Source organism: Lutjanus erythropterus, unplaced genomic scaffold (genome assembly GCF_056507025.1).
Source record: "Lutjanus erythropterus isolate fLutEry1 unplaced genomic scaffold, fLutEry1.hap2 Scaffold_156, whole genome shotgun sequence".
NCBI classification, from domain to species: domain Eukaryota; kingdom Metazoa; phylum Chordata; class Actinopteri; order Lutjaniformes; family Lutjanidae; genus Lutjanus; species Lutjanus erythropterus.
This window is the reverse complement of record NW_028146633.1, coordinates 143,098-215,186: the sequence shown is the minus strand read 5'-3', so window position 1 is coordinate 215,186 and position 72,089 is coordinate 143,098. Positions and strand designations below refer to the sequence as shown.

Sequence of the window (72,089 nt, the reverse complement as noted above, 5' to 3'; positions counted from 1 at the left end):
TAAAAGAGCCGTTAACACAGATTTGACATCATTATTAAAGAAATTGTCTGAAGTATGATGCAGCAAGGAGAACAAAGAAGTCAATAAGAACTGTCTGCCAGTAACCTCCTGAATTACAGAGTGAAGCTCTTTCCAAAATATGTGCATACACTGGCATGACCGGGACACATGAAGCAAATGTACCTTTGTGTGTTTTACATTTAAAACAGAGGTTTGAGCTGTTGGGGAACATTTTCTGGAGGCAGACAGGTGTACAATAAATCCTGTGTGGAAAAAAAATGTAAAAATTTTGCTGACGTGTAGGAATTGAGGTGCATTTCGGAAAGATCCCCTTGCATCCTTGGGAGACCTGGCTGAGATCAATATATCTCTTAACTGACAGTTTCAAGCAAATTCCATTCTTCCTTAAAAGAGATTCTGTAAAATCACAATTTTGGAGATACTTAAAAGAATCTCTGTGAGGGATATTAAAATCTGTTCTAATTTGCTCAAACTTCAAAGCCAAAGATCATCAGGCCTGCAAAATTAAATAGGCCACTCCCTCAGACCAAAACTCCTGATCTGTACAGGAAGATCAGGGTTAAACGTTAGGGGAGATCCAACATAAACGACAGACAGGCTATTTAGGTGTTTTCTCACATCCACATCAACAGTGTGTTGTAAATGATTGTGTTATGATCAAGGGAAGTTATTTGTGTCTAAATTTTTGATAAAAGGGCGGGGATAACTTGCTAGAGACTGGAGACCAATCCATAAAAGTTTTTTGCGTATTTGTAAACCAATCTGACATAATTTTGAACAGAGCTGACTAGGGCTGTGCGATTGCCTCTAAATTTCAAATTGTAGATTGTCATTGCTCTAGATTGCCAATACACAATTAAGTTGGCAAGGGGGCAGGGGCGGCACGTGTCCTTGGCACGTGTCTTATGTTGATCGCTACCAGTCAGCAACAGTGCCAAGACTGACCCTTTGGCCACTTTGGTGGCAAAGAAAAACACCACATCTCCAATTTGGGAGTATTTTGGGTTTATGCCAGAGGTGAGCCAACGGACACAACAAAGCCTATCTGCAAAATATGCAACAAATGTGTGTCCGTGAAAAATGTTCAGACAACCAATTTATTTGTGCACCTTCGTCTTCATCAGCTGCTGAAGCCACAAAACTCCCGATCCCCCAAGCTAGCACTTCAAGCACTGCAGGTTTATTCTTTTTGTTATAATGACGTTATTTTTAATGTTTTGCATCACATGCAAAAGTGAGCGACACCGCTGCGCTGAGCAGGAGACGTGTTGCTCCTCCTCACTTCAAGTCGCTGTCATTAACTTTTAACCTGCAAAGGCAGCAGTGCCGCAACACTGTAGGAATTTATGAAAGCCCTTGTGTGAACATTTCAGTAGTTACACATTAAAACAATATTTATTTGCACTTAGCCTACTCTGTTGAACGACCCTGAAGCATGAGCAAATGGGCTGTGTCAGTTCGAATCAAAGAGATGCGAGGAGAGGAGAGGAGAGGAGAGGAGAGGAGAGGAGAGGAGAGGAGAGGAGAGGAGAGGAGAGGAGAGGAGAGGAGAGGAGAGAGAATGTGGATTGTAGGTCTGTTTGTAAACGGGGCTTCTCTAACAGTCATGTATTTCCTCCAGAAACATCTCTCAATACACAGTAGAGCGCCATTTTTTTTTTTCAAAATCGCCTTGATAAACAGCAAATCGCCTGGCAACCTTCCAATCGCCAATATATGATTTAATCGGTGATCGTCCCAGCCCTAGAGCTGACCAATAGTCGACAGCACAGGTTTTGTTTGTTTTTTGGTTTGTTGTTTTAACAACTGCCAATTAGAACACGTGTTGTTTTTTTAACAACTGCCAATCGTAGCACAGGGATTTTACAAGATCAGAGGGGTATACTACGAAGCAAGCTCAACACAGCCAGGCTTTCTTTGCATGATCTGGATCGACAAAGCCTATGACGTCAATCAGAGATAACGGGTATCATGATGGTGGTTATCAACTTGCTTTGTTAATCCAGGCTCTCATTTTAAGGCTTTGTGCGCGCTCACATAAAAGTGGCAATTGTTGCATCATATGACTCTTCTTCCACATTAAATGAAGCGATCGCAAGCCACTTAAGTCAAAATGATCAAGTTGTTATAATTATGAGCTGTGGAAAATATACAAAATACATTACGGCAAAAAGCAACATTATTGCTGCAAATAAAGCAGGAAAAGAGGAATGCTGTCAGAAAATTACTGATCGACTAAATGCGGTCTTAATGCTGCTGTTTATTCTAACATGAAAACTGCACATTAAACAATAAAACTCCATACAGCAGATTTAAACATGATGAAGTCTGTCTGACACTGTCCTTTGATGGCAGAGACGTGGAGATCACTGTTTTTGACCAACCCAACGTAAAATGAGTGTAACTGATTTAAGATAAATGATGATGAATTTTCTAATCAGTGATCTGAGCTGCAATATCACTGAGACAAAACAGATAACAGTAAAAAGTATTCAAAGTGTCTGTAGTTGCTTCATCATTATTTTATTGTGTGGACTGTATACGATGTCAATTTAAAGTGTTAATATGATCTGGAGCAAATGGGAAAAATGACTCTGCATCACCCAACGGAGGTTACCATGACAGCACGATGTATACAGTTTGTGCCGCTGTTACATTTTTACATTATATGGATTCGTTCGGTGATATTACGAACATACAGCTCAGCAACTTTTCATTTTTAACGTCTTTCCTCAGTTTAAAAGCTATATTGCTCATAAACAACCTTGTTAGGACAATAATTAGTTAAAGAACAGCGCGTTTTACAGACGATTTAATCTGAAACTCTGAACATAAGCTGCTCCCGACCAGGTTATGAGTTTAGCATAAGTTACCATGGTTATCTAGCCAGGTTAAAAGAGAGCCACCTTCGTGACACTGAAAATCCTGGCTTTAGACTCAACATAGCTCGTTAACCCATTAATCTCGCTTCGTAGTACACCCCTCAGATAAAAGAAGAGGGGGATTTTACAACAGCATAGCAAAACACAGGGAATTTTCTATGAGCACAAGGGTTGTTTTTGTTTTTTTGTTAACCCTTTTGCTAACCCTAACCCTTGTTACAACAGTCAGACCCTTTACAGCTGCCAACCACGAGACAGGTGGGTTTTACATCAGCCAATGATGATAGCCAATCACAGCACAAGAACAAATAAAAGAACATTTTTTTCTTTTTTTTTTTTTTTTTACAACAGCCAATCACATCATAAGTGATTTTTAACAGTCAATCCGAACACTGGATTTTCTTTACATGAGTAAATAAGAGAACAGACAGATTTTACAGGCAGGGCTGTCACGGTAACTGCAAAAATGAATTACCGCGATACTAAGAAGCAGAGTTGGTGAAAAAAATTGATTATTAATTAATCGCAATTATGTTATTAATTTTCAAAAATCTATTATTTTTTGCATTGTTTTATTTTGAAAAAATGTTATCCCGCGGTCAACAGAAGTTGAACGTCATGCGAGCGCGCCCACTTCCAATTGGCAAGTGCGTGCAGCGGCCAGAGCGAGTGAGCCATACAAGCAGGTGTGTAAAATGGACGAGAAACAACCAGCAACGAGCAACCAACTAGGGGTGCAACGGATCGCCATCTACGGTTCGGCACGCATGTAATCCGCAGACCACATCTGAGCATCATAGTTTTACTGTCACTGTTACTTTTGTATAAGATATAATACCCGAAATCTCAATGCAGAGCTGCAGTGAAAAGACAGGACAGATGCTGCTGTGTGCAGCGCATCTCTGTGAAGAGCGACTGATTTAAATGCCGTCACATCGCCTTGAGTAAAATCCAGACCGTAACTTTTTTTCACTGATGTAACTATGCTATCACCAAAGAAACGGATCATAAAACTGTGATGTTCATTGAAACTTTGGTAATATCAGCTGTCTTAACTTCAACACAGCTCCTCTCTACTCACTGGTGATGAGTGATTGATCATGACTTCTAACCAATCAGATGTGCTGTGCTGTAGGCGGGACACTGAACCAGACTATAGAGCGTAGTTGTGTATTATACTGTACAGTGTATAATGATCTAATATATGTATAGTATATACATAGTACAGCACTGTATAAGTTTGAAGTTTTTAACATAATTTCCATTATCATTACTATTATCATTATTATTACATTACACAACTATGGTGATAATTACAGACAGACAAAGATCAAAGACAAGTGCATTTTTAAAATAATTTAACCCTAATCCCACCACATTTTTCTTTTTTGCTGATCTGAACAATTATAAGCCTTCCTTTAGTACAACTTGATCACAACACAATGTGCTGTGTTCATTTCTGTGTTCTACAGTATATAAGCTAGTAAAGCTACAATATGTTTTGCCAAGTTAAAACAAATAATTCTGAAGTTACACCTACACTACACAGGAAGTGCTTTGAGTTGTTACTCAATAAAAGAATTAGGTAATTCAGCAACTGACTGTTTTTTTAAATTGTGCAATAACTTTGTAGTGTATTTTTGGGTTACTGTTGTCAAATGGAAAATCAATAATCGCTAATCGAGAATCGTTAATAATCGAAAATCGGTGGGTAATCAAATCGGGACCCACCGCACTGCATGGTGAGCCACCGTCACCACCGCACATGAGCTGACCTCACCACACCTTACGTTGAACAGGAGACAATGGCAGTTGCGCTTGTACCGAAACCAAATGTTACTTCACCCCTTTGGGAGCATTTCAGCTTTCAGCCAAATGAAAAGGGGGAACCAGCTAATTTAGATGAGGCCGTTTCTAAAATCTGTGGCAAAAAGATCCAAGTAAAACGAGGAAACACTTTATTTTAAGGTCTCACCTAGCAAGTTACCATCCAACTATGGAGGCGAGGCTGCCTCCTCCCACACCAAGTCGCATAGCAGCTCATGTCAGTGCCAGCCAACAGCTTGGAGTCTCCTTGAGTTGCCAAGTACAGCATTGAAAGTGACAGGCATAAACGCCTAAGAGATGCTGTTACACGGTACCTGGTCGAGGAGATGGTGCCGTTTACTATGGTGGAGAAACCGGCATTCAAGCCACTGCTTCAAAAATTTGACAAGTGGACTATTTCACTGCCACCACTGACATGTGGTCAAGCATATATATGACTCCTTACATGAGTTTAACTGTACATTACCTGACCACAGACTGGACTCTAAAATCATGCTACCTCAAAACAATGTTTATGCCCCAGAATCACACATCCGACAACATCGCAGAGGCTCGCCGCAGGGCATTTGATGAGTGGCCCCTGGATGAGAAGCAGCTGGCGTGCATCACGCAGGGCTCCAGACTGCGACTAAATGGTCGCATTTTGCAACTAAAATTTGCGACAGTGCGAGTAAATTTTTCATCTACTCGTGCATGACAAACTTCTGCTCCACACTTCAGCCCAGTAGTTGACAGTGATGCACAAATGAGCTAGTTTGCATTGCTATCGTTTCATTACATTCATTACCATGCATCTCTCCTCTCCTCCATGACGGGCGGGTCTCCCCCCTCGCTCCTCTCTCACACACCCATACACCGGTCTGAAGTTTATATTTATTTCAAATGGCACAGGATATCTCCTTATCTATGTTTTCACTATAGATCAAGTAGATCAGTATATCAGTTCAATAAGAACTGTCATTTTATTCCTTTTAATGCATTTTCATTTGATCTGGCTGGATTACTCTTTCAATTCATTGTAAGGAGAGAGAGAAAGAAAGCGATCAGAATGATGGGTGAGTTACAATGACTTTTAACAGGAGAGAGAACGCGCTGCAATGCACTGTTCATTCATAAACTTATCTGTGCTGTGAAGGTAATCTGAAGACATCAAGTCAGGCAGCAATATTCAGCTCTACCTCCTGTATTATCTACATTTTATAGACATTCTAGTTTTGATGAAAAAGGCATTTGCATGTATAAAATAAGACAATGATAAGCTTTCCTCAGTACACCGGTCATCATTTCTGCCGAACAACCGCCATAGTGTGATGTGCATGTGCAAGGGTAACATATCTGGTGTGACGAATTATGGCCCACTGTGATTGGTCCAGACCTCACATGTGATACTAGCTGAATAAATGTTGTCTTTTTGTCAGATGGAAACTTTTTTGTCTTAAGGGTGTATTAAAATCCTGATTTTAATAATTAAAAATAAAAGTTAAGAAAATATCTCCCAGTCATTTAAGGTGGGCCATTGTATAAGTGGGTGGGCCCAGGCCTGTTAGGCCCACCCATAAAGCCGTGCCTGATGGCAGGATGGATAGATGCATAAATAAATAAATGAATACAAACAGTGTTCCGTTGCTAAAATAAAAAAATGTGAACACAAATCAGTGTTAACTGTTTATTCAGGTCCAAGTGCTCTGTAATCATGGTAATGGGGTCCTTTGGCGAGAGGGTTCTGCAAGGACCCCAGTGACGGACCACGCTCATTCCAGCCCAGTCTTGCTGGGATTATTTATATGTAGGCCTATTTTAAATCATTACATAGGCCCAATAGGTTTACTAAAAATCTGAATACTGTGAATATGAATAATCTTTTAAAATGTTGCCCACAATTCATTCATTCAATGAAACATCGATGCAGCCTAAAACTGCCCATACAACCAGTTGCTGGCTTTCTGAGATGGTTAAAAAAATATTTTTCGTTTAGAAAAAATTACACTGAAATGAAAAATAATTTAAAATACAGCCTATTCATTTAAAGAATTACTAAGTAGGTGTAGCCAGGCTAATTTCACTTCCATAATTAAACGGCCATCACTCTGTCCATGCAGGACTGTCCTACAAGATGGAACTCCAAACAGAAAATGGTGGACCGAGTCTTGGAGCAAACTCCAGCTATAAAAAGAGTTCTGGATGATCGGTGGCATCAGCATCTCATGCCTAGCTGGCAGGACATTGCGGTTTTGGAGTCGGTGAACACGGCATTAAAGCCAGCGGCTGAATTTACGCATCTGCTGTCTGGCGAGACCTATGTCACAGTCTCATCCATTAAATCCATCCTGAAACTCCTCACTGAAGATGTTTTAAAACCATCGGACGAGGACACCACTCTGACCGCGGACATCAAGCGGAAGATGTGCAGTGTTCTTGAGGAAAAGTACAGACCAGCTGCCCTACAAAAAACTTTGGCAAAGGCCTGCTTGCTGGATCCTACATATTAGGGCAACAATTTTGATGATGACACAGAGGAGACAAAGTACGCGCTGATTGAGGAAATACTAGACGTGGAGGACGGAGGGAGCGGTGTCAGTGCGTCAGCTGCTGCACAACAGGAGTCCTCGGCGCAAACAGCGGTGCCACCAGTGGCTAAAAAGAAAACCCTTAGAGACCTGCTGAAGCCATGGACAACCACCTCTGCAACCATACCCAAGAGAGTTTGAGCCGACACTGAACTCACATGCTACCTCCAGGAGGACCCCATCGACTCCAATGCAGACCCACTCGCATGGTGGAGTGACAACCAGGGTAGATATCCTCTCCTCTCTAAAGTCGCCTGCAAGTACATGTGCATTTGCGCAACAAGTGCACCATCGGAGAGAGTTTTCAGTGCAGCTGGAAATATTGTTACCCCTCTCCAATCCTCTCTGAAACCACATAAGGTGAATATGCTGGTTTTCCTCGTGCGCAACAAGGACATGACCCAGGTATAAATCATCATTCTTTATAGGCTCAAGGAGAATTTTTTATTATTTTTTTTAATTGTCTAGTGCCTCGTACATCTCACATTACGGAATGTAATTTTAAGATTCTTTTATGTGAGAATGTAGAAGTTAAAACTTAAAATCTGTGGCCAATTCATCAGGATAGCGCATAGTTTAAAATTTGCTCCTAAGATGTGTCGTCCTGCTAATGAGACGGCCAGCATACCTTGCCAGCTAGCAAGATGACTGGGCGGTTACCCCACTAAAAAGGGTTGTGTTTTTTCTATATTGTTTGTGTAACCATTGTGTGCAAAATTATTGTTTTTTTTTTTTGTTTTTTTTTTATATGAAAATTTAGTTGTTATCTACTCGCCCTCATGCCAACTGAAGATCAGGTTTAGTTTTTTAGTCCACAAAACACTGCTGACTTTCAAAGGAAAACAGCATTATAGAATCCTCCAAACAATGGAAGTGAATCATGGCTAGTTTTCAAACATGGAAAAACAAGAGAAAAAAAAAAGACTACATATTACTCGTCTGGTGTAATCCAAGTCTCCTAAAGACCCAGCACACCAGGTTGACTAAAAGAATGTTATTTACACCATGTTTCAGCCTGAATCTTCACTCTAGATCCTTAGGTTTGAGCCTCGATCACATGCACACTGTCTTAACTAGGTGTGTTTGTTGTGACGGTGTGCAAGGGGACTTGGATTACACCAGTATGGAGGAATTTTATGTTTTTTCTCTCCCCAGTTGTTTTTAATGTTTGAAAACTGGTCACCATTCATTTACATTGTTTGGGAGATTCAGCAACTCTGTTTTCATGTCAAACTCCAGCAGTGTTTTGCAGACTAACAAAATATGCCCGACCCTCAACTGACTTAAGTTTGAGTAGATAATGACTAAATTTTCATTTCTGGATGGACTATCCTTTTACATAGTGCAGGGCTGTATGCTTACTTTTTTAGGTGGTAGCACTGGTGCTAGCAAGTTAAAAATTTTAGTAGCACAAAAAAAAATTTAGTAGCACACACAGTTGGACAGTTACTTAACTTGTTTATTGGCTAAATTCGATACTGATCAGAAATTCTAACAATGTTAACTCCCTGGCTTCGTCTTAATTTCCATCCTAATTGGTTGTTAAGGACAAAAATGTCCACCTCCATAAAAACTACATTAAAAAAGTACAGATTCATATTTTTTCTACTTTTTTCTGCATAAATCTCTCAAACAACTTCAGTCCTGCCCCCAAAACTACACATTCAATCATTTTGAGAAGTTTAACCCTTTAAATGCCTGTTTGATTACTCGATATCACTGTTATTATTTATGAAAAAAAGCAAAGAAATTTAGATATTTTCCATACAACAAATGTTGGGTGGCTGGGGCATTTTTTTTTTATCAGTCTTGGATATGTCAAGGATTAACCAAAATACTGACTTTGATGCATTATTAGTTTTTGTGTAGCATCAGATTTAGACGTTAAGGACAATTAACTTCCATTCAAACCACATTTTTTATCTCAAAGTTGCTGATTATAATCATGCATTCTGTAATGTTAGGGTTTCATCTTTGAGAAAAATAGTAAAATTAGTCATTTTTACTGTTCAACACTAAAATCTGCCATTTACTCACCATAGGCCTATGCATACAAATCTTGTTATTTCTTAGTGATAAAATACTGCAGTAACACTATTTCCACTTTTTTTCCACGTTTCCACTGAAATTATTTTTAAATCAGCAGCAGATCTTTCAATTCTTATTTATTTTACGTACTTGAACATTCAAATTGAACACTCAAAACAGAACAATATGTTACAAAAAACTTGACTTGAGGCGAGGTGAGCATCTCTACAGGCGATGTGTCGCTTTGTAATACTGTGTTTATAAACATTGTCACGTTTAAAGATTGTACTCCCTGTGATGTATGGCGTATTCCCTGCCATCAGTTCACCTGCTGCCACACAATATTTACAAAAAGGCGCTTTTTTGGTTTGTTTACCTGGAAATGTAGTTCTTTTGTATTCGGACTGAGAAGGACGGTACACACTTAGAACTACAACTCCCGTGAAGCATTGCTACAACAACTGACGTATAGGACAAGAGACAGCCTATAGCAGGGGTGTCAAACTCAAACACAGAAAGGGCCAAAATTTAAAACACAGTCTAAGTCGCGGGCCAAACAGGATTAACATTTATTAAACTTTTTCCTCAATAAAATAAATAAGATTTAAAATAATTTTTTTCTTCAACAATAACAAAAGAAAACGAGAATATTTCAGCTCAGAATATTTCAGCTCACATATCCAGGTGGGGGTTACATTTGAAAATGCTTGCTTTTTGTCTGCACACAAGATATCGCACATTTTAATCATGCAAACCCTCAATGGCACTGCATTTGGCATAAAAATATGCTCATATAATAATATTACAAACCCATCAGTCCATCAGGTACAGATGAACATATTGACCTGCTCAATTTAACATTAAGGCCAAAACACACTGAGAACTTCAACAGAAAAGTCAACTGTAGCTTCTATGGTGCACTGCAGGCTTCAGATTTAAAATGTAACACCACAGAACCAGCAGTATTTTAGGAAAAGGTTAAACTGCACACTGACACACACTGAGGAGATGAAGAGGAGAGACAGAGTCTGGACTCTTCATCATGACTTACAACTTGACAACATAATATTATGATTCATGATCATAAAAAGTTTTTTATATCAAGTCGACACATCTGTCCATATTGACTCTCTCTCTCTCTCTCTCTCTCTCTCTCTCTCTCTCTCTCTCTCTCTCTCTCTCTCTCTCTCTCTCTCTCTCTCTCTCTGCTGTGGGTCAGTCTTATTTTTATTTTTACCTGGTTTCAGGTGGAGCTGCAGCTCATCTCCCTCCTCATATACTTGTGTTTCTTTGCACTGAGTCAGTTGCCTAAACAGACAAACCTGTTTACATTGTCGTTTGACAGAAGCTCGCGTCTTCGCGACTGCAAGCTGATTTATTTCTCGAGTTGCGCGGCAGCTGACGCAGTGCATTGTGGGACTTGTAGTATGAGTGGTGGGAGTGCTATTTACCGACGGGCCATTCATAACAGACACATGAAATTATCTCGCGGGCCGTATGTGGCCTATAGCCTTGTTTTCCCTACTATTTTTTTTAGACATGATACCAGCGCAACTCCTTCGCACTTGTGCGAGTGGACACGTATTTCTCTTCGCACAGAATGATTTTTAGTAGCAAATGTGACGAAAATTGTCGCACTGTACAGCCCTGTAGTGCTTTTAGCTGTGGGCTGTATAGTGTATATGGGAGAAAAATAGTCAACATGTTGTGCTTTTAACCAGCTCACTCATTTGAGACCATAAATAAGCACGAAAGCATATACTCTTCAATATTGTTGAAAAGTGTAAAAAGTGTTGAAAATTGTACTTTTCAAGTTCATTTTCAGTAATTAAGAGAAGCTATATTAGCCAACACCTTACAGTGTTAGTGGTAACACTTGTAGAGATACAAGTTACTATGTGAGAGAATTAATATCAACACTGCATACATGCAATGCAAGAAGTGTTGAATTTTAACTCAAAAAGTGTCAATAATTACACTAAATTAGTGTTAAGATACCAACTCTCCAAAAACAATAAAATTAACTATCTGTGGTGTGGACCCATATAGACATTTCAAAAGTGTTCAAAATCAATTCCAACAGTGTTAATCTGAGTATACAGATTTTGCGGTGTAGCTGGCAGCATATTACTGTTCACACAGTGGCAGTTAAAAACTCATTTCCTGTTCTGACTTAAGAATAATAACAATCTGTGCTGACCATGTCTCCCCAAACATCATCCAGACTCATTTAGGTCTCTTCTTTTGTTTTTTCCTCACTGCTAAGCAGTACTACAGCAAACTGTTGCACCAAGTCAGCCTCTGTTTTGTTTACATCTGCCTACCCATGACTTCACAAGAGCTTGTGCTTCCTCTGGTACATAAACTTAATAAGACTAAGGCTAAGAGTGATCCAGAGCACTTTTGGAGAAAATGTAAAAGTTATTTCATAGCTAGTGTTTTATTATGACTGTATGAAGGAATGTACAATTTAATTTTCCATTAAAGAAAAGTTACAAAAACATGTCTATATACTGTCAATTACAGGTCTTACAAAGACAGAAAAGCAGAATTTGCAAAGGTCGACTTTAAAGGGGACCTATTTTACTCATTTTTGGGCCTTTGTATTTGATTTTGGACTCCTATAGAGCAGCTACACACATTCGCCCGCACAGAAAGCTTTGTAGATCGTCAGGACGCTGTGCCTCTCGCTGCATCTCTTCCTTGTATTTTCTGCATCCCGCGAAAACGGTCTGTGTAATTTACTCCACCCCCTGGCCCTCCTCCATGTATGCCTCCCGCCGAGCCCACTCCGCTGTGATTGGTCACACTCCCGAGGACTTCCGAAGGGCTGACAAGCGCTGCTGAGCTCAGCTACCAGCTAACCCAGCTTTGTATTGGCCCGTGTTGACAAAACAGTCCCCTGTGAAGTGCCAAAGACAGACAAACACGGAGGTATTTTTCCATTGCTGGCCGGGAAAAAGCAACTCTATCCACTTCTGCCTGGTGCTCGCCTCTTTAGGAAAACTAAACAAAGTTAACTTTCCCTCACACCCGAACAATCATTTTTGGAAGCCATTGCTCAACGTACTAACACTGAAATCATTGTAGACAGCAGGGGGCTGTGCTACGAAGGAAGCTCAACACAGCCAGGCTTTCTTTGCACGACAAAGTCTAAAACTGCAATCAGAGATAACGGGTATCATGATGGTGGTTATCAACTCACTTTGTTAATCCAGGCTTTCGTCTTCAGACTCTGTGCGCGTTCATATAAAAGGGGCATTTGTTGCATCATTTGACTCTTCTTCCATATGAAATTAAGCGATCGCGAGCCTTACTTAAGTCAAAATCATCAAGTTGTTATAATTATGAGCTGTGGAAAATATACAAAATACATTACGGCAAAAAGCAACATTGTTGCTGCAACGAAAGCAGAAAAAGAAGAATGCCGTCAGAAAATGCTGCCGTTTATTCTAACATGAAAACTGCACATTAAACAATAAAACTCCATACAGTAGATTTAAACATGATGAAGTCTGTCTGACACTGTCCTATGATGACAGAGACGTGGACATCACTGAAGTTTTTGACCAACCCAACGTAAAATGAGTGTAACTGATTTAAGATTGGCTGTGATAAATGATGATGAATTTTCTAATCAGTGATCTGAGCTGAAATATCACCAAGACAAAACAGATAACAGTAAGAAGTATTCAAAGTGTCTGTAGTTGCTTCATCATTATTTTACTGTGTGGATTATATACCATGTCAATTTAAAGTGTTAATATGATCTGGAGCAAACGGGGAAAATGACTCTGCATCACCAAACGGAGGTTACCGTCATGACAGCGCGATGCAGACAGTTTGTGCTGCTGTTACATTTTTACATTATATGGATTTGTTCGGTGATATTACGAGCATACAGCTCAGTAATTTTTCAATGTTAACGTCCTCCCTCAGTTTAAAAGCTAAGGACAAAAATTAGTTAAAGAACAGCGCATTTTACAGACGATTTAATTTGAAACTCTGAACATAACCTGCTTGCGACCAGGTTATGAGTTTAGTAGTTACCATGGTTACCAGGTTAAAAGAGAGCCACATTCGTGACACTGAAAATCCTGGCTTTAGACTCAACATAGCTCGCTAACACATTAATCTCACTTCATAGTTCACCACTCAGGGCAGCGATATAACTTCCAAAGCAGAGCGGGGGAGCAGGCAGGCCTAGAGCACATGCCGGGGTATGACCATATAAGTAAGTCTGGCACGCATTGACGTCAATGTTACTACACGGTTAAAAAAAAGACAGTAAAACACAGCGTGCAGAGCCATCCAAAACAGCTTGCGGGGCTCGCTTCCAAATGCATGAACCTCATTATTTGACGCTTTGGAATCGTTTAACACAAGTATCCAACATTGTGACAACATTTATAGGTCAGAAAAGAGGAAAAAGCATAATAGGTCCCCTTTAAATTAAATGGAGTTGGCCATGGACATTGCAATCTATACAATTCTAAGCATACAGTTGTTTGACATTGACTGTTAGATACTGGTTGGTTAATTGTTTAATAATTTGTGTATCAATTACTTTGTAGCTGATCAGGTTAATTGCCAGCTAATTATAGTCAGGTTCTAACTGCAGTATGCAATAAATGGTTGCCCTTTGTGTGTGTTTACCTGTCACTCACTGCTGAAAGTACAGAACACAATTTAAAAGAAATTATATTTTATAATAATGAGATATTAAATGAGCTTTTAGGTTGTCTGATATACTGCATTTATTTATTGGTTTGATTAATGCTTTACAGTAGCTCATCTGGCTTATTATCAGCTAAGCCTGTTTTATTTTCATAGAGTCTAAATATCACCTACTGTTTGTGCACTTTTGTGCCCTACAATGTGGCCAGAAAGCCCCAATAAATTTGAATTCATCATAGGCCAAAGTGACTTCTCCTAAAAATGACCTCATTCCAGGCCTGAGTATACATTTCCAGTTCTGACAAAGAAAGAACCACTATTTTTATAGTCATACTTGGAAGAAGCTTACCTTAATGGTGATAACGCACTTGCCACTCTGTATTTTACACGCAGCAGCAAACTCCTGGAACATAAGTATGCACACAAAGTGTTAAAGTGAAAAACACGGTGACACAAAACATAATATAGGACAAGCAAATGTATAATTCCTCTGGGATGAAAAAAAAGAAACATTCCAAAAACACAGAAATAACCTGATAGTTTAGTCTCACTGGCAAATCTGGCATAAATGTAACGAGTTGTGGCAAAGGACAAACCCATCGTTACTTTGTGATCATCTCATGAAATCTTTGAATTGATACAGCAAACTACGTAGTAATTTGTGTGTTACTGTATCTTCTGTTTGTTCTGTTTTGTCACGTGCTTCTGTCTTTTATGTGATGCAGAACAGGAATTAGCTGTAAACCAGCTTTAAATGAGTCAGGGCTGTTTAATTTGACCTTTAAACAGTAAAGGTGAACAGTAAAGAAGAGTACAGTAAAGACGGACGTTACTACGCTGAATGAAATAATGAAATATAGCAATATGTGGATTGTATAATTTGTCGTGTGATTACTGTTGTTTTGTCAAGGAGACTTTAAAAAGTTTTAACTGGCTCGTGTATCAAAATAAATGTTTTTATTCTTCAGTGCTTATTGTCAAGGTTTATTGCACGAATGCAATAATATGTTTTCCTTTCTTCGTTAAGGACAGGTTTTCATTACGAAGACTAGTTCAGTCAGTCTGTCAAAATATGTATCCCCCATTATGTGGGGACACACATTCTGTCAGGCTGTATTTTCAGTCGGCCAAAATATGTATCCCCTGTCTACAAAGCCAGTCTTTACCATATCATCAAGTGTTTTTATTTTACAATTTCTTACCCAGCAAAAAATAAATAACAGAAAAAATTATACATGTCACATGAAAATAAATATCAGTCTAATTTAATTACATACAGCATTCTGAAACGAACAAATGACCAACATAACATTACATTCTCAAATTAATAACTAGGTAAACATAAAAGATGAATGCTCCATCCTGTCTAGATTACAGTCAATTGTCTACTCATATACAGCATGCTAGCCACGCTCATAGATACACCTCGCTAAACTCATCAAACTGTTAAAAACACGGCCAATTATCACTTAAACACATGGCGGACTTTCACCCAACATGTACACATGAACCAGTGAACAGGATGGGTGGTTTTAGTGCTAACGTTTAGACATAATGTAGGATACTGATCCAATGCTTACCTTGCGGAGCAAGCGAAAATAATCTTTGAAAAACATGGCGTCCTACACGGAGCAAATCCCAACACTACGGTGCTGTGGAAGGGATAAACAGAGCGAATCACCAGATCAACTGCAGAACAGGCAGCGCAACAGTACCACCCTGTGACGTAAATAGGCAACTGCCCAACATCAAGTAACTGTCTGACAAAAGGAATTGAGAACCGTAACACCAGTACCTCCTTCCCCAACCTGGGTTGATGACACTGAGGGTGAGATCTGAGTTTGCCATCTAGAAAATCAGAACAATCAGTTAAAAGAAGGTTAAAAAGTGTTAATTAATTAAGTGGTGATAATTTTTTACTTTGTGAAAATTCACTAATATAGATTACTGCACTTTTAACAAACGAGAAATTGTTGTGTAAGCGGCAGTTTTTTAAAGAGTGATTATATACATATAAAAACAGCTTATAAAATTTTATAAATTTTATTCTTTTTCTATTTTTACCTGTTATAATGAAGGAAAACACCAAACATAAGTTTAGTGTGCATGTGTAGGCCTACTTTGAAATGAATTAAACACTGAACTATGCGTGCCTATTTGTGTAAAATTAATAAAATAAAAACTAGCCCACTTTAATATAAATAAAACATACAGCAGCACCTTAGCAGCTTAAAAAAAGTAAACATAAAATCAGGAATGTTTGTGACTAAAGTCCATTTCAGTGTGCTGTCATCCTTTTCTGTTTTTGTTTTCCTCAGCCACGTACAGCAATCAGCACCGAGGCACCTGAACATACAAACAAAATTACAACAGCTCCGGGTCTAAAATAAATGTTTTTCTGAAAAGCAATAACCTATTAGATTCTAGTGTTCTCACCTATTTAATGTGACTTGATCTTCATCTGTGAGGCGGGAGCAATATTTGGAATTTATGAAGTTCATGCTCAAGAAAACCTGCTCACACGTGTTCACCAACCAGTTAGCCATCTTAATTTCAACTGCAGGTGAGAAGTTTTGAAACCTCTGAAGTGTAACAATTTTGATAAGTGATTAACTACTTTGAGTCATTTTTTAAAAGAAAAAAGTCTCAATACTACTCAATACTCTGGTTTCTTTAGTCCTCTACAACAGTAAACTAAACATCTCTGGGTTGTGCATAAAAGAAGACATTTGAGGACGTTACCTTGGACTTCAAGAAATGCTGATCAAATGATTTTCATATTTTTTGTACATTTTATAGTCCAACTGATTGATTAATCAATAGATTCATTATGAAATTATAAATTATGAAATATTGAAAATAATTGTTAGTAGCAGCACCACCCCAAACATATCAAACAACTGTCATTAGTCCAGTAGAGGCACACTTGAAGGTCATCTTACTTTCTCTGCAATCAAGAGCACTAATCAGTAAAATGAAAACAGATCTATCAGACTTGAGTATACAGCATTTTCATGACAATCAACCGTTGTTTTTCAGTGAATGTGATTAGTGTATGGTCTTTCTTTCATTCTTTCAGGATGATGTGGATGAGGCAGATCTTGGGGTGTAACAGTGGGACTCTGGTTCACTACCAGCCTATGAGGATCTGTCACTGTAGAAGGTGATGTGGTGATCAACCTCACCTTTTAAATTCACATAGAGCTGCAAACTGTCACCACGGCTGCAGACTCAAGAATGACTCAATGACACAATTTTAGAAGTCAAGATCAAAACAGGATTAGTGGAAATTCTGAAAGGAATAATGAACTTTAGTGGCTCACTCAGTTACAGCATGGTCTGCGACATGAATATGTTGCTGTCCGGGACCCACCTTTCTGGCTTCAGTGTTTTAGTGATCTCATTTCCCTCTTAGGTGCCTTATTTATTCAGTTATGAAAATATATAAAATAAATATTTGAATTTTTCTGTTATTACCTTTCCTAGTTTGAATTCCTTTTCCAAACTGCATATTGCGCAGTTTAGCATATAAACTAAATAGTCAGAAGAATGCCACACACTACCTTAATAACTGTTGAAAGGATGGTTCATGTTATTTAAAGTGTGTTTGTATTAAGGTACTTGTCAGTGTATTGCCTACAGTGGATGTTGGTCGACTGCTTCTGGTTTGGAGATGCAGCAGGACTACCAGTGTAGAAGAGCTAAATAATGTACTGCCGTAGGCAGGGTTAGCAGCAAAACACATTTTAACTGCTTGAAAGTGTTCCTCCCAACAAAAAAAATATTTGACTTGCTATGACTATGCAATATTTCAAATATTGTTACTGCTTTACCTTTCTGTCAGCCAGCCTTTTCTGACAGGAAAACACTGTTATACAAGCCAAATATATCTCCAAAGCCACCTGACTCTTGGCAGAAGCATTAATTAATTAATATATGGTTGGTTTGGAGAGAGTGATATTTGGCTCATATAATAGCAGTTTACAATGAAAAAAGGCTGCCTGACAGCAAGGAGAAAGGTTAAAATATGTTATATGTTGTTGCTGACCCTTTCCTCAGCAGTGCATTGCTGCACTTCTGTACTGGTATGCTTCTACAAAACTGGGGGAATGTCGACATCCATCTACTACAGGTAATACATTGATTATGGATAAGTGCCTCATACAACCAGACTCAAAGTCATCTGAAATACTTTGATGCCCCATTTTAACGTTTCAGCATTTATTTATTTATTTTATTATTATAAAGAGTTGATCAGCACTTTATAATGTTTAAAGACTGTGGAAACCCAAAGTCTTCCTATTTTGTATTTTAGGTTCTTTGTAAACACCTGAAAAGTGTTAGTGTTAGTGTGAATATTGTAGTTAAAGGTACAGTTTTTGTACACTTTCCTGATAGCATTAAATCGATCACAACTGGACTGGTAAAATTGTCTTGGAAGACGTTTCGCCTCTCATCCGAGCAGGCTTCATCAGTTCATGCTCATCACACTAGATTGCTCTAGTCTGATGAACAGTAGTTGGAATTCAATTATTTATCCTCTAAGAGAGGCCGCCTCCAGACCAAAAATGGTTTCACTCCCTATTGTGAGGCCTAACGACAGTCGTTTGGGTTGAGTGGGGTGAAACCCCCGTGAGCCAACGACAGTCGTTGGGGGGGGTCTCACTCGTTAGTGTTCCATTCTGTTCTAACAATGGTCGTTGGAGGCACCTGGAGCCAGGTGTGGCTGGACTGTGTTGTTGGTTTTAGAGGCTAAATTGTTGAATCTTTTGGGAAGGGATGAAAGGACAGCATTGTAAGTTGGGGATAGGTGGTGTCGTAGGCCTCCCCCTCTGTTCAGGGATGGCTTCTCAACTTTGACATAGATGGCTTCCCTTACTCCTCTTTCAAACCATCTGTCTTCTCTGTCAAGAATATGTACATTTTTATCCTCAAAAGAGTGTGTTGTCTCTTTGAGGTGTAGGTAAACAGCAGAGTCTTGACCTGACCTGAGGTCAAGACTCTGCTGTAAGGGAAGCCATCTATGTCAAAGTCAGACTCATCAGACTAGAGCAATCTAGTGTGATGAGCATGAACTGATGAAGCCTGCTCGGATGAGAGGCGAAACGTCTTCCAAGACAATTTTACCAGTCCAGTTGCGATCGATTTAATGCCCTAAGATAACTATGACCTGGATGAATGAGAATATTCACAGGCACTTTCCTGATAATGTTGATAATGTTGATGGATACCATGTATGCATTATGGTATTTTCACTCAGATTTCAGAGGCTTTAAGTTGCTGCACAGTTTGCAGATGGCCAGATGTGTTTCTTTGAAATTATAATTTTCTTTTAGGATTAAAAAGAATTCTTTCTACAATATTATTTATGTTTCAGTCTCTGCTATAAAGGAAGAGTGTGGACAAATGTACTCAAAAAAGTGAGGCAATCAGTTGTGGTAAATGATTTTAAGTTTTATTAAGTCTGTGTTTTTGAGTTACGGATAATTAAGAGATTGGGTTTACTGAACATGAAATGATGGGTCTTCATTAGGCCTGTCACAGTATGCATATTTGTCCTGCAACATCATGGCACTGGTGTCGGTATACAGCATGTGCATGATGAATACAACAAAGACATGTGTTTTTCTGACCGATTCGGTCAGACTCTTTCTGGCATGTGTAGTAACACTCCAATCCAGCGGGTGGCGTTAAATCACCAAAACGCTGTTTGCCAACTGCCATTACAAAAAAAAAAAAAAAAAAAAAGAACAGCCAAAGAAGACAGTGCAGCCAAACAAGGACATTGGATGCTTTTCATTCTGTAAATTCATCTCTTCCACTTGCTTCCTCTCCTCACATCTTATCTCCACCCAGTGAGGTCATGACAGAGAGATGCGAGGACGGAGGAGACTGTTGGGAGAGCTGAAATTTGTGCAATTGATATTGATGATCTGTCTCACTGACTTTAGCAGGTGGCCAGCCTTAAATCTGGTCATGGGCTGATAGGGCCCAGATTCATATATATATATACACTAAAAGTGTCATTTTTTGCCACACATGCATCTAAACACACACGCATACACATGCATGTTCTTGCACATAGAGTTTTTATGGATCTAGTACTTGATTTCTGTTGGTTTGATTTGCTTGATTGGTTGTTGTTTGTTTGACCTTTCAAATCTACATTTTGTTTTATTACTAGTTCTGCGGGACAGCATGGTGGTGCAGTGTTTAGCACTGCCACCTAACAGCAAGAAGGTCCTGAGTTTGAATCCCCCAGCTGGCTGGGGCAGGGCCTTTCTGTGCAGAGTTTGCATGTTCTCCCCGTGTCTGCGTGGGTTCTCTCCAGGTTCTCCAGCTTCCTCCCACAGTCCAAAGACATGCATGCTAGGTTAATTGGTGACTCTAAATTGCCCGAAGGTGTGAGTGGTTGTCTTTCTCTATGTGTCAGCCCTGTGATGAACTGATGACTTGTCCAGGGTGAACCCTGCCTCTCGCCTAATGTCAGCTGGGATAGACTCCAGCTCCCCACGACCCTTTGGGAATAAGCAGTTACAGAAAATGGATGGATGGACACTAGTTCTGCTGTTCATTTTGTATTTGTATTAAGTTCTATTTTTGAAAAGAAAGACTTTTTTTTTGCCTTTTTCTTGAAGTAAATAAATTTAAAAATTTAAGAAACATTTAAGAGATGTGTTCTAATACCCCTCAGTAACAGTCAGGTAACATAACAACCTTTTATTTATTTATATAATTCTGTTCATTTGGCAGTTATTTTATATTGAAAACAAGGGCTATGATGTCAAAAGAAAGGCCCAGGGGGCCACAACAAAAACATTAAAACCAAACTTTTCATGGTTAGGGAAGCCTAAAAAGGTAACCAAGAGATAAGAAACAAATTGGATGATAAATAATTGTTTTTAGGGTATTTTATGGCTGATTCAAGACACGGGTCAAAACCGACCCGTTAACATAAGAGATAGTAACGGAAAGCTAACACAAGAGGAAGGATATACAATCATTTTAGAAAGTTTTTACACATCAGTATACTCAGCTTTTGAAATGTTGAAATGTTTTTGGAAATTGTGTTACATTTAACTAGGTGGAGGACCCAAACGCAGGCAACAGGAGGCAGATGGGAGAGTGCAAATGATATTTTAATAAACAACAAAAGACGAAAAAAGGCTTACATAAATTCTGCAGGTGAAAGTCCATAATCCATGCAGGGAGAAGAAACCAAAATCCACACACTGGAGAACCAGAAAACACGAGGAAAAAAACGACCGGTGACGAGACAAGAGGAGTAAAATGAACCAACAAAATAAGAGGACAAGACACAGGATTAAATACACTAGGGAGGGGGAAAAAAACGAGACACAGGTGAGGGCAGACAAGGACAGGTGAAGGTAATGGCTAATCACAAAGGGAGGGAAAACAGACAAAGACAGAAAGTAAACCCAGAAGACATGAGGAAGGAACAGAAACTACCAAAATAAAACAGGAAATAACCAACAAAAATCCAACACCGTGACAAATGGTTGATCATAATTCTTACCTACTTGAAACTGTTTTGGACATGGATTCCATCAAGGTTGTTAGTTAGGCAAAGTGCCTGTAAAAGATAATGTTATTTTGGTCACAATATTTAGATATAAAGCTTATATTTGACACTTTTAGAAATCTGTTTGTGACCTATATTCTAGGCAGCACACTATTACAGATATACATTCATCAGATATCTAACAAAACATCAAAAATTCTTAGTCACATAAACACCTAAGCATATGCACACACACGCACGCACACATGCTCACACGCATGCACACGCAGACTTACGGTCATGACCTATTGACCTACATATACACCATCCCATTTATTCTTAACACTCAAAATACAGTTAACTATTATTATGAATCTTACTTCTCGAGATTGTGCAGACAACTGGGCTTAACTTTTTAAACGTATTTATTGTCATTTTCACTTTTTTGTTTTAACCTATCAAGTTTAGGAGGGTTCCATCAGAGTTGTGTGTATGTGGAGGAACATGTTTGTTCATGATCTGAATTTAGTTTGATTGTTTTGGAAATTTCTTATGTACTTGTTTGTTTGCATCATAGTAGACAACAAGTACAGTGTTAGATTTGAGGAAAGATATGATTTTGTAAAATGTTTAATGTTTCAATTTTAGCATTGCTAGGATATGGGTGAGGTATTCTCTGCCATAGACAAGAGCTTGTGGTTAGAACTTCCTGCAAGTGCAGAGCAGGTGGCTCACCTTGTACTGACATGTGGGGTCAGGTGAGCATCATGAACTTATTTGAACTTTTGAACTGGTTTTGTCTGGTAGACGTGCTGCCACTGAATTTCTGCCGTGGTGATGCGACAATTGCGACAACAATTGAAATAAGCCTGAAACAAGAGCATGTAAAACCAAACCAAACCAGTTCATCTTTTTCTGTTTTATTTTTGCCATAGTGGATAAGTGTACGGTGGCCGACAAGTGCAAACGCGCTGCATATACAGACAGGCGCTGCAAATACAGAAACGCGCTGCATATAAGAAAACAGATGCAAAAGGAAAACGCTGCAAATACAGAAACGCGCTGCATAAACAGAAACTTGCTGCAAATACAGAAACGCGCTGCATATAGGAAAACAGATGCAAAACGAAATCGCTGCAAATACAGAAACGCGCTGCATAAACAGAAAGGTGCTGCATAAACAGAAACGTGCTGCAAATACAGAAACGCGCTGCATAAACAGAAACGTGCTGCAAATACAGAAACACGCTGCATATAAGAAAACAGATGCAAAAGGAAAACGCTGCAAATACAGAAACGCGCTGCATAAACAGAAACGTGCTGCAAATACAGAAACGCGCTGCAAATGAGAAAACAAATGCAAAAACAAAATGCCGCATATACAGAAACGCGCTGCAAATGAGAAAACAAATGCAAAACGAAAACGCCGCATATACAGTCACACAACGGAAGTGCTCCAGGCCTCTAGGGGCAGTGCTGAGCTTTCCCCCGAGAGACAGACAAGGGATGAATCAACCTGCGGAGGAGAGGAATAGGCCTACGTGAGAAGTAGAAAGTTATTGGTGAGAGGAAAATTGGAGGCGGGAGATGTAAATCCGACAAACAAACAAAAATGTAAAAATGTAAATCAGCTGCACTTTCATAATACAGTAAAAGATGAGGGCCACATGTGGAAAAAAGAAAGAAAGAAAGAAAAAGAAAAAAGAATACTTTTTCATGTAGCCTCTCAAGCCTCCAATTTTCCTCTCACCAATAACTTTCTACTTCTCACATAGGCCTATTCCTTTTTTTTTTTTTTTTAGTTTAAAAAACAGTTACGGGATGTTTATTCTTCATAATTACGTTTCCCCTTTCGGATTTTTTAAATTTTATTTATTTATTTTTTAAACAAACTTTATTGTCATGTTGAAGACATACAAGGAAACATGACATTATATAAGCAACATGACAACATTCATACATAAAACAACAGTAAAGTACAGGGAGTGCATAATACATAACAGACAGTAAGGATTTTATCTAGTAATATGTGCCATTTCACGTAGGCCTATTCCTCTCCGCAGCAGGTTGATTCGTCCGTTGTCTGTCTCTCGGGGGAAAGCTCAGCACTGTCCCTAGAGGCCTGGAGCACTTCCGTTGTGTGACTGTATATGCGGCGTTTTTGTTTTGCATTTGTTTTCTCATTTGCAGCGCGTTTCTGTATATGCGGCGTTTTCTTTTTGCATTTGTTTTCTCATTTGCAGCGCGTTTCTGTATTTGCAGCGTTTTAGTTTTGCATCTGTTTTCCTATATGCAGCGCTTTCTGTTTATGCAGCGCGTTTCTGTATTTGCAGCGATTTCGTTTTGCATCTGTTTTCCTATATGCAGCGCGTTTCTGTTTATGCAGCGCGTTTCTGTATTTGCAGCACCTGTCTGTATATGCAGCGCGTTTGCACTTGTCGGCCACCGTATAAGTGACATTGTAAGCGCAACACTGAGTAAATAAAAACATGCAAACTTGAGAAGACTTGGTTTCTGGATTTCCTTTTTGGGAGTACCATAAGAACCACATAAAGGAGATTATTCTTCACAGGACGTTGCGTGGCACCGAGAGGTAAGCTCTAGCCCCACGGCACACATGACTGATATACTTTCGCACCTCATACACACACCACAGGATAGAGAATCTTTAGGCCCCCTTCCCTGGCCAGGTGTTTGTGCTCGGTGGAGCTTTATAATTGTTGGGCTCCTATAGGTTAAGGGATATAGTTTCTGATATGTGGGCATATTTTTGTAGACCATGAATTATGGTTTATAAACATAAGTGCACTTTTTGCAATTATGAGGAGTATTAGGAATTAATAAGTTCTCAAACTAAATTTCAATCCAGAAAATTTAGATCGATCCAGTTATAATTTGAGTGACTTTGTTTCTGGTAACAATGATTTAAATAGGTTAAAGATTCAATCAAAATTTAAGTCCTAATAACTTAGGGATAAGACTGAATCTAGTCTAGCAACTCAATACCTGAAGAAATAGAAAGACTTAATTTTGACTAAAAATTTAGTTCCTTGATTAAGGTATAAATCTGGATCTAATAAGTAATGCAAGTTTAATATTTAAGAAATCGAGTGACTTGAACTTAAACTAACATCATTTAAACGATTTTTGATTTAAGAGCTAAGTTGATTCCAAGTTTTAGAAAACTAAATCTGGTAAATTACCTAAGGATTCTCTAGGAGAGAGGAGGCACCATGGTAGGTTTGTGAGGCTCGTGCAAACTGCTTCTTGTAACCGGCGCCAAAAGTAAAAGACTGTGCGCCTTAGGGAGCCTTCAACGAGCTTCATGGTCAGGTCAGTGGGTAGAATAAGAGGGCCCACCTTCATCCCTCTCCCCTTTCCCATAGCTTTAATGCCTCAGGGTTCATACGTTGTCTCAAGCCAGAAACGAGGCCAGTGAACAGAGGTCAAGTTGTGCAGGGGACCCATGGTGGTAACCGGACAAAGGACGGAGAAACTAGCCGTAATTTTTCTGGGGGCTAAGGACCCGCTAGTACAGTCCACTGATCCATGAGTGCTGCAGGCAGCAGATTAATGAACATGCTGTCGCCTGCAGGAAAATCTCAGTTTCATGCGCTTCTGAGGGCAGCCGACTTCTAAAAAAATCTATCTGGAAAGGGATTTCCTGCTACGTAAAATACAGTCCCTGCAGGGGTGAGAGCAGTGTCCCCTCCGCTATTTGGGGGGCTCGCTTCAAGACAAAGCTGCGAGATGAAAAATCCTTGATTCCTTTTAGCATTAGTCTGAAGCGATGGCAGTTACTGATGACGAGCCAGTAACAGCTGTATCAGCTGTGAAACTGACTGGTACAAGTGTCCACAGAAAAAAATCTAAGAACGATTTTTGACACCTGACAGCATTCAGTTAGATCTGTAAACTGAAATGGCTGATTATTGGTAGAGTTCTTTCTGATGTTGATTTTAATCATCATTTAATATTCCTTTTTATATCTTAGAATTAATACAGGCAACTGATGAGTGTTATTTGTGTACTTAGGCTATTTATCAGCTTCCATTATGGTCATCTGCACAATAATACACACATCACACTTTCTACTTGCTTGTGTCATTATTCAAAACATGCAGCGATATGCAATCAGTTATTTCTTCATGAGCTCTTTGTGAAACCAAAGGTCATAAATATTCACATCAGAATCATTAAAGTGCTGCAGAAACTTTGTCAGTCACTGGACTTTGATCTCCCTTTGTGGGTCTTGATGACACAAGATGAAAATCGCCAAAACTGCCCAATCAAGGGATACACCAGTGTATCCTCAGTCTGAGCTCCTCCCAGTAAATTGCACTGCTCTGTTCAACGTAAATGAAAAGAAACTAAACTTAATTGATTTTGTTTTGGGTTTTTTTTGTTGTTGCTTTTTCTGCATTTTACTGTGACACACCTAGTTTTCATACTGAAAATTATTCAGCTCTTGCAGTGAGTAAGGTGAACAAAAGTTTAGAGTTGCATGTGTTGAAAATATCTGTTTGCTTAATCAGTTTCAATTTTCACTGTAATCAAAGAATACATGTAACACTTATTCCAAAATTTTAAGCACTGATAACCCTGAACTTTTGAGTTTATTGGCGCAAAAAAAAAGTTAGCTTTACTCTAGTACTTGCCTAACTTACTCAGGTTTACAGTGAATAAATATTAAATAGTAATAACAACAACAACAACAACAACAACAACAACAACAACAACAATAATAATAATAATAATAATAATAATAAAATAAAAATAAAAAAGGTACTGGTATTTCTTTTTCCTTTTTTTTTTTTTTGTAATTTTTTTTCATAGCACCTGTTCATAGAAGCACCAAAGAAAAGACATTTGTTGAAAGTACCCCTGAATTGCACCTCAGTGGCGAACCGTGACGATTAGAGCTGGGACTTCAGTTCAGTCAAAACTTTGCCAGACACCAAAAATGTAGCAAAATGGAAAAGGATTTTGCTGGAATAAGAGGGAGGCCGCAGTTAGCTCATGACATGTTTGTACTATATACATACATGCCATATATAAACTCCACTAGAGGGCAGCAAACACCACACAATAATAGCTGAACAAGAGTTTTCTGTACTAAAACTTTACTGCAGTTACTGTTACTGTTACTATTGTTTGGGTAAGTTATAATTAAGTTTGTGTTTGATATTAAGAGCTGTACTAATGGATAAGGATCATAAGTCTCCAGTTTTATTATTTCTGTCTACTAACACAGCTCTGTCTGCTGTCCTGTGCTGTGCTGTTAGGAGAAACTTTAATGAAGAAGATTCAAGTGTCTGAAATTTCTTTTCTAACAGACACCGGGATGAGCGCAATTTCAGTCCTGGACATGCAGGTCCTCCACTACACCATGAAAGTCTGCCTTAAACAAGTCAGTACTATCAAGTTAGCCACCGAGCAACAGCGTTGGCTCTGGAGCCGCAAGCGGCTCTTCAGCCTCCTTGTAGTGGCTCCCTCTGGCTTTGACCAAAAAAAAAAGAAAAGAAAGAAAATGAATAACAGTGATTTCTTAATTTAACTTTAATTTATTTTATTTTTATTTATTTTGTTGCACAGTTATCTTGGAGTTTGAGGTGATACTAATTTTAAAAAGTTTTAATAATCTGTCAACTAAAATATGCATCACATCCACGTCTGTCCACACCTTTACCTGCAGGCGGCTTCTTGAGTTTGCGACCCTCGCTCTCGGTAAGCCAACCACGAATAAATCCAAAAAAAGAAAAGTCTCAGAGGAAAATAGAGAGTTTAATTCTCCGTGGACATATTCCTTTGCCTTTAGCGCCAGCAATGCTGTGTGCTTGATATGTGGCGAGAAATTAGCAAACAACAAAAAAATGTAACATTGAAAGACATTTTCAGAACAAGCATTTGCTGAAAAGTACCAAACTGGAGATGAGCGAAAGAGAGTGATTTCAGAACTACAACGCAAAGTTGAGCAGAGTAAACATACTTTCAAGAAGTGCATTCAGTCTCCAAACTCAACTACAGCTGCTAGTTTTGTGGCAGCTCATGAGATCGTAAGGCCGAGAAAGCAGTTCACAGATGGAGAATACATGAAAGAATCGTTCATAAAAATATCAGCGCATCTGACATGACATCAATTCAGCTCAAGCATATTCAATTGCCTGTGATGAGTCAAGTGATGTAACAGCACTGTTATGCAGATATGTAAACTCTGTTGGGCTGCAGGAAGAACTGATTGAACTCATACTGCTAAAAGGACAAACACGGGGGGAGGACATTTGTGAGGCTGTTGTGAGTTGCCTAAAAGCCAAAGGAAAAAAAACCCCACTCACCTGGTGTCAGTGGCAACTGACAGTAGTATGAGAGGAGCACAGAAGGGTTTTGTGAATTTACTTCAGAAGTCACTGGATCGAAAGCTGCTGACGTTTCACTGCATCTTGCACCCAGAAGCACTGTGCGCTCAAACAGCATTTGGGGAAAGATTCAGCGAGTTCAGAAAGGGAAAAAAAACACTCTGTCCTTCCCTGTCACACCCCTGGACATGGACCCATCCCTGCTGAACATTTCTGCATTCACAAGAGTAATTCAGCCCAATCTTGAAATTGAACTGGCCGACATAGCGGATAAAGACTTATGGGTGTCCAAGTTCAAAAGCCTGACAGCGGATCTTGAAAAAGTCATCTGTCAGAAGGCCGTTCTCGCTAAAGAGCACTAATGGAGTGATATTGAAACTCCCCCAAACCCGACAAACTTGTTTTTGAAACATGAAATGCCATTCCCGACACTTATATGAACATGAAAAACCATTTGAAGTCCTGTCCATCTTTGGCTCAACATACTTATGTGAGCAGGTTTTCTTGAGCATGAACTTCATAAATTCCAAATATTGCTCCCGCCTCACAGATGAAGATCAAGTCACATTAAATAGGTGAGAACACTAGAATCTAATAGGTTATTGCTTTTCAGAAAAACATTTATTTTAGACCCGGAGCTGTTGTAGTTTTGTTTGTATGTTCAGGTGCCTCGGTGCTGATTGCTGTACGTGGCTGAGGAAAACAAAAACAGAAAAGGATGACAGCACACTGAAATGGACTTTAGTCACAAACATTCCTGATTTTATGTTTACTTTTTTTAAGCTGCTAAGGTGCTGCTATATGTTTTATTTATATTAAAGTGGGCTAGTTTTTATTTTATTAATTTTACACAAATAGGCACGCATAGTTCAGTGTTTAATTCATTTCAAAGTAGGCCTACACATGCACACTAAACTTATGTTTGGGGTTTTCCTTCATTATAACAGGTAAAAATAGAAAAAGAATAAAATTTATAAAATTTTATAAGCTGTGTTTATATGTATATAATCACTCTTTAAAAAACTGCCGCTTACACAACAATTTCTCGTTTGTTAAAAGTGCAGTAATCCATATTAGTGAATTTTCATAAAGTAAAAAATTATCACCACTTAATTAATTAACACTTTTTAACCTTCTTTTAACTGATTGTTCTGATTTTCTAGATGGCAAACTCAGATCTCACCCTCAGTGTCATCAACCCAGGTTGGGGAAGGAGGTACTGGTGTTACGGTTCTCAATTCCTTTTGTCAGACAGTTACTTGATGTTGGGCAGTTGCCTATTTACGTCACAGGGTGGTACTGTTGCGCTGCCTGTTCTGCAGTTGATCTGGTGATTCGCTCTGTTTATCCCTTCCAGGGCACCGTAGTGTTGGGATTTGCTCCGTGTAGGACGCCATGTTTTTCAAAGTTTATTTTCGCTTGCTCCGCAAGGTAAGCATTGGATCAGTATCCTACATTATGTCTAAACGTTAGCACTAAAACCACCCATCCTGTTCACTGGTTCATGTGTACATGTTGGGTGAAAGTCCGCCATGTGTTTGAGTGATAATTGGCCGTGTTTTTAACAGTTTGATGAGTTTAGTGAGGTGTATCTATGAGCGTGGCTAGCATGCTGTATATGAGTAGACAATTGACTGTAATCTAGACAGGATGGAGCATTCATCTTTTATGTTTACCTAGTTATTAATTTGAGAATGTAATGTTATGTTGGTCATTTGTTCCTTTCAGAATGCTGTATGTAATTAAATTAGACTGATATTTTATTTTCATGTGACATGTATAATTTTTTCTGTTATTTATTTTTTGCTGGGTAAGAAATTGTAAAATAAAAACACTTGATGATATGGTAAAGACTGGCTTTGTAGACAGGGGATACATATTTTGGCCGACTGAAAATACAGCCTGACAGAATGTGTGTCCCCACATAATGGGGGATACATATTTTGACAGACTGACTGAACTAGTCTTCGTAATGAAAACCTGTCCTTAACGAAGAAAGGAAAACATATTATTGCATTTGTGCAATAAACCTTGACAATAAGCACTGAAGAATAAAAACATTTATTTTGATACACGAGCCAGTTAAAACTTTTTAAAGTCTCCTTGACAAAACAACAGTAATCACACGACAAATTATACAATCCACATATTGCTATATTTCATTATTTCATTGAGCATAGTAACGTCCATCTTTACTGTACTCTACTGTTCACCTTTACTGTTTACAGTTCAAATTAAACAGCCCTGACTCATTTAAAACTGGTTTACAGCTAATTCCTGTTCTGTATCACATAAAAGACAGAAGCACGTGACAAAACAGAACAAACAGAAGATACAGTAACACACAAATTACTACGTAGTTTGCTGTATCAATTCAAAGATTTCATGAGATGATCACAAAGTAACGATGGGTTTGTCCTTTGCCACAACTCGTTACATTTATGCCAGATTTGCCAGTGAGACTAAACTATCAGGTTATTTCTGTGTTTTTGGAATGTTTCTTTTTTTTCATCCCAGAGGAATTATACATTTGCTTGTCCTATATTATGTTTTTGCCACGCAATGTTTTGTGTCACCATATTTTTGACTTTAACACTTTGTGTGCATACTTATGTTCCAGGAGTTTGCTGCTGCGTGTAAAATACAGAGTGGCAAGTGCGTTATCACCATTAAGGTAAGCTTCTTCCAAGTATGACTATAAAAATATTGGTTCTTTCTTTGTCAGAACTGGAAATGTATACTCAGGCCTGGAATGAGGTCATTTTTAGGAGAAGTCACTTTGGCCTATGATGAATTCAAATTTATTGGGGCTTTCTGGCCACATTGTAGGGCACAAAAGTGCACAAACAGTAGGTGATATTTAGACTCTATGAAAATAAAACAGGCTTAGCTGATAATAAGCCAGATGAGCTACTGTAAAGCATTAATCAAACCAATAAATAAATGCAGTATATCAGACAACCTAAAAGCTCATTTAATATCTCATTATTATAAAATATAATTTCTTTTAAATTGTGTTCTGTACTTTCAGCAGTGAGTGACAGGTAAACACACACAAAGGGCAACCATTTATTGCATACTGCAGTTAGAACCTGACTATAATTAGCTGGCAATTAACCTGATCAGCTACAAAGTAATTGATACACAAATTATTAAACCATTAACCAACCAGTATCTAACAGTCAATGTCAAACAACTGTATGCTTAGAATTGTATAGATTGCAATGTCCATGGCCAACTCCATTTAATTTAAAGGGGACCTATTATGCTTTTTCCTCTTTTCTGACCTATAAATGTTGTCACAATGTTGGATACTTGTGTTAAACGATTCCAAAGCGTCAAATAATGAGGTTCATGCATTTGGAAGCGAGCCCCGCAAGCTGTTTTGGATGGCTCTGCACGCTGTGTTTTACTGTCTTTTTTTTAACCGTGTAGTAACATTGACGTCAATGCGTGCCAGACTTACTTATATGGTCATACCCCGGCATGTGCTCTAGGCCTGCCTGCTCCCCCGCTCTGCTTTGGAAGTTATATCGCTGCCCTGAGTGGTGAACTATGAAGTGAGATTAATGTGTTAGCGAGCTATGTTGAGTCTAAAGCCAGGATTTTCAGTGTCACGAATGTGGCTCTCTTTTAACCTGGTAACCATGGTAACTACTAAACTCATAACCTGGTCGCAAGCAGGTTATGTTCAGAGTTTCAAATTAAATCGTCTGTAAAATGCGCTGTTCTTTAACTAATTTTTGTCCTTAGCTTTTAAACTGAGGGAGGACGTTAACATTGAAAAATTACTGAGCTGTATGCTCGTAATATCACCGAACAAATCCATATAATGTAAAAATGTAACAGCAGCACAAACTGTCTGCATCGCGCTGTCATGACGGTAACCTCCGTTTGGTGATGCAGAGTCATTTTCCCCGTTTGCTCCAGATCATATTAACACTTTAAATTGACATGGTATATAATCCACACAGTAAAATAATGATGAAGCAACTACAGACACTTTGAATACTTCTTACTGTTATCTGTTTTGTCTTGGTGATATTTCAGCTCAGATCACTGATTAGAAAATTCATCATCATTTATCACAGCCAATCTTAAATCAGTTACACTCATTTTACGTTGGGTTGGTCAAAAACTTCAGTGATGTCCACGTCTCTGTCATCATAGGACAGTGTCAGACAGACTTCATCATGTTTAAATCTACTGTATGGAGTTTTATTGTTTAATGTGCAGTTTTCATGTTAGAATAAACGGCGGCATTAAGACCACATTTAGTCCATCAGTCATTTTCTGACGGCATTCTTCTTTTCCTGCTTTCGTTGCAGCAACAATGTTGCTTTTTGCCGTAATGTATTTTGTATATTTTCCACAGCTCATAATTATAACAACTTGATGATTTGACTTAAGTAAGGCTCGCGATCGCTTAATTTCATGTGGAAGAAGAGTCAAATGATGCAACAAATGCCCCTTTTATATGAATGCGCACAGAGTCTGAAGACGAAAGCCTGGATTAACAAAGTGAGTTGATAACCACCATCATGATACCCGTTATCTCTGATTGCAGTTTTAGGCTTTGTCGTGCAAAGAAAGCCTGGCTGTGTTGAGCTTCCTTCGTAGTACAGCCCCCTGCTGTCTACAGTGATTTCAGTGTTAGTACGTTGAGCAATGGCTTCCAAAAATGATTATTCGGGTGTGAGGGAAAGTTAACTTTGTTTAGCTTTCCTAAAGAGGCGAGCACCAGGCAGAAGTGGATAGAGTTGCTTTTTCCCGGCCAGCAATGGAAAAATACCTCCGTGTTTGTCTGTCTATGGCACTTCACAGGGGACTGTTTTGTCAACACGGGCCAATACGAAGCTGGGTTAGCCGGTAGCTGAGCTCAGCAGCGCTTGTCAGCCCTTCGGAAGTCCTCGGGAGTGTGACCAATCACAGCGGAGTGGGCTCGGCGGGAGGCGTACATGGAGGAGGGCCAGGGGGTGGAGTAAATTACACAGACCGTTTTCGTGGGATGCAGAAAATACAAGGAAGAGATTCAGCGAGAGGCACAGCGTCCTGACGATCTACAAAGCTTTCTGTGCGGGCGAATGTGTGTAGCTGCTCTATAGGAGTCCAGAAATCAAATACAAAGGCCCAAAAATGAGTATAATAGGTCCCCTTTAAAGTCGACCATTGCAAATTCTGCTTTTCTGTCTTTGTAAGACCTGTAATTGACAGTATATAGACATGTTTTTGTAACTTTTCTTTAATGGAAAATTAAATTGTACATTCCTTCATACAGTCATAATAAAACACTAGCTATGAAATAACTTTTACATTTTCTCCAAAAGTGCTCTGGATCACTCTTAGCCTTAGTCTTATTAAGTTTATGTACCAGAGGAAGCACAAGCTCTTGTGAAGTCATGGGTAGGCAGATGTAAACAAAACAGAGGCTGACTTGGTGCAACAGTTTGCTGTAGTACTGCTTAGCAGTGAGGAAAAAACAAAAGAAGAGACCTAAATGAGTCTGGATGATGTTTGGGGAGACATGGTCAGCACAGATTGTTATTATTCTTAAGTCAGAACAGGAAATGAGTTTTTAACTGCCACTGTGTGAACAGTAATATGCTGCCAGCTACACCGCAAAATCTGTATACTCAGATTAACACTGTTGGAATTGATTTTGAACACTTTTGAAATGTCTATATGGGTCCACAACACAGATAGTTAATTTTATTGTTTTTGGAGAGTTGGTATCTTAACACTAATTTAGTGTAATTATTGACACTTTTTGAGTTAAAATTCAACACTTCTTGCATTGCATGTATGCAGTGTTGATATTAATTCTCTCACATAGTAACTTGTAACTCTACAAGTGTTACCACTAACACTGTAAGGTGTTGGCTAATATAGCTTCTCTTAATTACTGAAAATGAACTTGAAAAGTACAATTTTCAACACTTTTTACACTTTTCAACAATATTGAAGAGTATATGCTTTCGTGCTTATTTATGGTCTCAAATGAGTGAGCTGGTTAAAAGCACAACATGTTGACTATTTTTCTCCCATATACACTATACAGCCCACAGCTAAAAGCACTACAGGGCTGTACAGTGCGACAATTTTCGTCACATTTGCTACTAAAAATCATTCTGTGCGAAGAGAAATACGTGTCCACTCGCACAAGTGCGAAGGAGTTGCGCTGGTATCATGTCTAAAAAAAATAGTAGGGAAAACAAGGCTATAGGCCACATACGGCCCGCGAGATAATTTCATGTGTCTGTTATGAATGGCCCGTCGGTAAATAGCACTCCCACCACTCATACTACAAGTCCCACAATGCACTGCGTCAGCTGCCGCGCAACTCGAGAAATAAATCAGCTTGCAGTCGCGAAGACGCGAGCTTCTGTCAAACGACAATGTAAACAGGTTTGTCTGTTTAGGCAACTGACTCAGTGCAAAGAAACACAAGTATATGAGGAGGGAGATGAGCTGCAGCTCCACCTGAAACCAGGTAAAAATAAAAATAAGACTGACCCACAGCAGAGAGAGAGAGAGAGAGAGAGAGAGAGAGAGAGAGAGAGAGAGAGTCAATATGGACAGATGTGTCGACTTGATATAAAAAACTTTTTATGATCATGAATCATAATATTAATGTTGTCAAGTTTTAAGTCATGATGAAGAGTCCAGACTCTGTCTCTCCTCTTCATCTCCTCAGTGTGTGTCAGTGTGCAGTTTAACCTTTTCCTAAAATACTGCTGGTTCTGTGGTGTTACATTTTAAATCTGAAGCCTGCAGTGCACCATAGAAGCTACAGTTGACTTTTCTGTTGAAGTTCTCAGTGTGTTTTGGCCTTAATGTTAAATTGAGCAGGTCAATATGTTCATCTGTACCTGATGGACTGATGGGTTTGTAATATTATTATATGAGCATATTTTTATGCCAAATGCAGTGCCATTGAGGGTTTGCATGATTAAAATGTGCGATATCTTGTGTGCAGACAAAAAGCAAGCATTTTCAAATGTAACCCCCACCTGGATATGTGAGCTGAAATATTCTGAGCTGAAATATTCTCGTTTTCTTTTGTTATTGTTGAAGAAAAAAATTATTTTAAATCTTATTTATTTTATTGAGGAAAAAGTTTAATAAATGTTAATCCTGTTTGGCCCGCGACTTAGACTGTGTTTTAAATTTTGGCCCTTTCTGTGTTTGAGTTTGACACCCCTGCTATAGGCTGTCTCTTGTCCTATACGTCAGTTGTTGTAGCAATGCTTCACGGGAGTTGTAGTTCTAAGTGTGTACCGTCCTTCTCAATCCGAATACAAAAGAACTACATTTCCAGGTAAACAAACCAAAAAAGCGCCTTTTTGTAAATATTGTGTGGCGGCAGGTGAACTGATGGCAGGGAATACGCCATACATCACAGGGAGTACAATCTTTAAACGTGACAATGTTTATAAACACAGTATTACAAAGCGACACATCGCCTGTCGAGATGCTCACCTCGCCTCAAGTCAAGTTTTTTGTAACATATTGTTCTGTTTTGAGTGTTCAATTTGAATGTTCAAGTACGTAAAATAAATAAGAATTGAAAGATCTGCTGCTGATTTAAAAATAATTTCAGTGGAAACGTGGAAAAAAAGTGGAAATAGTGTTACTGCAGTATTTTATCACTAAGAAATAACAAGATTTGTATGCATAGGCCTATGGTGAGTAAATGGCAGATTTTAGTGTTGAACAGTAAAAATGACTAATTTTACTATTTTTCTCAAAGATGAAACCCTAACATTACAGAATGCATGATTATAATCAGCAACTTTGAGATAAAAAATGTGGTTTGAATGGAAGTTAATTGTCCTTAACGTCTAAATCTGATGCTACACAAAAACTAATAATGCATCAAAGTCAGTATTTTGGTTAATCCTTGACATATCCAAGACTGATAAAAAAAATGCCCCAGCCACCCAACATTTGTTGTATGGAAAATATCTAAATTTCTTTGCTTTTTTTCATAAATAATAACAGTGATATCGAGTAATCAAACAGGCATTTAAAGGGTTAAACTTCTCAAAATGATTGAATGTGTAGTTTTGGGGGCAGGACTGAAGTTGTTTGAGAGATTTATGCAGAAAAAAGTAGAAAAATATGAATCTGTACTTTTTTAATGTAGTTTTTATGGAGGTGGACATTTTTGTCCTTAACAACCAATTAGGATGGAAATTAAGACGAAGCCAGGGAGTTAACATTGTTAGAATTTCTGATCAGTATCGAATTTAGCCAATAAACAAGTTAAGTAACTGTCCAACTGTGTGTGCTACTAAATTTTTTTTTGTGCTACTAAAATTTTTAACTTGCTAGCACCAGTGCTACCACCTAAAAAAGTAAGCATACAGCCCTGCACTATGTAAAAGGATAGTCCATCCAGAAATGAAAATTTAGTCATTATCTACTCAAACTTAAGTCAATTGAGGGTCGGGCATATTTTGTTAGTCTGCAAAACACTGCTGGAGTTTGACATGAAAACAGAGTTGCTGAATCTCCCAAACAATGTAAATGAATGGTGACCAGTTTTCAAACATTAAAAACAACTGGGGAGAGAAAAAACATAAAATTCCTCCATACTGGTGTAATCCAAGTCCCCTTGCACACCGTCACAACAAACACACCTAGTTAAGACAGTGTGCATGTGATCGAGGCTCAAACCTAAGGATCTAGAGTGAAGATTCAGGCTGAAACATGGTGTAAATAACATTCTTTTAGTCAACCTGGTGTGCTGGGTCTTTAGGAGACTTGGATTACACCAGACGAGTAATATGTAGTCTTTTTTTTTTCTCTTGTTTTTCCATGTTTGAAAACTAGCCATGATTCACTTCCATTGTTTGGAGGATTCTATAATGCTGTTTTCCTTTGAAAGTCAGCAGTGTTTTGTGGACTAAAAAACTAAACCTGATCTTCAGTTGGCATGAGGGCGAGTAGATAACAACTAAATTTTCATATAAAAAAAAAACAAAAAAAAAAAACAATAATTTTGCACACAAATGTTACACAAACAATATAGAAAAAACACAACCCTTTTTAGCGGGGTAACCGCCCAGTCATTTTGCTAGCTGGCGAGGTATGCTGGCCGTCTCATTAGCAGGACGACACATCTTAGGAGCAAATTTTAAACTACGCGCTATCCTGATGAATTGGCCACAGATTTTAAGTTTTAACTTCTACATTCTCACATAAAAGAATCTTAAAATTACATTCCGTAATGTGAGATGTACGAGGCACTAGACAATTAAAAAAAATTATAAAAAATTCTCCTTGAGCCTATAAAGAAAATAGCCTATGATTTATACCTGGGTCATGTCCTTGTTGCGCACGAGGAAAACCAGCATATTCACTTTATGTGGTTTCAGAGAGGATTGGAGAGGGGTAACAATATTTCCAGCTGCACTGAAAACTCTCTCCGATGGTGCACTTGTTGCGCAAATGCACATGTACTTGCAGGCGACTTTAGAGAGGAGAGGATATCTACCCTGGTTGTCACTCCACCATGCGAGTGGGTCTGCATTGGAGTCGATGGGGTCCTCCTGGAGGTAGCATGTGAGTTCAGTGTCGGCTCAAACTCTCTTGGGTATGGTTGCAGAGGTGGTTGTCCATGGCTTCAGCAGGTCTCTAAGGGTTTTTTTTTTAGCCACTGGTGGCACCGCTGTTTGCGCCGAGGACTCCTGTTGTGCAGCAGCTGACGCACTGACACCGCTCCCTCCGTCCTCCACGTCTAGTATTTCCTCAATCAGCGCGTACTTTGTCTCCTCTGTGTCATCATCAAAATTGTTGCCCTAATATGTAGGGTCCAGCAAGCAGGCCTTTGCCAAAGTTTTTTGTAGGGCAGCTGGTCTGTACTTTTCCTCGAGAACACTGCACATCTTCCGCTTGATGTCCGCGGTCAGAGTGGTGTCCTCGTCCGATGGTTTTAAAACATCTTCAGTGAGGAGTTTCAGGATGGATTTAATGGATGAGACTGTGACATAGGTCTCGCCAGACAGCAGATGCGTAAATTCAGCCGCTGGCTTTAATGCCGTGTTCACCGACTCCAAAACCGCAATGTCCTGCCAGCTAGGCATGGGATGCTGATGCCACCGATCATCCAGAACTCTTTTTATAGCTGGAGTTTGCTCCAAGACTCGGTCCACCATTTTCTGTTTGGAGTTCCATCTTGTAGGACAGTCCTGCATGGACAGAGTGATGGCCGTTTAATTATGGAAGTGAAATTAGCCTGGCTACACCTACTTAGTAATTCTTTAAATGAATAGGCTGTATTTTAAATTATTTTTCATTTCAGTGTAATTTTTTTCTAAACGAAAAATATTTTTTTAACCATCTCAGAAAGCCAGCAACTGGTTGTATGGGCAGTTTTAGGCTGCATCGATGTTTCATTGAATGAATGAATTGTGGGCAACATTTTAAAAGATTATTCATATTCACAGTATTCAGATTTTTAGTAAACCTATTGGGCCTATGTAATGATTTAAAATAGGCCTACATATAAATAATCCCAGCAAGACTGGGCTGGAATGAGCGTGGTCTGTCCTTGCAGAACCCTCTCGCCAAAGGACCCCATTACCATGATTACAGAGCACTTGGACCTGAATAAACAGTTAACACTGATTTGTGTTCACATTTTTTTATTTTAGCAACGGAACACTGTTTGTATTCATTTATTTATTTATGCATCTATCCATCCAGCCATCAGGCACGGCTTTATGGGTGGGCCTAACAGGCCTGGGCCCACCCACTTATACAATGGCCCACCTTAAATGACTGGGAGAACATATATTTTCTTAACTTTTATTTTTAATTATTAAAATCAGGATTTTAATACACCCTTAAGACAAAAAAGTTTCCATTTGACAAAAAGACAACATTTATTCAGCTAGTATCACATGTGAGGTCTGGACCAATCACAGTGGGCCATAATTCGTCACACCAGATATGTTACCCTTGCACATGCACATCACACTATGGCGGTTGTTCGGCAGAAATGATGACCGGTGTACTGAGGAAAGCTTATCATTGTCTTATTTTATACATGCAAATGCCTTTTTCATCAAAACTAGAATGTCTATAAAATGTAGATAATACAGGAGGTAGAGCTGAATATTGCTGCCTGACTTGATGTCTTCAGATTACCTTCACAGCACAGATAAGTTTATGAATGAACAGTGCATTGCAGCGCGTTCTCTCTCCTGTTAAAAGTCATTGTAACTCACCCATCATTCTGATCGCTTTCTTTCTCTCTCTCCTTACAATGAATTGAAAGAGTAATCCAACCAGATCAAATGAAAATGCATTAAAAGGAATAAAATGACAGTTCTTATTGAACTGATATACTGATCTACTTGATCTATAGTGAAAACATAGATAAGGAGATATCCGGTGCCATTTGAAATAAATATAAACTGCAGACCGGTGTATGGGTGTGTGAGAGAGGAGCGAGGGGGGAGACCCGCCGTCACGGAGGAGAGGAGAAATGCATTGTAATGAATGTAATGAAACGATAGCAATGCAAACTAGCTCCTTTGTGCATCACTGTCAACTACTGGGCTGAAGTGTGGAGCAGAAGTTTGTCATGCACGAGTAGATGAAAAATTTACTCGCACTGTCTAAAATTTTAGTCGCAAAATGCGACCATTTAGTCGCAGTCTGGAGCCCTGCGTGATGCACGCCAGCTGCTTCTCATCCAGGGGCCACTCATCAAATGCCCTGCGGCGAGCCTCTGCGATGTTGTCGGATGTGTGATTCTGGGGCATAAACATTGTTTTGAGGTAGCATGATTTTAGAGTCCAGTCTGTGGTCAGGTAATGTACAGTTAAACTCATGTAAGGAGTCATATATATGCTTGACCACATGTCAGTGGTGGCAGTGAAATAGTCCACTTGTCAAATTTTTGAAGCAGTGGCTTGAATGCCGGTTTCTCCACCATAGTAAACGGCACCATCTCCTCGACCAGGTACCGTGTAACAGCATCTCTTAGGCGTTTATGCCTGTCACTTTCAATGCTGTACTTGGCAACTCAAGGAGACTCCAAGCTGTTGGCTGGCACTGACATGAGCTGCTATGCGACTTGGTGTGGGAGGAGGCAGCCTCGCCTCCATAGTTGGATGGTAACTTGCTAGGTGAGACCTTAAAATAAAGTGTTTCCTCGTTTTACTTGGATCTTTTTGCCACAGATTTTAGAAACGGCCTCATCTAAATTAGCTGGTTCCCCCTTTTCATTTGGCTGAAAGCTGAAATGCTCCCAAAGGGGTGAAGTAACATTTGGTTTCGGTACAAGCGCAACTGCCATTGTCTCCTGTTCAACGTAAGGTGTGGTGAGGTCAGCTCATGTGCGGTGGTGACGGTGGCTCACCATGCAGTGCGGTGGGTCCCGATTTGATTACCCACCGATTTTCGATTATTAACGATTCTCGATTAGCGATTATTGATTTTCCATTTGACAACAGTAACCCAAAAATACACTACAAAGTTATTGCACCATTTAAAAAAACAGTCAGTTGCTGAATTACCTAATTCTTTTATTGAGTAACAACTCAAAGCACTTCCTGTGTAGTGTAGGTGTAACTTCAGAATTATTTGTTTTAACTTGGCAAAACATATTGTAGCTTTACTAGCTTATATACTGTAGAACACAGAAATGAACACAGCACATTGTGTTATGACTGATCAAGTTGTACTAAAGGAAGGCTTATAATTGTTCAGATCAGCAAAAAAGAAAAATGTGGTGGGATTAGGGTTAAATTATTTTAAAAATGCCCTTGTCTTTGATCTTTGTCTGTCTGTAATTATCACCATAGTTGTGTAATGTAATAATAATGATAATAGTAATGATAATGGAAATTATGTTAAAATCTTCAAACTTATACAGTGCTGTACTATGTATATACTATACATATATTAGATCATTATACACTGTACAGTATAATACACAACTACGCTCTATAGTCTGGTTCAGTGTCCCGCCTACAGCACAGCACATCTGATTGGTTAGAAGTCATGATCAATCAGTCATCACCAGTGAGTAGAGAGGAGCTGTGTTGAAGTTAAGACAGCTGATATTACCAAAGTTTCAATGAGCATCACAGTTTTATGATCCGTTTCTTTGGTGATAGCATAGTTACATCAGTGAAAAAAAGTTACGGTCTGGATTTCACTCAAGGCGATGTGACGGCATTTAAATCGGTCGCTCTTCACAGAGATGCGCTGCACACAGCAGCATCTGTCCTGTCTTTTCACTGCAGCTCTGCATTGAGATTTCGGGTATTATATCTTATACAAAAGTAACAGTGACAGTAAAACTATGATGCTCACATGTGGTCTGCGGATCACATGCGTGCTGAACCGTAGATGGCGATCTGTTGCACCCCTAGTTGGTTGCTCGTTGCTGGTTGTTTCTCGTCCATTTTACACACCTGCTTGTATGGCTCACTCGCTCTGGCCGCTGCACGCACTTGCCAATTGAAAGTGGGCGCGCTCGCGTGACGTTCAACTTCTGTTGACCGCGGGATAACATTTTTTCAAAATAAAACAATGCAAAAAATAATAGATTTTTGAAAATTAATAACATAATTGCGATTAATTAATAATCAATTTTTTTCACCGCCTCTGCTTCTTAGTATCGCTTTAATTAATTTTTCTGGTTACCGTGACAGCCCTGCCTGTAAAATCTGTCTGTTCTCTTATTTACTCATGTAAAGAAAATCCAGTGTTCGGATTGACTGTTAAAAATCACTTATGATGTGATTGGCTGTTGTAAAAAGAAAAAAAAAGAAAAAAATGTTCTTTTATTTGTTCTTGTGCTGTTATTGGCTGTCATCATTGGCTGATGTAAAACCCACCTGTCTCGTGGTTGGCAGCTGTAAAGGGTCTGACTGTTGTAACAAGGGTTAGGGTTAGCAAAAGGGTTAACAAAAAAACAAAAACAACCCTTGTGCTCATAGAAAATTCCCTGTGTTTTGCTATGCTGTTGTAAAATCCCCCTCTTCTTTTATCTGAGGGGTGTACTACGAAGCGAGATTAATGGGTTAACAAGCTATGTTGAGTCTAAAGCCAGGATTTTCAGTGTCACGAAGGTGGCTCTCTTTTAACCTGGCTAGATAACCATGGTAACTTATGCTAAACTCATAACCTGGTCGGGAGCAGCTTATGTTCAGAGTTTCAGATTAAGTCGTCTGTAAAACGCGCTGTTCTTTAACTAATTATTGTCCTAACAAGGTTGTTTATGAGCAATATAGCTTTTAAACTGAGGAAAGACGTTAAAAATGAAAAGTTGCTGAGCTGTATGTTCGTAATATCACAGAACAAATCCATATAATGTAAAAATGTAACAGCGGCACAAACTGTATACATCGTGCTGTCATGGTAACCTCCGTTTGGTGATGCAGAGTCATTTTTCCCATTTGCTCCAGATCATATTAACACTTTAAATTGACATGGTATACAATCCACACAATAAAATAATGATGAAGCAACTACAGACACTTTGAATACTTTTTACTGTTATCTGTTTTGTCTCAATGATATTGCAGCTCAGATCACTGATTAGAAAATTCATCATCATTTATCTTAAATCAGTTACACTCATTTTACGTTGGGTTGGTCAAAAACAGTGATGTCCACGTCTCTGTCATCAAAGGACAGTGTCAGACAGACTTCCTCATGTTTAAATCTGCTGTATGGAGTTTTATTGTTTAATGTGCGGTTTTCATGTTAGAATAAACAGCAGCATTAAGACGAGCTTGCTTCGTAGTATACCCCTCTGATCTTGTAAAATCCCTGTGCTACGATTGGCAGTTGTTAAAAAAACAACACGTGTTCTAATTGGCAGTTGTTAAAACAACAAACCAAAAAACAAACAAAACCTGTGCTGTCGACTATTGGTCAGCTCTAGGGCTGGGACGATCACCGATTAAATCATATATTGGCGATTGGAAGGTTGCCAGGCGATTTGCTGTTTATCAAGGTGATTTTGAAAAAAAAAAAAATGGCGCTCTACTGTGCATTAAGAGATGTTTCTGGAGGAAATACATGACTGTTAGAGAAGCCCTGTTTACAAACAGACCTACAATCCACATTCTCTCTCCTCTCCTCTCCTCTCCTCTCCTCTCCTCTCCTCTCCTCTCCTCTCCTCGCATCTCTTTGATTCGAACTGACACAGCCCGTTTGCTCATGCTTCGGGGTCGTTCAACAGAGTAGGCTTATTGCAAATAAATATTGTTTTAATGTGTAACTACTGAAATGTTCACACAAGGGCTTTCATAAATTCCTACAGTGTTGCGGCACTGCCGCCTTTGCAGGTTAAAAGTTAATGACAGCGACTTGAAGTGAGGAGGAGCAACACGTCTCCTGCTCAGCGCAGCGGTGTCGCTCACTTTTGCATGTGATGCAAAACATTAAAAATAACGTCATTATAACAAAAAGAATAAACTTGCAGTGCTTGAAGTGCTAGCTTGGGGGATCAGGAGTTTTGTGGCTTCAGCAGCTGATGAAGACGAAGGTGCGCAAATAAATTGGTTGTCTGAACATTTTTCACGGACACACATTTGTTGCATATTTTGCAGATAGGCTTTGTTGTGTCCGTTGGCTCACCTCTGGCATAAACCCAAAATACTCCCAAATTGGAGATGTGGTGTTTTTCTTTGCCACCAAAGTGGCCAAAGGGTCAGTGTTGGCACTGTTGCTGACTGGTAGCGATCAACATAAGACACGTGCCAAGGACACGTGCCGCCCCTGCCCCCTTGCCAATTTAATCGTGTATTGGCAATCTAGAGCAATGACAATCTACAATTTGAAATTTAGAGGCAATCGCACAGCCCTAGTCAGCTCTGTTCAAAATTATGTCAGATTGGTTTACAAATACGCAAGAAACTTTTATGGATTGGTCTCCAGTCTCTAGCATGTTATCCCCGCCCTTTTATCAAAAATTTAGACACAAATAACTTCCCTTGATCATAACACAATCATTTACAACACACTGTTGATGTGGATGTGAGAAAACACCTAGATAACCTGTCTGTCGTTTATGTTGGATCTCCCCTAACGTTTAACCCTGATCTTCCTGTACAGATCAGGAGTTTTGGTCTGAGGGAGTGGCCTATTTGATTTTGCAGGTCTGATGATCTTTGGCTTTGAAGTTTGAGCAAATTAGAACAGATTTTAATATCCCTCACAGAGATTCTTTTAAGTATCTCCAAAATTGTGATTTTACAGAATCTCTTTTAAGGAAGAATGGGATTTGCTTGAAACTGTCAGTTAAGAGATATATTGATCTCAGCCAGGTCTCCCAAGGATGCAAGGGGATCTTTCTGAAATGCACCTCAATTCCTACACGTCAGCAAAATTTTTACATTTTTTTTCCACACAGGATTTATTGTACACCTGTCTGCCTCCAGAAAATGTTCCCCAACAGCTGAAATCTCTGTTTTAAATGTAAAACACACAAAGGTACATTTGCTTCATGTGTCCCGGTCATGCCAGTGCATGCACATATTTTGGAAAGAGCTTCACTCTGTAAATCAGGAGGTTACTGGCAGACAGTTGTTATTGACTCCTTTGTTCTCCTTGCTGCACCATATTTCAGACAATTTCTTTAATAATGATGTCAAATCTGTGTTAACGGCTCTTTTATATTTGGCTAAAAAGCGCAACTTGTTGGGATGGTCTGTCCCACAGGTCCCCACAGTTGACATGTGGTTATCACAGATATCAGCTGTGCTTCCTCTGGAGAAACTGACTTATGATCTCAATAACAAGTCATCCAAGGAGCAACGCCTGTAGCTCAGCTGGTAGAGCGCACGCCCCATGTACTGTTGTTATCAGTCCTCCACAGTGGCCGCTGGTTCAACTCCCACCTGTGGCCTATTTGCTGCGTGTCATCCTGTCTCTTGACCCCCCTTTCCTGTCATATCTTCTGCTGCCACTGTCAAATAAAGGCAAAAAAGCCAGAAAAAATTATCCTGGAGGAAAAAAAACAAAACAAATCGGGCAGGTTCTGTCACCTTTGGGAACCCTTACACCTTTTCCTCCAGAAACTCTGACTTGCTTACTGATGACATCTGTTGATGTCATTATCACATTGTTGGACAATGTCTTTTTTTATTTGCTTAATTTTTTTAGTCGTAATATTGTGCAGCATTTGTTAATTTTGCATGTTTTTTTTTTGAATGGATAATATATTATGTTTGTGTTGTTTATGTTGGTTGATCTTGGTTGTTTATACATGTTATAAAATCTCATAAAAAGAAAAGAAAAAATAGGGTGGAAATTAGACATATTTTAAAAATATGACACTATTATCATTATTCCAATATGCTTTATTTGTCTGTTTTGCAGGATTATGATTGAATAAAATATTATTAATAAGACAAGTTTTTATCTGTAATTTTTGGTAAGTTAATTGTTATATAATTGAATAATAAAAAAAAATGTCAGATTAATCAGTAAATTAATCAATAGATTAATAATTTAAAGGAGAAGTGTGTGATTTCCAGTGGCATCTAGCGTTCAAACCTTAGATTGCAACTAAGAGGATTTACCCGACACTGCCCCTCTCTCACCAAGAGTATGGTGGCCGTCAGCGGACAAAATGGCGAGCGAAAGCTATCTCACAACAAACTACAATTATGTGTGTAGGATGAATTACCTGTCCAGCAGAAAACAGGCAACCTCGGCATCACTGTGAAAACGTTTGTCCTCCATCAGCGATTTCCATCGTGTGAACGCTATGCCGATGTTGATTCGTGTTTTTGCCGTTTCCTGTCATGTTTGCGTTTACTTTCTTCGCGTCTCCGCTTCTTGGATGACGGGGATTCACTGTCCACTGCTTTTTGTTCTGGTACAGTGTATGTATGATCCTCCATTTGTCAAAACTGTGCCAGTCAAGGTTCACAACACTAAATGGTCTGCCAGCAATCACCCGCGTCTATCCTCCCCGTCTACTTCCGTCTTTACGCTGCGGCGTCTACGTAAGGTCACCATGGGCTTCCCAAGACTCACTGTTAGTGCAGTTTGTCCGCTCTGCGCTGCCGTAGACGGCGCAGGATGATGACCTCCGTAAGTCGACCCGAAAGTATGTAACTATAAATGGCTATTTCTAAAGTAACGGGAACATATAGATTATGAGTTTACGTTGATTGCTAATAATAAATAACATACTTATATGTAATATATCTCATTGATGTACATAAATTCCTGTAATTATTACACACTGGTCCTTTACATAATAATCATTAGGTGCAGCCCCTTATGGGAATGCATTTACTGCTACACTGCACTTTTATATTAAGATAAAAACATGACATAGTAGAGCTTCACTACTTACAGTGTTGACCATATGCTTGGAATAATAATGTCTTCTTTACAGTTTTTGTAAATGTTCTGTGCATCAGCCAAGTCACATTATCTGTCAGTCAGTGGCCATAAGTAATAGACTCCAGGGACACATAATTACAGATTCACTCTTTACAGTAAACTGTCTGTTATCCCTAAAAATAACACAAATTGTTTTGGCATGTAGTTTTGACATTTTTGAAGACCGCTCCCACTCCTTTTGGAGCTCAATATTTATTGTCTTTATTGTCTTTTGGCCTCAATGTGTATTGATTTCTATATTCTGATATATATAGAATTTCAATTTCAAGGTCGCACATGCTTACTCAGACCAACAAACAGCATGTTCATGTCTTTACTTTCAGAAGTTGGGGGTGCAGTTATTGTTGCAACAGATATTATGTTTATTGCTCTCTTCATGTTTGCGTTAAATACACTTGAGGTGCACCTGTAATTGCAGGTCCTCACCACAACATCTCACTGAAAGCCATGTATTTCTCCTCTGAATATTATTCACAAACATTCTAAAAAATGAAAAAAAAGGGACAGAAACTTTTATCTTGGTGAGGAGTTGTGGTTGACCCTGTTGCCAGGTATGATTTATTCTTTTAAAAGGTGTGGTTGGTTGATCAAAAAAATAGGACAGATAGAACTTAGCCCTTATTAGGGATGAACAATTAATCAAAATTTTGTCACAATTGCAATAAGTTCTGCTGCAATCGCAGGATGTGCAACATTTTTGAAAGGCAAAGTGAAGGTCAAAACAGAACAAACAAAAGATAAAGTAACACACAAATTACTACATACTTTGCTGTATCAATTAAAAGATTTCATGAGATGATCACAAAGTAACGATGGGTTTGTCCTTTGCCACAACTCGTTGCATTCATGCCAAATTTGCCAGTGAGGCTAAACTTTGAATGTTTCTTTTTTTTTTTCAACCCAGAGAAATTATACATTTGCTTGTCCTATATTATGTTTTTGCCACGCAATATTCTGTGTCACCATGTTTTTGACTTTAACACTTTGTGTGCATATTTATGTTCCAGGAGTTTGCTGCTGCGTGTAAAATGCAGAGTGGCAAGTGCGTTATCACCGTTAAGGTAAGCTGCTTCCATGTGATGTAGCTTAAGTATGACTATAAAAATATTGGTTCTTTCTTTGTCAGAACAGGCTATTGGCAACCTATACTCAGGCCTGGAATGAGGTCATTTTTAGGAGAAGTCACTTTGGCCTATGATGAATTCAAATTTATTGGGGCTTTCTGGCCAAATTGTAGGGCAAAACAAACAGTAGGTGATAATTACACTGTTTGAAGATGAAACAGTTTTAGCTGATAATTAGCTAGATGAGCTACTGTAAATAACCAACACAAACACACATTATTAGACTGTAAACAGTTAATCAAACCACTAAATAAATGCAGTCAATCAGACAATTTAAAAGCTAATTTTATATTTCACTATTATAAAAATATCGGGTATTTATTGTGTTGTGTACTTTCAGTAGTGAGTGACAGGTAAAGACACACAAAGGGCAACCATTTATTGCATACTGCAGTTAGAAACTGACAGTAATTAGCTGATAATTAACCTGATCAGCCACAAAGTAATTGATACACAAATTATTAAACCATTAACCAACCAACATGATTAGACCAAGTGTAAGATTAGAATTGTGTCGATTGCAATGTCCATGGCCAATTCCACTCTATTTAAAGTCTGACCTTTGCAACATCTCACTGAAAGCCATGTATCTCTCCTCTGAATATCTGGAGCGGTACTCACAAACATTCTAAAAAATGAAAAAAAAGGAGGAGGGACAGAAACTTTTGTCTTGGTGAGGAGGTGTGGTTGACGCTGTTGCTGGGTATGACTTATTCTTTTAAAAGGTGTGATTGGTTGATCCAAAAAATAGGACAGAATCAAAATTTTGTCACATTTGCAATATGTTCTGCTGCAATTTTCAAATCACAGGATGCGCAACATTTTTGAAAGGCAAAGGGAAGGTCAAAATACCATTTTAAATTAAATATTGTGGCGCTGCAGAGGTGTACTGGCCAACACATCATTCTCTAGTTTAGTGCAGATCCCTGAAATTAACAGATCATAATCATTTTAATGTGTTTTTCAACTGAGAATAAAGATGTAAAAAATATCCTTTCCTCCAATATTGCAAATCCTATTGCAATAGCAAAATCTGTCAAGATAATTACAACTAGATATTTCTTAAAATTAAAAAAAGCCCCTATTAAGACATGGTGTAATGAAAACGGGTAGAAGTCGACGCTGAAGCGTCGATTCTGATGCCTCCGCCTGCAACAGTTTCATACAACTGTGACTTTTTGTGTTCCCTACACCTGATTGAAACCATTGATTCATTATAAATCCTATTTGCAAGTGTCCCAGGAGTTTGAGAATTATGGCTCTATTGATTCAGTATACAGTTAATGAACAAAGATTGCAAGGAAAGAGCTATTACCTTTATTACCTAATAGTATCCAACATAGTTATTCAAAAATATATCAAAGTCAAATATAAAAAAGCTTTAAAATTGACCAAGTCATTGGCATAAGTGTGTTTTCAGAGACAGGTCTGTCAGGCGGCCATTTTGCGGCTCTGGAAAGCGTTGGCATCCAAAATTTAATCAGTTCATGTACCTATTATAGAGTTTTAGCACACAAGATTTGGTTCAAATCCGTCCACCCATTCAAAAGTTATCGTGCAAACAAAAATCTTTGATGGACGCACGGACGCACGGACTCACGTACGGCCGGACAACCGGAGAACAGTATGCCTCCGGCCCGGCACCTTCGGCGGGCGGAGGCATAATTATGAACACTATTTAAACCTCAATAACACCCGTGGACATTTTTGTCCTTTTGGATTTTATTTTTTCAATCATTTTGGCTGTGTTAATGCATATTGCATATGCTTTGGTCAGGTTGTGTATTTTTGTGTTAATTTAGACACTTTAACTTCATATCCTATAATATGTCTAAAATAAACTGTGTGATGAAAATGCTCCCCAGTTTACACCCAGAAGATATTTTTGTCCCGTTGACTACTGGCAAAACTGCGATTTTTGATCCCATTGCCATTGGAGCATAAAAGCATGTTTTGTTTTTTTTCGGCTCTCATCCTGCAGTCTTCAAAGTTGTTTTTGTATGTCTGCTGTAAACTATACTTGATGTGGATGTAGACTTTATTAAATTAAATGTGAGCTTTGAGCTTTATTTGTAGTAAAGTTCAAAGTCCCTCAAAAATCCACAGTCACACATTCACTCATTCATCTCATTCATGTAAACAGACAGCTTAATGAAGGACACAGGTGCAGGAAAAACAGAACAAAAGTCAGAAGAGGGCAAGAAGGGAAAGTCAGAGAGTCCATGAGTTTACACACACACAAAGTCTCTCTCTCTCTCTCTCTCTCTCTCTCTCTCTCTCTGTGTAGCTGTTATCAGCAGTGATATCAGTTTGTCTGCTGCGCACATAACGTGACCATTGTGCAGAACTCGTGTGTGACAATGACGGGCACAGAATCGGATATGTGACGCTGACCGGCTGGTCACCGGTCAGGGCAGGTCATGCTGAAAACCGGCTGGTTCCGGTCCATCAGTGCATCCCTAGTATGTGCTGTACTTATTCAGGAATGCACAAGGGTTAAGATAATATCTTTTGAATAAATTGTAAGCCATACTGTAAAAGTAGCCTACAAAATATAGCAGTAGCTATTAGGGATGGGCATCAAGACCCGGTTTTACTTTAGAACCAGTTCCAAAATTACAATTACTCCAGAATCATTAAGAATTGAGATTTCCAATACCACTTTTGATTCCCTTGTGCAAATTTAATGCGTCTGAACTCACAGACTCAAACTTTTCCCGACTTGGTTTTCTCTGCACTTGCGTCCTTGATACACATGTATGCATTACACGGAGTGCACATGTGATTGATGTTATCGAGTGGCTTTGAACTTACCTACATCAGCATTAAGCTCACATTGTATTTCTGTGGTTCACATCCACATGAAGCAGAGTGAATGCAAAAAAACATGCAATGAGGACCACTATAGTTTTACCCCTACAAAGATGCACACATGTACACACACACGCACACACACACACACCACATAGCGGGTGAGGGAGGTACCCATCACCTGTTCAGGCCCAGATTCTTTAACTTGCTGATGAGCCTGAAGGGCCCTATGGTGTTACACCCTGAACTGTAGTCCACAAACATCTCTCGCACATATGTAATATGATAATCATTTTTTTTTTTTTTAATAACAGGACAAGCTGTGGCATGTAGCAATAACAAAACATAGAAGAGGGGGCTATGCACCAGGGGCTATGCAGTAAAGACTTCAGTGTTGCATATGGGGCATGTGCACTACCAGGTAAGCAACTCGAGAGCCCCAAGATAAGGGATGGGCCTTGACACCCTGTTAACCCACTTAAGAACCAATTCCAAAAGTACAATTCCATCAATGGCTTTACACATATGTGTGTATTTTTGGCCCAAACCTACTGCTACATAGCCTTTTTCTACAATGTTGAACACAAATTGAAGCATTGCCATTACTTCTTAAGCGAATATGAAGAAATGGTAAAATAAAGCAGTGACCTAAAAGTATAAACAGCAGAGAACAGAGAACCTAAACGTTAATCCACAGTCATTCATTTAGAGGTTAGAAAGTACTGAGAGCCTAAGGTGATAGTTTACCCACAAATTAAATTTCTCTCGATATCTACTCATCCCTGTGCTGATGTGAGGATGGGTGAAGATCTCCAGTTCACAAAACACTCCTGGAGCTTCAGTGGAAAACAGCGTTGCGGTCAATTGTAATGAATGGTGACCAGTTTTAAAATGTAAAAAAAGAACACAAAAACCCCCACAAAATGTCTCCATACTCTTTGTGTGTCCGTAAGCTGCGACCTTAAAATTTGACCCAAAGAGACGCCATATTTTTAGACTAAATGTCAGCTGTAACCTCTGAGACCGGAGTTGCTTGCACACACCTGAAGTGGGTACACAAGCTGTTGCCCAAGCGGCGCAACATGAGATATACAAGGTCGTGCGATACTTTCACGCCTGTGTTTACATGCTACCTGGAAGCAACTCAGACAGAGCGAGATCTTCTCAGAAATAGTGACTTGTTATGCGTACAGTTGACTTTGCAAACTTTCAACCAAGAAGAAAATGTCTGAGGACTGATATAGAAGAGGAACATCATTTCTTTGCTGCAGCTACACCACTTGGGCGAGAGCTTGTGTACCTGCTTCAGGCGTGTGCACACAGATCCGGTCTGAGAGGCAACAGGTAATATTTAGGCTAAAAACATGGTGTAAATGGCATGAGTGGCTCTAACTGGTTACTCGTCCTTGAACACATAGTTATTCTCTCTTTGGAAGAACAACTTCTGATAACACAATCACATCCCGACTCTCCCAATAAGCACTTCAGGTCCATCCTGACCCAACCTCCTTCATCTCCTAACCCTGTAAAACAGATTTACATTCTTGACTCATTATCAGTTCCTTTTACACTTTGTGTGTGACTGTGTACTGATCCTTTGCAAAGTTCGATTAAAACACCACAAAGACAATCTTGGTCATGGGGTCTGTCTTAATTTTCATATTTTCCACCATGCCACCTTACAGGATTTCCGCCCTCTGACCAGCAGGGTAGTGCTGGATACCTTCTTTCATGTGGCCAAAATAAATTGGAGGAGGCAACAAAAGCCACAGGGACCAAATGGTCAAATATCCATTGAGTAAGTATAAATAATATGTCTTCATGCATGTAATATCTGTACCTAGAATTATTTGACAGATGCGCCTTTTCTGTTGCATGCATTAGTTTGCCCTCAGACATTTCTAAATCATCTTAACCCTTTCTTTTCGTCCAGCCAGTACAGACTTGCAGCCTATCATGCGGTGCTGGAGTGGGCTGTCAGAGGAGAACATCTTGTTTGTGGTAACCGAAGAGTGCTGCCAAGCTGCATCATCACTGCTATCAGAAGCAAGTACATGTCCCCCCCGGCACTTACAGCAGGTTCAAGGAGGCACATGTTCAGAACACATCTACCGATGAATGACTTTTCAATAATTGTACTCTTGACTGCACTGCTGAGCAGTCTACAAAGTGTTCCAGTCTTTAGAGACACTAGCAGATCCTGCATAAATCTTGCACACTGTAAGTATTTACAGTACAAAATCATCCACCCCATATATACAGGGGTGGACAGTAAGAAAGTACATTTACTTGAGTACTGTACTTTACTTAAATATTTGTTTTTCTGGAAACAAATATTGTACTCTTGTACGATTGTACCACATTTCTAGAAAGGTTGTCATTACTTTGAAGTCAGCTGTTGTTGTTTCTTCTTTTCTAAAATGCGACTGGCCACATGCTGTGTTCCTCACAGAAGGAAACCAAGTATAGTACCCACTCTTAACTGGGATTGATGCAAAAGCAGAAATGCGTCATCCAGGCACTCTGTAACAAGCCCAAGCAAGCACTCCCTCTTTCATTCCAACAAAACTCAGTAATGATGATGGCAGGAGAAAGACAAAATTAAATCTCAAGATGTTGTTATAATTAGAAAAGGAGAAATAATTTCAGGTAGGCTTTTAATCTTGGATTGTTTTCATTTGGGTGAAAAATACCACACAATTATACTGCCCCTGAAGCCAGAAAGAAATCTCAGTTATTTAACAGACTTGGAGCACTTCCTTGGCTTCAATCTAATTTTAATAGTTACATCAGAAAAAATGACAATAGCTTTCCTTTTTGTTTTTGATTGCATTTCTATGCTGAAGTTTTTTTAGGCTTTGTGTTTCATCATGGTCCTACAAGTAAGTCACAGCACCATTGTGGTGGTTTCAGAGAGTTTCAAGGTTCAAATAATAAGCAGTGTATTGATAAAAGAAATGTACTTTGTAATGTGTACTTTTGGATACTTAAGTTTTTTTTATCATTCATTTTTATTGGAACAATAACAAATAGGCTAAAAGCCAGTCCAGCAAATTGCCATTTTACATTTTAGGTTTATGTACCCCCAGCCCTCAACCTCTTTCCCTGTCCCTTCTTGCCCCCTACCCCAACTCCCCTCTAGCAACCAACAGGATAGATGATCAGAGCAGTCCTATTTAGACAGAAAGTCTTTCAAGTCTATTTTTCTATTTATCCACATTAAAATTGTGTTTGGTCCTGCATCATTAATCCTTGCTGATGATAGTTCAGGTAGGGAATGTCCAAAAAGCTCCAGAGCCAATTAATATTTGAGATATTGTGAGGAAGTTTCCAGCACTGGACTACAATCTTCTTGGCTGCAGTTAGGCCCGCCAGCCAGATTTTGCGTGCTTTATCCGTGAGGGAGAGACAGGAATGGTCATTTAGAAGATGTACAGCAGGATGTACAGCATTGGTAATACCACCCCAATTAGTCCTGCCAGGGTATTAACAACTTTTGCCCAGAAATCTAGAATCCCTGGACATTTTCATACAACATGAATAAAGGAGCCAACAGTTCTGTGGGAACAGAAAGAACAGTATGGGTCAGGGGCTAATCCTATTTGATGCCTAATTCTCGGTTTAAAGGGGAACTATTATGCTTTTCCTCTTTTCTGACCTATAAATGTTGTCACAATGTCGGATACTCGTGTTAAACGATTCCAAAGCGTCAAATAATGAGGTTCATGCATTTGGAAGTGAGCCCTGCAAGCTGTTTTGGATGGCTTTGCATGCTGTGTTTTACTGTCTTTTTTAACGGTGTAGTAACATTGATGTTAATGTGTGCCAGACTTACTTATATGGTAATACCCAGGCATATGCTCTAGGCCTGCCCGCTCCCCCGCTCTGCTTCGGAAGTTACATCACTGTGCGCTACTCTGCTGTCTACAAAGATTTCACAGTGTTAGCACGTTGAGCAATGGCTCCCAGAAAATGTTTGTTCGGGTGTGAGGGAAAATTACCTTGGTTTAGCTTTCCTAAGGAGGCAAGCACCAGGCAGAAGTGGATAGAGTTGCTTTTTCCCAGCCAGCAAAAGAAAAATACCTCCGCGTTTGTCTGTCTACGGTACGTCACAGGGGACTGTTTTGTCAACATGGGCCAGTACGAAGCTGGATTAGCCGGTAGCCGGGCTTGGCAGCGCTCGCCAGCCCTTTTGAGTGCGACCAATCTCAGCAGCCCAAAAATCAAATACAAAGGCCCGAAAATGAGTATAATAGGTCCCCTTTAAGGTATGCTCTACGACAAAATTTCAAATGTATATATACTGATGGTTTGGGTTTTAGGAGGCATCAGCAACGTCATTCCAAATTACAACCCATTTCAGTTTTTGTTCCACCTCAGCTATGTCTCTCCCCCAAGCCAAATGGAAATGAAATCAACTGTATCACCATGTAAGACTGTGAAAGCACTGTAATTGTGTGATCACTCTGCTGATGCTGATTGTAACAGACCAAAGTCTCCCTGTTATGATCACTTTCATTTCTGGCATCATAGTGTTATTGTTATCAGAGGTGTATAAAGTACTTGAAAAAAATAACTAAGTAAAAGTATAAGTACCATAACTGAAAATGACTTTGGTAAAAGTTAAAGTCACCTAAAAAAATATTACTTGAGTAAAAGTCTTAAAGTACCTCACATTAAATGTACTTAAGTATCAAAAGTATCTTGTGAAAAAATATACTCAAGTATCAAAAGTACAAGTACAAGTATTTTATAGTACACATGAAAGGAAACAAAACAACACAAAATTATTCTCTCCTTGTTTTTTATTTCACTTTTTCAGGTGAATGAAATGTGGTATAGAATACCATTCAACAAATAAACAACGTATTTAACATAAGAACCACTTTTTCCACTTTTTAACTATGTTGGGGGAATCCTCATGAGCTGAGGAACAGTAACACCACACAAACAAACTTTCTGGTTCAAGTGGAGAAGTTGAACTTATCAACAACTATATTTTATCTATTGTTTAAAGCTAAAACATGGACACTGAGCTTGGACATCAAATTGCTGTACAACAAATACAATTTAAAAAACAAACACAAAGCTATTTGATTGAACAGAATGCCATTTTACAGTTCCTATGAACAGACAAATTTTCAATAGCCTATTGCTTAACTTCAAGTTACAGATTTTGTATGATTTATTTGTGTATTTTTCAAAAAAGTGAAGCACTTGATATTAAAAATGTATCATGTGGGAGGAAAACTGCCTCGTTCGAGTTAAGATGCTAACCCTGTTTATTGACACTCCTGCAGAACACTCGTGTGTGTGTGTGTGTGTGTGTGTGTGTGTGTGTGTGGTAGGTTTATTTGTTGACACCACCACACGTGTGATACGGGCAAGTTGCTAACGTTAGCACATAGCGTTAGCAACTTGCTACTAGCTCGCAACCATGCTAGCACGTCGTTACGTTAGCAACTTGACCGTAATGTTGGCTAAAACTTTTAAATCCCTCCTGCCACATGAAATAACATTGCTTACTTAATGCACTTACTTCAATGTGTTTTTTGAGGTTGGACAGTGAGTTCCTGAAGGCCTTTATTTCGTGGCACTTTGGAAGGCATAAGATGCACTTCATTCGGTAGGAATTTCCCTCCATCCCAAGGTACCTGAACATACTTTCCAAGTAAGACCAGGGGTGACCGTCACCGTCGGCTTCTGTTGAACGCTGTGCGCCGTCTTCTGTGTCTCCCTCATCCACATGCTCTGCGGCTGCCACGTTTGTAGTGATCTCTCTGCCGCCCCCGCGCGCATTCCGCATTTATAGCGCGAGAGTACCGTAGCCTACATGGTTCTTCTCGTCCTCTCGGAATCTCATGCAGAGATTATTTTAATTTGTAACGAGTAACAAGGTGGCAAATGTCAAAGTAACGAAGTAAAAGTATCTTTTTAAACTTTTAAATGTAGTGAAGTAAAAGTAAAAGTCCTGATAAAAAAAACAACTCAAGTAAAGTACAAATTCTCACAAAAAAATACTTAAGTAGTGTAACGAAGTACATCTACTTCATTACTATACACCTCTGATTGTTATTGATGTTATGGAAGATTTATCAGCCTTGTCTAGTTCTATTTTATCTTGTAAAGTACTTGGTAACATTAAAAACATGGTACATAAAAAAAAGTTTATCATTATTATTGTTACATGAGCACATCTCTCATGAGATCGACCACAAATGTTATCCCCGCACAGTCCAATCCATAGCGTTTTACTAACTCACTGTCAATCATCAGTTCTTTGTCATGTTCTCCTCTGCTTAAGAAACACTTAAGCCTCCTCCCTACTCTGACTGGAATCAAACCAGGACCGCTGCAGTAAGGATGCAGTTTTTGCATATGGAACATGCATAATTACAGTTGAGCTAATGAGGAATCCGAACATAGATTGACTTGAGATTCTTTTCAAATCTATACTAGACACGCAAAATTTAAAATATATCTCCTAACAGTGAGATAAGCTGGTATAAAGCACTTCATTTTCCACTCAGGGCTTAGAAGCTAGTTTCCACATTACAGACATTAAAAATCATGTGTTATGTATTGAATAACATTACAGCTTGATTTTTTTGGCTTTAATAACAGGGCAGACTGAAGAATGTGATAGGAAAGGTGGCAGAGAGAGAACAGATGACATGCAGCACATGTCCAAGGGCAGGAATGAAACCCTCGGCAGCAAGGAGTCCGCCTTTGCAAATAAGGCATGTGTTCTACCAGGTGAGCGACCGGATCTTGATCTTGAAGAGGGGTCTATGTATCATCCCTCCCAAACTGTATTTAACTTTGATAATTAGGATAAACAAATATACAATATATCATTTTATATTGATATATCAAACAAACAAACAAACAAACGAACAAAAAATAATAACAATGAAAAATCCACTTGCTTTTTTGGTCCATGTCAGTGTCAAGTTAAACCAAAACCAGAAATGACTTTATTGTCACTTTAATTGTGTTATCTCTATTTTCTGATATGTTCAGGCATTGCTTATTCTGTCTCATTTCATTATAGCTAAATGCACTGCTAAGATTAAACATATATTATTTGTTGAATTATGAATAAAACTATAGGCTAGATATTTATTTACATATTTTTTTTAAATTAATGAGTCTAAAAACTTTTCACCAATCCATTTGTGCCACAGACCCCTGTTTGAGAACCACTGCCCCAGAATATCTATACGAATTAAAAAAAAAATCCATTCCTCTAAAACTTTGTAGGTGGCAGGAAATGGTAGCTGTATCTGTCTGACCCTTGAATAAAGAATTCTTTTTTTTTTCCTTTACATAGTCGGTATTCTGAAAAAAGGCCAGAGTTTGCAGTGTTTTTATACATTTCTGCCCAGCCTTTCTTTTATAGCACCACAGCATAAGGTGTGTGATGTATGTAATTCCTTGAGCTCATTAAACATATACTCCCTCTTGTGGCATAACGGGACAACAACTTCTGTTTTAAGATGTGCTGTGCCTCAGGTTATTTATGTATTTACTAGGTAAAAATGTATTTTTTAGAGAAGAAACTGGAGCACAGTGACTGTCTAGTTAACTCAGCTACACTGTAAGAAAACAATCTGTAGAGTAATTAATGATGTCCTGACAAAAAAATTATCAGTACATATTCTGTTAGGTTTGTGGACATTTCTTTCAACCCTAAAATGGAAAATTCTGTAGATTTACAGTATATCCCCTGGGCCGTTCATGGACACTTCTGTTAATCCTTAAGTAGACATTAGATATTAACATTAGACATTAGATAAAAATGTCTCCTAAATTAAATTGTAAGTTGTGATGAAATAACTCTTTACACAGCGAATACAGCATCATGGTCCAATTAGTCCGCCACAATATAAAAATATTTTATGTCTACATCTGCTTGTGGGCCATCACAACAAGATGAGGAAAGATAATATATTAGTTCAGTCCAAGAGAATCTTGATATTGCCAACAAACTGCCAATTATTTTGATAATCTGTTAATTGCTTTGAGTAATTTTTAAGAAAAAAAAAAGTCAAAATTCTCTGATGCACTTTCTCAGATGTGTGAGTTGTTGTTGTGGTTTCTTTAACCCTTTATTACAGTTTACTAAATATTTTTGGGATGTGGACAAATAAAACATTTGAAAGCATAATTGTGCAATTGGGAGACACTAAACAAAAACCACTTTCTGGCATTTCATAGACAAAACAACTACTTGATTAATTGAGAAGATATAATCAGCATTAATCAACATTGGAAATAACCGTTAGTTGCAGCCCTAGTTTTAAACTTTGAAACAAGTGGAACTGTCAAAATGGAAAGAAAAACAGCAGTGCAAGCATGAGACTATTTACACCATCACTACAGAACATTTCAGTGTTAGTGCCATTTTCTTGAACAGGACATGTAATGTTCTTTGAGTTGGGTTATCTTATTCATTCAAGTGCTAAGTAATGGTTGTGGGACAAACTTAAATTGGCATGTTTCTGCAGCAATCCTCTCTTGTATCTTGCATTCATACATGACAACAATATTTCATGTAAAACTACAAATGGTATAATCAGAGGTTGAGGGAAGAAGAAGAAGAAGAGGCAGAGGCTCTTTAGAGGCTCTCTCTCTATATATATATATATATATACATATATATATATATATATATATATATATATATATATATATATATATATATATATATATACATATATATATATATATATATATATATATATATATATATATATATATATATATATATATACATATATATATATATATATATATGTACATTTCTAGTGGAGCCCCAGTAGAAAGTGTTTGCTGGCCAAAATGATGTCTAAATTGAATCCATATTTTAATACTTGAGGACACTATCATATTAGTATAACAATAAATAGAAGAATACAAGGGTGAGTGCAGGAAGGCTTTTAATGATACCGGGTGAACAGAATTTGACTCCAAAATCAACCATGACGGAGGGACCTAAGTATCCCCATATTTGACCTAATAGTTCAAATTTCTTACGTTTGTTGCCCAATAATAGTACAGGAAGTTTGGTAACACCATTCCGCCCAGAGCTTTTGTCGACGTAACCTTGGAGACTTCTTATTCCAAACAAAACCGAGAATAAGACTGTCCACTTTATGGAAAAATTAAAGAGGAAAAAATATCGGAATACATTGGAATAACTATAAAAAGTGCGGGCAAACTGCATTGATTCTGGCAGCTACAGAAAGATTTTGTAGGGAGCACCGCTCAAAATCCTGTTTAATTTGTGTGAGCAGGAAGAATTTATGTATATGCAACATTCTATATACTGTCTATTTGTCTGAGCCAGGAAAATATAACTCATAGCACATAAATTAAGCACAGAGTTGTTGTCCATTTATGACACGTTTATGAAATATACCCTTAAGTGTGCCCTTTCTGTATTTTAAATCAAAATTGAAAACAGGTCATTTTTACATCTTAAATACTTGAAAGATTACATTCTAATTAAAGAATAGATGAGTCTGAAATAATTTATATGAAAATTCTTACTACTAGTCCAACACGCATGAACCAGTATAAACCAGCATAAGCGAGTATTTTGTTTCGATATGATGTAAATATCTTTAATACATGTGTTTGTAATCTCCAAACATTAACTCTGTGTTTACCTTCATAGTTCAAAAAATTATATTTTGTCTCTTATAATGTGTCCTGAAAACTGAAGAAGCTCAGCCCTTTGCCTTTATATTTATCAAAGTTCATAGATTGCTTAAGTAGGATGTAATCTATAAAATTATTTTGGATTTAAAGATGAGCAATTTCACATTTTGGCTTATTATTTATAGGATATATTCCCTACTATGGTATCAAGGGGCTACACTCATGTCTTCATATATGTTATGCCTGAGTTTGATTCTCCTGGCTCTTATTTTGATAGAGCTTATTTAACTTCCGGGTCAACTGTCTGCCTTTCTGCTGTTTTCAAGTCAACAAGTAAGAAATAAAATTACACCAAAACTGATCCCTTTTTTTATGTCTGCTGGCAAAAAAAGCTATATATAGCTAAATAGCTCTCTTTACCCATTTTTGTTTTCTGGTTCAAAGCACTAACTTGAGGGTATACTCCCTCTTGTGGCAAAAACAGGCAATAACTCAGGGTTTCATCTGTACAATGTGTGAGTATACCTATGAATTGCTGGCTAAAAATTACACATTTATTTTTCAGAGAGGAAACTGATGCCCAGTGACTGTTTAGCTCTCTACTGTTTATCTCTGTTACATCTGAACATAAAACAATAAGTCCCGGAGATAGTTTTTTTTGGCCCTAAAGAACAAAGATCAAAAGTCAGTGCTCACCTTGAATCCATGACACTAAAACCTAAAGATCAAGCCAGAAATCTTGGTGTCATTCTGGACTCAGACCTAAATTTCAACAGTCACATAAAGACAATTACTAAATCAGCCTACTACCACCTTAAAAACATAGCAAGAATTAAAGGACTTCTGTCAGGGGAAGATACAGAAAAACTTGTTCATGCTTTCATTTTCAGCAGGCTGGACTATTGTAACGGTGTCTTCACAGGTCTGAGTAAAAAATCAATCAGACAACTGCAGCTCGTCCAGAACGCTGCTGCCAGAATCCTCACCAACACCAAGAGAGTGGAGCACATTACACCAGTGCTTAAATCACTGCACTGGCTTCCCGTGTGTCAAAGGATAGATTTTAAAATTTTGTTACTTGTCTACAAAGCACTAAATGGTCTCTGGCCTAAATATATCTCTGATTTGCTTATACGTTATGAAGCACCAAGACCCTTCAGATCATCTGGAACAGGTTTACTCAGTGTTCCCAGGATTAGAACCAAACAAGGTGAAGCAGCCTTTAGTTTCTATGTTCCCCACCTGTGGAACAAACTTCCAGAACACCTGTGGTCAGCTGAAACTGTCGGCTTATTTAAATCAGGTCTTAAAACATTTTCTGTTTACTGCAGCCTACCAGTGAAGTGGATACGTTACATATTTTTAGGATAATCTGTAGCTATTGTTTTTATATTTGTCTACTGCCGCTTTTGTTTTATGTTTGCTTCTTTCTTTATATGCATTTCTGTAATGTTTTAAACTATTTATTGTCCTGCTTTCAGCTTTTGTTTTTAATTATCTCAAATGCAATTTTAATGTTCTTTTATTGTTTCTATTTTAATGCATTTTCAAGTTCTGTAAAGCACCTTGAATTGCCTTGTGTATGAATGGTGCTATATAAATAAAATTGCCTTGCCTTGCCTGAGTAAATGGGACAACACAACCTTCAAATACTATTTCTGTATTTGCTTTTAACTAATATCTTGCCTTTAACTTATAATATTTGTGCCTTTAGTGATGCTTTCCCTCATTGCCTAACTGACACAAGCCATATATATATTGTATATATTGATATATTGTTTATTTAATGTAATTTCATTGTAGTTGAAGGCAAACACAGAATTAATGTTTGAAGGTTGCAATGTCCTGTTTGCTAAAACATACATGTATTGTTTTACATTGTGATATGACTGACAGGAAGACTTGACACAGAAGTTAAAGTAACTTTATGAAAATAATATATATATATATATATATATATATATATATATGTATATATATATGTATATATATATATATATATATATATATGTATATATATATATATATATATATATATATATATATATATGTATATGTATATGTATGTATATGTATGTGTATGTATATATATGTATGTATATATATATGTATATATATATATATATATATATATATATATATATATATATATATATATATATATATATAAATATAATAAATATTCATTGGATATTGGTTAAAGGCAAATACAAAATTAATATTTGAAGGTTGTAATGTCCTAAAGCAGTAGTTCCCCCAAAAATGAAAATTCACTGAGTGAAGATCTCCAGTTCACAAAACATTCCCGGGATTTCTGTGGAAAACAGTGTTGCAGCCAAATCCAGTACAATTGAAGTGAACAGTGACCAATTTTAAAATGTTAAAAGAATACATACAAAACCCCCCACAAAATGTCTCATACTGCTCATGTGGTGTAATCCAAGTGTCCGTAAGTCGCGACATTAAAATTTGACCCAAAAAGACGCCATTTACACCATGTTTTTAGCCTAAATGTCAACTGTAGCCTCTTAGATTGTAGCTGCTTGCACAGAGATAACTGAACAGTCATTGGACACCAGTTTCCTCCTTGAAAAATAAATCTGTAATTTTTAACCAGTAATTCATAGGTATACTCACACAATGTACAGATGAAACCCCAAATTGTTGCCTATTTCTGCCACAAGAGGGAGTATACCCTCAAGTTAGTGCTTTTAAGCCAACAAAGAAAAATTGGTAAAGGGAGCTAATTTTCTATTTTTACTGGCAGAAATAAAAACGAGAGAAATCCAAATAATTATTGTAAATTATACTGGTGTTATCTTATTTCTCAGTTGTTGGCTTGAAAACCATTGAAAGGCAGACACCTGACCTGGAAGTTAAATTAGCTCTATCAAAATAAGAGCCAGGAGAATTGAGCTTATGAAGAGAAGAGTGTTGCCCTTCAATACTAAAGGAGGGAGTATATGCTTCAAAGTGTGCCCTTTTTGGGTTTTAGCTTTAAACCTATGGAGCTATATTGGGGCCAAATGTTTTGAACTTGAAAAATAAAATTTGAAACTGTTTTGATCTTGAATTTTGAAAAATACATCAGTGTATTCAAAATAAATATAATTATGATTCACTCTGGTAATTATTTTGAATAAATTATTTTCATTTTTCACTTTCATATATTTAGATATTTGAGATCCTATTTCTTTCAGTTACAAATTTTATCTTTTCAAATTCAAATCTTATTTTTTATAGTTTCAAATCTTTTTTTGACTTTCGGATCTTTCTGTTTCAGTTTCAGATCTTTTCTTTTCAGTTTCAGAATTTGGTATGTACTCCTTACAGCAGTGGTTCCCAAACTTGGGTCAGGACCTCAAAATGGGTTTGACAGATACTTAAATAAATAATTGCTAAATTTAAATTAAATTAATCTTTATAATGTTAAAAACACAACCTCAGCCACCCAATTAAATATGGTGGGTTAAGAGAGAGCATTATAATATATGTTTTAACCAGATACAGCCTATATTTGATCACAAGCCAAAGAAGCCTGGGAACCACTGCTGTAAGGAGTATGATTCACAAACACTAGCTGATAGCATCAGGCCTAGGGGTGTGTATCTCACTGACTGAGACGATTCGATACGTGTCTCGATCCATGTTCAACAATACAATATATTTTATAAATCTTTAAGCGGCCAACGATTCGGTTCGATACGATTCAATTCTGATACGATACGATACGATACGATATGATACGATACGACGCAATACAAGACAATGCAAAGTGTCAGTCTTTACATTTTGATTCAATTAATGCTATGTTTGTAGAGTGCTGTTAGTTGCCAAAAAATCCTGATAGTTTTACTAAATATAGTAACAGTAGAGACAGAGAGGGAGACTTTACAGTGATGTTTATATCTTATTATGAGTCTCATGTGTAAATGAGATGAATGAGAAACTTTAGAACTGTTTAAAATATCAGTATTTTGCAGTAAGATGATCTGCTGCTCTGTTTCATTTGAAGAGTGGTGTGGTTTTGATTAGTGTGGAGGAACAGTGATGCTCTGTGTTACCTGTTCTCACAGTGACATGACGTCTCTGTGGGTCAGACTCGTGGCTCTGTGCTTTTTCACTCACAAAAACAAGCGCTCCCTCCTCCCTCTCCTGTGTCTCCTCTTCATTTGCTCATAACAGACGGTGCTGAAAACAGTGACAGAATTGACATTGTACCGCATCGCATCACCAAACTTTCATAAGACTCAAGCGTAGAATAAGTTTGGGTTTTATAAGAAAGATGAGAAATCCTGCTGCAAATCATTTATGCAAAACGTGAAAGTAACTGTATATTAAAAAAATAAAGCCAGTAGGACATAGTATTCATTGGATTTTAGTCAAAAGCAAATACAGAATTAATATTTTAAGGTTGTAATATCCCATTAACTCAAAAACTTATTGCTTTACTCCCTGAAAAATCAATAATTAATTTTCTACCAGTAATTCATAGGTATACTCAGACATTGCACACATGAAACCCTGAGTTGTTGCCAATCCATGCCACAAGAGGGAGTATGCCTTTAAGTGAGTGTTTTTTTTTTGTTTTTTGTTTTTTTGTGGTTTAAACCAAAAAAGAAAAATGGGTAAAGAGAGCAGTTTTTATTTTTTGCTGGCAGAAATAAAAACAAGACAGTTTTGTAAGTTTAGATTGATGAATATGGAATTTACACGGTGGTAATATTAGATTAATAAAAAAAGGATCTTTTTCTCTATACTCAACACTTCCTAATATAGTATTCCTCTCCTCAAGAGCAAAACCTCATCTTGTCTACTATATAGTCATACCAGAAAGATGTGAGTTTTGGACAAGACCAGAAAAGATGGCCGAGAGTACCATCACCTGACTTATGCTTATCACAAGTAGAAGAGACAGAATGAATGACTTTAAACTGAATAAGTTGAAGTCTAACATTGATAGAACATGCTTTAATCCTGCCCAGCCCTTTTGCCCATAACTTGTTTGAAATCTCTACACCAGTGTCCTTAATCCATGCCTCTTTAATGTGGAGAGAGGAGGTTGCCGATGAGAAAAGACCTACAAATTGTGAAAAATCGTTTCAGTACCGTTGGAATTACTGTTGGTGGCTGAAAACAGCCACTAACAAAAACTGCTGTAAAAATATATCAGATAAATATTTTTTCAACTTTTTTTGCATAAATATGTTAATTAACCTCAGTTCTGGTCAAAACTACTAAATATTTAAATATTTTTAGAATTTTAATATTTTAAATGCCAATTTTATAAACGGTGTCACCGACACCAACAAAATGAAACAGAAAACCAACCATGCACCCTCAATATGCATTTGGTTTTCTGAGTTTTGTTTTTTCAGGGAAAATGAAAACTATTATTACTGAAGCATTTAGAATTTTTTTCATACTTGCTTTATGACCAGCATTTCATTCATAGGCCTATAGTGGTTAAATGGTGTCATGAGGTGGTCAACATTAAAAATGACTAATTTGACCTCTTTCCTACAGACCAGAATGCATCTTTTTATACTGTAATGGCTGTGCGATCAAAAAATATGGTTATAATGGAAGTCGATGGGGAAATTTCAGACACCAACAGTATGAAAGGGAGAAAAAGTTCAAATCTGATGGTGCACAAAAACTAATAATGCATCAAAGTCAATGTTGTACTTATCTTATGTACATTATGCATGATGCTGCACAAATAGTTTTATAGTATAGCATTAAAACTTACAATAACACACAACATTTTTCACTTTTATTTCATTTATTATTTTGCAGGAAAAGATTAAAAATAACGTAATAAGATCAATTAGAATTAAACAGCTCTGACTCACTTGAAACTGGTTTACAGCTAATTCCTGTTCTGCATCACATAAAAGACAAAATCATATAACAAAACAGAACAAACAAAAGATCCAGTACCACAGAAATTACTACGTACTTTGTTGTATCAATCCAAAGATTTCATGAGATGATCACAAAGTAACGATGGGTTTGTCCTTTGCCAGTGGTTATTTGTCTGTGTTTTTTGAATGTTTTTTTTATTATTATTCCAGAGGAATTATAAAATTGCTTGTCCTATATTAAGTTTTTGGCATGCAGTGTTTTGTGTCACCATGTTTTTCACTTTAACACTCAGTGTGTATACTTGTGTTACAGGACTTTGCTGCTGGGTGTAAAATACAGAGTGGCAAGTGCATTATCACTATTAAGGTAAGCTGCTTCCATGTGGTATAGCGTAATAGGAGTATAACTATAAAAGTAAGTCACATAAAAGGCCTATGATGAATTCACATTTATTTTGGCTTTCTGGACAAACTGTAGGGCACAAAAGTGCACAAACAATAGGTGATAATTACACTGTATGAAGAAAGGAAACAGAAACAGTTTTAGCTGATAATTAGCCAGATGAGCTACTGTAAGTAATCAATACAAACACACATCATTAGACTGTAAACCATTAATCAAACCACAAAATAAATGCAGTCAATCAGACAACGTAAAAGCTCATTTTATATTTCACTATTATAAAAATATCAGGTTTTTATTGTGTTGTGTACTTTCAGTAGTGAGTGACAGGTAAACACACACAAAGGACAACCATTTATTGCATACTGCAGTTAGAAACTGACAATAATTAGCTGATAATTAACCTGATCAGCCACAAAGTAATTGATACACAAATTATTAAACCATTAACCAACCAAAATGATTAGACCAACTGTATGATTAAAATTGTATAGATTGCAATGTCCATGTCCAATTCCATTCTATTTAAAGTCTGACCTTTGCTTATTCAAATTTTCTTTCTTTGTAAGACCTGTAATCGGCAGTATACAAAAAACATTTTTGGAAAATTAAATTGTACATTCATAATAAATCACTGGCAATGAAAACCTTTACATTTTCTCCAAAAGTGCTCCAGGTCACTCTTAGCCTCAGTCTCAGTCTTAAGTGAACCGCCAAAACCTCCCTTAGTCCCAATAAATTTGAGCTGGGGTTCAGTTTGTTAGTCACCTCAGTTTGAATTGTCTTTTTCCTTATACAGTCCTTTAAGTTTGGGAAACTCAGTTTTTTTCCTTTACCTTTCAACCAGTTCAGGTTGAGGAGGAAATTAAAATAGAAACAAAAGATCAGAGCTCTGATAAAATAAACTAAATAAAATAAAACCAATGTTCATCTACCCGGGTAGTGTGGTTTTCTTTTCCTTTTTAGCACACCACGTCTGGTCTGAAGTTCAGAAAATCTTCAAATCATTCATCTCCCTATCACCAGTGAGATCCGACACAGGGGGAAACGTACACAAAGCCCTGAATCTCCCTGTGATGGAGAAAGCAGAGGCTGGTGGACATCTCATCTTGATCTGCAGACCATGGACTATGGAGGACATTAAACAGACATTAAACCCACCTCCCATCACCATCAGATTGAGGTGTAAAGGTTGTCACTGAACTGACTGTGTTTTGACATTTCACAAATGGTGAAACAGACATATGTAACATGGGACTCAGGCAAATTAAGCCTGATAAAAGGACACACTGTGCATGCTGAAGACTCCTCAAAGAGAGAGAGAGAAAAAGAGAGAAAGATCTAAACATGGCAGCATTGACTATGTTCCAAGGACGTTCTGTGGAGGTCTGTGTACAGCTGATCCAGATGTTTGTTTCCATTGTGGCAAAAGAGGACATTGAGCCAAAAACTACCCAAAGACTGATCCAACTCAAAAGATGATTGACTCGGGGCGGCAGCTCAGGAGGGGAGGAATCAGCATCTTTAACTTTGACCTCACTGACGCACGATGAGAGACAACCTACACATCAGACTGGTGATCACACACACACACACACACACACACACACACACACACACACACAGATAAATGATGTGATAGCTCAATTAGAAGAGAAGGAGGAAACAGCAAATACACAAACAATAGGCGTGCACTAAATATTTAGCTGATGCAAACATGCCAACTCACACACATCCCTTGTACATGGCAAAGATGTAACATTCCTTGTTGATTCTGATACAACATACTCAACACACTGTTATTTAATCCGACACTTTTCCAACATCTCCAAAGGTCAGCAGAAGATACAGGAAATTTATAAGGGCATCAGGTGACACACATCTGGAGAAATACACAACTCTATTATCATGTACTGATAATGTCACAGGCGAATTTAAACATTTGTTTTTGCATTTGAAATGTTGTTTTTGTTGATATACTGTGTATTTTGGGTATTTGTCTTATTTTCACACCAGAGGGGATTATTGTTACTCAAACAAGTGAACTGGGTCTCTCAGACAATTACATATTTGTGACATATAGCCCTGACACATTGCCTTATGTGTATGAATGGAAGCTCTGCACATCAGCTGTGACTCCTGTAACTACTGCTATCGCTGACAACGCACACACACTCACACACAACACAGAGACAGATTACATGAAATCACATGACTTATACTGCACTGCACACACACAAAGGAAAGGATGCAGAGTTTGAAAAGTGATGGTTCAGAGAAGGTTGCCTGAGAGAAAAGCTAACGTTAAGTTGAATGTTTTGGAACAAACAAGAAAATGTGTCAGTGCAGAATCATGGAAACAACATCTGACCCTAATGTTCAATATAATCCTGTTTTGAAGGTTTATCGACAAAAATTTACCTGTGTTGTCCACACATTCAGATCTGTTCAACCGATACCAGACACACAACACACATTTGCCTATTTGTGTAAAACATGTGACGTCACAAACACGCCGGCCTTTCAGAAGATCCCTAAAACTCTGTGGGCCCAAGGCAAACATGATATTGGTCTAATCAGAGGGATGCAACCAATTGTGATCACACCAAAATCTAATTAAAAGCCCTGTCAACCATAATATCCACGCTGATGGTATTACACCAGTCTTTATCACTTGATTAAAGGCAGGTATAATCATTCCCACAAAACAAAACAAAAAATCAGGTATGAAATTCAAAACAAAGTTTTAAAGGTCACAAAGCGAGCTTGTCAAAACTGCAGTTTGTCCAACAACAAGTGACATTTTTGGGTCATGTGATGACATGTGAGGGCAAATGGTTCTCCCAAAAAAGAGCAAAAGCATTTTAAAACATTTTCAAACCCAATCATAAAGAAACAAGTTATGCCTTTTGTGTTCTTGTTGCAGGCCCTTCATTCCCAATTATGCTGTCCTCAAGGCCCCCCTGAGTGCAATCGCACCTGGATGAGGCCTAGAAGCACATAGTAAAGTGACATGGACTGCTGATGCAGGATAAACATTTGTTGACTTAAAACTTGTCCTTCGGAAGACTCTGACTAAGGTGACTGTAAATTAACTCTGCTCATTCCACATGTTTCATTGATTTTGCTTTAGCAGAAAACATCTTATCTTTCAGCAGCAAGATTGCTCCTTTATAACACTGTTCTATTTGAAATCCCTGATATCACTGTGAATAGATACAATGTCCTTAAGCCTGCAACTCTTTTCCCCACAGAAGGTGATGGAGGAGAACACAACTATGTTGTTAAAATAACTGAAGATTGTTCCCCAAGACCAGATTTGCAAGAAACACCATTGCAAAATCCAGATTTTGAACTGTTTGTTGATGGCTCAGTATCACGCAACCCTGAAACAGGAAAAAATAAATCAAGTTGGTTTTGCTGTGGTAACCAGGGGTAGAAGTAACTAATTACAAATACTCACATTACTGCAATTAAGTAGTTTTTTGGTGGGGTAATTGTAATTTTATGAGTAGATTTTCAAGTCTGTACTTTTACATGTACTTAAGTGTTCGTTTCACCATGTAATCTACTTAGTTACTTTCAAAATCACAGTTGAGTACTGAGTACAATTTGAATTAATATCCAAAGCTTTCATATGCATTTTTGAGGCCAATCAGGTGATCTGATCACGGACGAGCCAATGAAAAGACATGCAATTGAAAAACAAAACAGAATGCTGTGGCAGCAACTGTTAAGTGTGTTAATGATTAATCATTAGTCAATTAATTGCCATTTAGAATTTACCCAATTAGAAATGTATTCATTGATGTTTAATCAATAGTTTTGGTAGTAACTGAACCTCATTTTATATTGTTTTGTCTGCAGAGCCATTTGTTGAATAAGGAAACTTAAACTTTGACTTAAAAAGAGAAAAAATAAGAAAATAAGAAAAAAAAAAGGTAATAAATTGTGTTATGTATCTTTACTAATAATCTTATATTATTAAAGATTTATCAGTTGTTAACATTTTCAACGATTGGTTCCAGAAAATACACAAAATTTGCAACCCTAGTTTGGAGAGGTGACAATGACATCAACGGTTGAAAGTAACTAATACTCTAGTAGTTTTTCAGACAAATACTTTGTACTTTTACTGAAGTATTTTTCTAACGCCAGTACTTTTACTTGTAATTGAGTAATGATTTAGCAATGTAACAGTACTTGTACTTGAATACAGATTTCTAGTACCCTTTCCACATGATACAGTCAATGCCAAATCACTTCCTGCTTCACATCATCTGGCAAACCTATAGCACATCACACTTTTGTTTTACAAATGCTGGATGCTGTTCTGCTCCCAAAACAGGTTGCTGTGTGTAAATGTCATGCTCACACTAACAATGACCAAGTTTCACAGGAGAACACCAGCAGCAGCCAAGGCCGCAGCAAGCCCAGAATTAACTATGTCTGAATTCTTTCTATATGATGACCCTCAAACACCCTCCACTCCTACAGCTGTTTTATCTAACATTCACCACCAGGTAAAGGAAGCGCTACCAGCTCCAGCCACAGGACCTCTTCATGACCTGCAGCCTGGTGACTGGGTAGTGGTGAGAGACCTGAGGTGGAAGACTTGATGCTCTAAGCGGTGGACGGGTCCATTCCAGGTGCTGCTGACCACACAGACGGCAGTAAAGTTTGCCGAAAGAGTCACCTGAATCCATGCCAGCCACTGCAAAAGGGTCCCGCTTCCACCAGAGACACCTATGACAAAATAGGTCATCACATCGCGAGGACGAGAAGACGAGGTAACAGTATTGGCATACTGTCCAACGAGAACTTCCACAGCTCCAACTAAGTGGCGTGCTGAGTGAACCTCAGTGTCACCATAATGGGATCAGAGATGGAACTCCAACAACAGCCGTGGCATGCATTCAGACACGCTGGATGGTGTGGCCTGCGAGGTTCAGTGTGTGCTTTCTTTTTTTGAGTTCATTCCCTACAGTTGAAAAAAAAAAACTGTTTTCCATCAGATGACACAGTGAAGAACTCCTGATTGGCTCCCACCATGCAATGCTGAAAACATTCCTGATCCTGTTGACAATCTGGATTTTGACATTTATGTGTTCATATTAGGGGTGCAACGCATCAAAAAACTCACGGTTCGGTTCGGATCACGGTTTTGAGTCACGGATCGGATCATTTTTCAGATCAGCAAAAAAGAAAAAAGTGTGGGATTAGGGTTAAACTATTTTAAAAATGCACTTATCTTTGATCTTTGTCTGTCTGTAATTATCACCATAGTTATCCAGTGTAATAATAATGATAATACTAATGATAATGATAATAATATTAAAAACTTCAAACTTATACAGTGCTGTACTATGTATATTCTATACATATGTTAGATCATTATATACTGTACAGTATAATACACAACTACGCTCTGTAGTCTGGCTCAGTGTCCCACCTACAGCACATCTGACTGGTTAGAAGTCATGATCAATCAGTCATCACCAGTGAGTAGAGAGGAGCTGTGTAGAAGTTAGAAGACAGCTGATATCACCAAAGTTTCAATGAACATCACAGTTTTATGATCCGTTTCTTTGGTGATAGCATAGTTACATCAATGAAAAAAAGTTACGGTCTGGATTTCACTCAAGGCAATGTGACGGCACTTAAATCAGTCACTCTTGGCAGAGATGCGCTGCACTCAGCAGCATCTGTCCCGTCTTTTCACTGCAACTCTGCATTGAGATTTCGGTTATTATAACTTATACAAAGGTAACAGTGACAGTAAAACTATGATGCTCACATGTAGTCTGCGGATCACATGCGTGCCGAACCGTAGAGGGCGATCCGTACGGGACACGGGTCAACTGTGATCCATTGCACCCCTAGTTAACATATATATGTAACTTTCCTACCTCAGTTGCTTGCATTTGTTATATTGAATTCTCCCATCT

At 38.2% G+C, this 72,089-nt stretch overlaps 2 pseudogenes; one reads left to right on the top strand and one right to left on the bottom strand.

Moving 5' to 3' along the window:
* Window positions 1–5,238: 5,238 nt before the first annotated feature.
* Window positions 5,239–7,656, top strand: LOC146304300 (E3 SUMO-protein ligase ZBED1-like; annotated as a pseudogene).
* A 29,590-nt stretch (window positions 7,657–37,246) lies between these two features.
* LOC146304299 (E3 SUMO-protein ligase ZBED1-like) lies at window positions 37,247–56,004 on the bottom strand (annotated as a pseudogene).
* Window positions 56,005–72,089: the final 16,085 nt, after the last annotated feature.